The 72089-nt window shown below is 39.2% G+C and overlaps 1 protein-coding gene and 1 pseudogene across 1 annotated transcript; one reads left to right on the top strand and one right to left on the bottom strand.

Annotated features, from left to right (window-relative positions):
- Window positions 1–6236: 6236 nt before the first annotated feature.
- LOC126946296 (GTP-binding protein SAR1a-like) lies at window positions 6237–13480 on the bottom strand (annotated as a pseudogene).
- A 25225-nt stretch (window positions 13481–38705) lies between these two features.
- MAGEE2 (MAGE family member E2) lies at window positions 38706–41022 on the top strand. Its single transcript, XM_050776361.1, has one exon. The coding sequence runs from the start codon at window positions 39346–39348 to the stop codon at window positions 40915–40917; it is 1572 nt and encodes a 523-aa protein (XP_050632318.1). The 5' UTR covers window positions 38706–39345; the 3' UTR covers window positions 40918–41022.
- Window positions 41023–72089: the final 31067 nt, after the last annotated feature.

The raw sequence follows: 72089 nt of genomic DNA, 5'->3' as shown, positions 1-72089 counted from the left end.
TGGAAATTAACCAATTGTCTCTGAATGACTTTTGGATAAACAACAAAATTAAAACAAAAATCAAAAAACATTTTAAACTACTGATAATAAAGATACAACATACCAGAATCTCTGGTATACAACTAAAGCAGTGTGAGAGAAAAGTTTATAGTACTAAATGCCCACATCAAAAAATTAGAAGGATCTCGACTTATCAACCTAACATCAAATATAGCAGAATGAGAAAAACAAGAGCAAACGAACCCTAAACTAGAAGAAGAAAAGAAGTAACTAAAATCATAGATGAACTGAATGAAATTCAGATTAGAAAAAACATACAGAAGATCAATAAACTCAAAATTTGGTTCTTTCAAAGAATAAATAAAATTGATAGACACTAGCTAGACTAGCAATGAAAAAGGGAAAAGATCCCAATAAACATAATCAGAAATGACAAAAAGTACATTACCAACAAACCCACAGAAATACAAAACCCCCAGTATAATACAAAAAAAGAGTAAGGAAAAAGTTTGAAATTCTGTGAGAATTATGAAAATGTGACATGAAGTGAGCACATGCTATGGATAAACAGCACCAATAGATTTCCTCAACCCACTGTTGCCACAAACCTTCAATTTGTAAAAATCGCAATATCTGCAAAGCGCAATAAAGCAAAGCTCAATAAAAGGAGATGTGCCTGCATATTTTTTTGTGTCAATAATATTTTTAGTAACAGTATGTATTCTACTACACAGATGTACAATAACTTATTTGGTGAATCTCCTATTTATAAACATTTAGGTGGTTCTTGATTTTTCACCACTACAAATAATGCTAAATGAATAATTCCATGTGTATTTCTTTACACAATTTTTGGAATTGCAACTTTGGGTAAATTCATAAAAGTAGAGTATGTAAATTAAGGTGTGAACCTGCTTGAAATTTGGAACCATTTTGAAAAATTGTCATTCAGAGACGTTATGAGTTTATAATCCCATCCATAGTATGCAAAACTGCCCTTTTTCCAACGCACTTCTCAATATAGAGTATTAGCAAACTTTTTCTTTTTTGCCAATCTGAAAAGTGAAAAATATTTGTTCTTTATGTTTGATTATTAATAAAGTTGAATTTTTTTACCTGTATAAAAAAACAAAGAAATACAAAACCCCTCAGATACCATTATAAATATTTTAATGCACACAAACTAGAAAATATAGAAGAGATGAATAAATTCCTGGAAACATACAATCTCCCAAGATCAAACCAGAAGAAGTTGAAATCCCAAACAGACCAATGACAAATTCTAAAAGTGAATTAGTAATAAAAAGCCTGCCATCCAGAGAAAGGCCTGGAGCAGACTAATTCACAGATAAATTCTACCAGACATACAAAAACAGCTGATACAAATCCTACTGAAACTATTTTAAAAATTTTAGGAGAAAGGACATCTCTCTAACTCCTTCTATGAGTCCAGCATCAGCTAAATACCAAAAGCTGACAGACACACACACAAAAAGAAAACTTGAGGTCAATATACCTGATGAACACAACCGCAAAAGTTATCAACAAAGTACTAGCAAACTGAATCCAGCATCACATCAAACAGCTAACCCGCAACACTTGAGCAGGTTTTTTCCTTGGAATGTAAGGTTGGTTCAACATATGCAAATCAATAAATGTAATTCACCACTTAAACAGAACTAAAACAAAAACGATTGTATCTTCTCAATAGATGCAGAAAACTTTTTTGATAAAATTCACTATCCTTCATGTTTAAAACCCTCAACAAAGTATTGAAGCAACATACCTCAAAATAAGAAGAGCAATCTATGCCAAACCCACAGCTAACATGATATTTAACTGGCAAAAGCTGGAAACATTGCCCTTGAGGACCAGAACAAGAAAAGAGGCCCCTTTTTACCACTCCTATTAAACATAGTACTGGAAGTTCTAGCCAAAGAAATCAGGCAAGAGAAAGTAATAAAAGGTATCTGAAGAGAAAAAGAAGAAATGAAACTACCTTTGTAGACGATATGATACTATAACTAGAAAACAACATAGTCTGCCCAAAAGCTCCTCGATCTAATGAACAACTTCAGCAAAGTTTTAACGTTGTACTGGAAGTCGTAGCCAGAGCAATCAGGCAAGAGAAAGAAATAAAGTATCCAAATAGTAAGAGAGGCAGTCAATCTATGTCTACTCACATAGTACATATTATTCTATACCTAGAAAACCCCAACATCGCCGCCTAAAGTCTCCTAGATCTGACAAATTCAGAAAAGTTTTAGGATACAAAATCAATGTAAAAAAGCAGTAGCATTTCTTTTCTAAAAATTTTATATTTGTACTTAAATAGGTTTTTGGAAAACAGGTGGTGTTTTGTTACATGAATAAGTTCTTTAGTGGTGATTTCTGAGATTTTGGTGCACACATCACCTGAGCAGTGTACACTGTACCCAATGTGTAGTCTTTTACATCTCACTCCCTGTTACCCTTTTACCCAATTCCTCAAAGTCCATTGTATTATTCTTATGACTTTGCACCCTCATAGCTTAGCTCCCACTTATGACTGGGACATATGGTATTTAGTTTTCCATTCCTGTGTTACTTCACTTAGAATAATTGTCTCCAATTCCATCCAGGTTGCTGTGATTGCCATTATTTCATTCCTTTTTATGACAGAGTAGTATTCATATACATCTATATCTATCTATCTATCTATCTATCTATCTATCTATCTATCTATCTATCTAATTCTCTTTATCCACTCATTGATTGATGGGAACTAGGACTAATGTCATATTTTTGTAATTGCAAATTGTGCTGCTGTAAATATGCTAGCGCAAGTATTTTTTCATATAATGACTTTTTCCTCTGGGTAGACACCTAGTAGTAAGATTCCTGGATAATATGGTAGCTCTACTTTCAGTTCTTTAAGGAATCTCCACACTGTTTTACATACTGGTTGTACTAGTTTACGTTCCCATCAACAGTGTAGAAGTGTTCCCTTTTTACCACATCCATGCCAACATCTTTCATTTTTTGATTTTTTTTTGATTGTCGCCATTTTTACATAAGTGAGGTGGTTTCACATCATGGTTTTGATTTGCATTTCCCTCATCACTAGTGATGTTGAGAATTTTTTAATGCTTTTTGGCCATTTGTATATCTTCTTTTGAAAGTTGTCTATTCATGTGTTTAGCCCAGTTTTGGATGGAATTGTTTTTTTCTTGCTGATCTGTTTGAGTTTTTTGTAGATTCTGTATATTAGTAATTTGTCAGATGTATAGATTGTGAAGATTTTCTTCCACTCTGTGGATTGTCTGTTTATTCTGCTGATTATTTCTTTTGCTGTGCAAAAGCTTTTACGTTTAATTAAGTACCACCTATTTAGCTTTGTTTTTGTTATGTTTGCTTTTGGGTTTTTGGTCATGAAGTCTTTGCCTAAGTCAATGTCTAGAAGGGTTTTTCCAATGTTATCTTCTAGATTGTTTATGGTTTCAGGTTAGATTTCAGTCTTTGATCCATCTTGAGTTAATTTTTGTATGAGGTGAAAGATGAGGATCCAGTTTCATTCTTCCACATGTGGCTTGCCAATTATCCTAGCACCATTTGTTGAATAGGATGTCCTTTCCCCCACTTTATCTTTTTGTTTGCTTTGTCAAAGATCAGTTGTCTGCAAGTATTTGGATTTATTTCCAGGTAATCTATTCTGTTCCATTGCTCTATGCGCCTATTTTTATACCAGTACTATGGTGTTTTGGTGACTATCGCCTTATAGTATAGTTTGAAGTCAGGTAATGTGATGCCTCCAGATTTGCTGTTTTTGTTTAGTCTTGCCTTGGCTATATGAGCTCTTTTTTTCTGGTTCTATATAAATTTTAGAATTGTTTTTTCTAATTCCATGAAGAATGATAATGGTATTTTGATAGGAATTGCAATGAATTTGTAGATTGCTTTTTTCAGTATGGTCATTCTCAAAATATTGATTCTAGTCATTCATGATCATGGGATGTGCTTACATTTTTCTGTGTTATCTATATTTTTTTTATCAGTGTTTTGTAGTTTTCCTTGTAGAGCTCTTTCACATCCTTGGTTAGGTATATTTCTAAGTATTTTATTGTTTTGAAACTATTGTAAAAGGGGTTGAGTTCTTGATTTGATTCCCATCTTGGTCACTTTTGGTGTATAGAAGGGCTAAAATCAGCAGCATTTCTATACAACAATAACCCCCAAGTTGAGATCCAAATCAAAAAGGCAGTTCCATTTGCAATATCCATAAAAAGTATTAAATATCTAACAACACAGCTAACTACGGAAGGTAAAGATATGTACAACAAGATTTTTTAAAACACTGCTGAAAAAAATCAAGGATGATACAAATAGAAATTTTATGCTCATGGGTGGGATGACTTGATATTTTTATAATGGCCATAATGCCCAAAACAATTTACAGATTCAATACAATTTACAGATTCAATATTATTCCCATCAAACTATTAATGGCATTTTTACAGATTTAGAAAAAAAATTTCTAAACCTCACTTGAAACAATAGAGAAGCCCAAATATGCAAAACTATCCTAAGCAAAAGGAACAAAGCTGGAGATATCACACAATCCAATTTCAAACTATACTACAAGGCTACAGTCACTAAAACAGCATGATACTGGTACAAAAGCAGACACAAAGACCAATGGAACAGAATAAAAAACCCAGAAGTAAAGCCACACACCTAGAACCATCTGATCATTGACAAAGCCGACAGAAACATGAAATGGAGAAAAAACTTCCTATTCTATTTATTTTTTTTCTCGAATAACTGGCCTGTCATATGCAGAAGATTGAAAATGGATGCTTTCCTTTCACCATATACAAAAATCTACCCAAGATGAACTCAAGACTTAAATGTAAAATCCAAAATTATAAAATTTTTGGAAAATCTCCATAAAATACCATTCTGTACATAGGCCTTAGCAAAAATTTCATGATGAAGACTGTACAAGCAATTGAAAAAAAATTGACAAGTGAATCTAATTAGACGAGTGAGATTCTGCATAGCAAAAGAAACTCAATAGAATGAACAGACAACCTACATAACTGAAGAAAATATTTTCAAGCTATGCATACAACAAAGGTCTAATATCCAAAATCTATAAAAACCTTAAACAAATCAGCAACCCTAAACAAACAACTTTATGAACAATTGGTAAAGGACATAGACACTTCTCAAAGAAGACATACATGTAGCCAATAAATATGAGAAAACAATTACTAACAAGTCCACAAAATCACTAATCATTAAGGAAACATAAATCAAAACCAAAAGGAAATAGCATGTAACAACAGTCAAAATGACTATTAATAAAAATTCAAAAAATAACAAATGCTAGTGAGGTTGTGGAGAAAAGGGTTTGCTTTTACATTGCTGTTTGGAGCATAAATTAGTACAGCCACTGTGGCAAGCAGTTTGGCGATTTCCCAAAGAACTTAAAACAGAACTACTATTTGAACCAGCAATTCCATTACTGGATATATACCAAAATAATATAAATTATTCTACCATAAAGACAACTGCACACATATATCAATTGCAGAACTATTTACAATAGCAAAGACATAAAATCAATCTAGATGTCCATCAGTGATGGAAAGCATAAAGAATATATGATACATATACACTGTGGAATACTACACAGCCATAAAAAAGAATGAAATTATGTCCTTTGCAGCAACATGAGTAGAGCTAGAGGCCATTATCCTTAGTGAGTTAAAGCAGGAACAGAAAACCAAATACAACATGTTTTCACTCATAACTGGGAGCTAAACATTGAGTACCTGTGGACACAAAAAAGAAAACAATTAATACAAGGGCCTATTTGAGGGTGGGGGGCGGTGAGAGGAGGGTGAGGATTGTATAACTATTTATTGTGTACTATACTAATTACCTGAGTGATAAAATAATACATATGCCACACCCATGCAGCAGCGATTTAACCATTTAACAAACCTTTACATGTTTCCTCAAACTTAAAAATAAATATTGGGGAAAAAAAAGAAAGCAGAATGTGCCAAAACATATTGAATTCAGCTAAAGCAGTTCCAATAGGGAATTTTATAGCAATAAACACTTAAATTAATAAAAAAGAAAGACCTCAAATAATAAACCTAATTTTACACTTTGAGGGACTAGAAAAGAAAGAACAAACTAAGCCTAAAGTCAATAAAAGGAAGAAAATACTAAAGATTAGAGCAGAAATGAATTAGACAGTAGGAAAACAATAGAAAACATCACTGAAACTAAGAGTTGGTTTTCTGAAAAAATAAAATTGACAAAACTTTAGCAAGACAATGTAAGAAAAAAAGAAGACTCAAATAAAACTATCAATAAAAAGGAGACAACTTAACTGATATCACAGAAATACATAGGCTCATAAGAGACTACTATAAACAACTATATGCCAAACAGTAGGTAACCTAGCAAAAATAGATAAATTCCTAGAAACATACAGTCTACTTTCAAGACTGAATCATGAAGAAACAGAAATTTGGAACAGTTTGATAATGGCTAAGGTGATTAATTCAGTAATCAAAAACCTCCAAACAGAGAAAAGCCCAGGATCTGATGTCTTTACTGGTGAATTATAGCAATCATTTTTAAAGAAACTAATGTTGATCCTTCTCTAAGTTGTAAAACATTGAAGAGGACAGTACACTTCCAAACTCATTATACAATGCCAGCATTACTGTTTTTCTAAGTCAGTCTCAAATATGCAGGAGGCTGAGGTGGGAGGGTTGCTTGAACTCAGGAGTTCAAGACCCAATCTCTAAGCAGCAAGAAGAAACAACAATAACAAAATAATTATTTGGGATTATTTTTAAAAATCACGTGATTTACAAATACAAATTTTATTTTTTTCTATCATTTTTATTCCTTTTCACTTAACTTACTGCAATTACTTTGGAGTTTGCAGATAATGTTGAATAGTCATAGTGAGAGAGAATACGCTTTACATTTTCCTGATTTTAGGGAGATAGTATTTACTCTTTCCATTTGGTTTGACATTAGCTGTAAATTTTTTTAGAAACCTTTATTAGGTTAGGGATAGTCTCTCGTATTTCTGGTTTATTGAAATTTTTATACTGAAAGGATATTTAATTTTTACTCATTTATAAGACTATATGATTTTTCTTATTTAGTCTGCTAATGAAGTGAATTATATTGATTTCCAACTGGTAAAACCAATCTTGCATCCCTGAGATGAACCTATTTGGTCTTGTTTTATTATATTTTTATATATTTTTGAATACATAGAAATTAATATACATAATAGGTATAATAAATATATATGAAATAATTGAGTATTTATATGATTAATTATTAATATTTTGTAGAGGATCTTTACATCTACACTGATAAGAGATATTAGTCTGTAGTGTATCTTGTATTGTGTTTGTCTAGTTTTAGTATTAGAGTACTGCTGGCTTCATTTGAGAATGATACCCTCCTTTTCCATTTTCTGGAATTGATTTATATATATGGTACTATTTCTTCCTCAAATGTTTAGTAGAATTCACTAGTGAAACTGATGGTGGTGATGGCTCATTTTAAGTGGCCACTGTGAGGACACAAACTGCAGTAGGGTAGGGGCAGCTGGAGCTCCACCTCATGGAGATGGCAGGAGCTGGGAACAGGCAAGAGCCCTGTCCCCTACCAAGTTGGTGGAGCAGGAACTTGCACTCCTGGGCACAGCCTCAGCCACCCAGCCGTGGCTCATGACCCTGGCATTCCTGTGCTCTCAGGGGCCCAGGAAGCTCCCTTTTCTTGCAGGCTTGAAAGTAACCTGCTCTTGCTCCCTGGCCTCTCCCTACTCCTGGTACCCACTCCAAGGTGGAGCAAAGTTGTGGCTGATACCAGACACTGTTGCAACCAGGCGAGGTGATCGTGCGCTGACACCATCCCCCTGACACCTCAGGCCTCGCTAGACTTTGGGTGCTGACAAGCATGGGAGGGGTCTAGGGGTGGTGAGGATGGCTTGGCATGGGCCTGCAGGCATCTCTTAGCATGGACAGCCTGAGCACCATGGATGGCATGTTAATGGTACACAGGTTCCTGGGTAGGAAGGAGTAAGCCTAGAGGCTTATCAACTTTATTGAGCTATTCCAAGAACCACCATCTTTTGCTTAAAATATCAGAAATTTATTGTCTCATGGTTCAGGAAGTTAGAAGTCCAAGATTAAGGGGTCAGTAAGGTTTGCTCCTTCTGAGAAGGGTGAGTATAAATCTGTTCCTTGTCTCTTCTGTAGCCTCTGGTGGTTTCTGGCAATATATGGCATTCCTAGGCTTGTATCACACTGATGTTTTGACTTAATCTTCACATTGTGTATTCACCATGTGTGTATATATAGTTGTCCAAATTTCCTCCCTCTTAAAATTGTTATATAATAGTTGTACATATTTTTGAGGTGTGTGTGGTATTTTGATACATACATATAATGCGTAATGATCAAATCTAGGTAATAAGGATACTCATAATCTCAAAAGCATCTTTTCTTTATGTTGGGAACATTTCTATTCTTCTCTCTTAGGTATTTTGAACTATATGATATATTATTATTAACTATAGTCACTCTACTATACTATCAAACACTAGATCTTATTTTTTTTTCTTTTTTTGCTATTATTATTTTTCTTAGTCAAGGTGGGATCTCACTATGTTGCCCAGGCTGGTTTTAAACTCCTGCCTTCAAGTAATCCTCCCACTTTGGCCTCCCAAAGTTTTGGGATTACAGGGGTGAGCCACCACATCTATCCATATTCTATCTACCTGTATTTTTGTACCCATTAACCAACGTCTCTTCATTCCCCTTGCTCCCTACACTTTCCAACCTCTGATAATCACCAGTCAACTCTGTACCTCAATGAGATCCACTATTTTTTGCTCTGACATATGAGTGAAAAGATACAATATTTGTCTTTTCTGTACCTGGCTTATTTCACTTAACATAATGATCTTCAGTTCCAACCATGTTGCCACAAAAGAAAAAATTTCATTCTTTTTATGCTGAATAATACTCCAGTGTATATATGTACTGCATTTTCTTTATTCATCCATTCATAGACATTTAGGTTAAGTCCATATTTCGGCTCTTGTGAATAGTACTGTAATAAAAATGGGAGTGTAGATAACTCTTCAATACGTTGATTTCCTTTTTAAAAAAATATATACTCAGCAGTGGGTCGTTGGACCATGTGGTAGTCCTATTTTTAGTTTGTCAAGAAACCTCCATACTGTTTTCCATAGCGGCTTTACTAATTTACATTCCCAAAAACAGTGTATGAGTGTTCCCTTTTCTTTACATCCTTCCCAGCATCCATTAATTTTGTCTTTTTGATTAAAGCCATCTTAACTGAGGTGAGTTGATATCTCATTGCAGTTTTGATTTGTGTTTCCTGATGATTAGTAATGGTGAACATATTTTCATATGCTTATTGGCATTTGTATATCTTCAAAGAACCAACTTTTTTAAAAAAACATTTTCTTATTTTTAATTTTTTGACTTTTGTTTAATTTTTAAATTATTTCGTTTCTTCTACTTGCTTTAGACTTAAACTCTCTTCTTACTATGTTTTCCTAAGGTGGAAGTTTAGGTTATTAATTTTAGCTTATTCTTCTTTTGTAATACATGCATTAATGCTATATATTTTCATTTCAGCACTACAGTTTAGCCACGTATCAAAAATTTTGATACATTGTATTTTACTTCTTGTTTTGTTGAAAATATTCTTCAATTTTTCTGGAGACTTTCTCTTTCACGTATATGTTCTGCTTAATTTCAAAATGTGTGGGTTTTTAAAATCTCCATGTTATTGACTTTAGATTAATTATATTATATCCTGATAACATACTTTGCATAATTTCTATTCTTTTAAAATTTTCAAGGTTTATTTTATAGCCCAGAATATGGTGTATTTTCATGAATGTTTTATATGCACTCATGAAGAATGTGTATTCTGTTGTTGGAAGGTTGGTTTTTAAAGGTCAGTTGGGTCACATTGGAAGACTTCTGAAGGACATTTTCACTGGGAATAGAATACTAAGTTCATAATATTTGTATGTCAACACTTAAAAGATGTATTCTTGCTTTTGTGGTTTCTAAAGAGAAGTCTGCTATGATTCTTATCCTTCTTCCTCTGTAAACAATGTGCCCCTATCCCTGGCTGACTGCAAAATTTTCTCCTTGCTTGTAGTTTTTAGCAGTGTGAATATGCCTACAGCTGTGTGTGTTTGTGTGTGTGTGTGTAATATGTTTTTGTTTTGTTTGTATTGCATTTATCCTGCTTGATGCTTTCTGAAATTCTTCAATTTGTAGTATTTGGTAGTTATTTTGGAAAATTATCAGCCATTTTTTTTTTCAAGTATTTTCTCTGTTCTTTTGTCTTTCTTCTCCTCCTAGGATTCCAATGACATGTACATTAGACCATTTGTTATTATCCCACTGCACTTGCATGTTCCATACTATTTTCTTACTCTTTTCTCTCAGCACTACAGTTTGGGAATTTCTATTGACTCAACTTCAAGATTATTTATGTTTTTCTCAGCTGTAGTATGTCTACTGATGAGCCCAATGAAAACAATCTAGTTTCTGTTATTGTGGGGTTTTTTATTTGTTTTAACTTTTTTAAAGATGGTTGGGATGCAGATTAACTTTCTTTTGTAAATAACTGTTTCGCTTTTTCTGAAATAGGACACATATTCAATCTAATAAAACAGAATGGAAAGTCTCAATTCACGGGAGTTCCTGTACAAGGTGCTGATTCTGTGTTTGGAGCTGAGCTTCTCACAGCAGCTTTTTTCAGCTATCTCATTATAGATGCGCTCTAACTGATTTTCAATCCCCTCTTTCTCCAAGGGAATAAACCACTTTCACAAAGAGCTGCCCTATGTAGATCACACGGTTTTATAGCTTGCAACAAAGTGATTAGGGACAAATAAAAAAACAAAAATAAGGAAACTAACACTGAAGCAATCCTACTTCTCATGTCTCTGAATAGAGAAGTATGGTAATCTTTAACCAAAGGAAATAAAATATGCAAGTTAACTACCTACTTCATTTACTGTTAGCTAAATTTGTTTACCTATGGCTTTACCCCTTTGCAAACCAAAGATTTTTTTTATTAATACAGCTATGCTTGCTAATAAATAAAATGTATGTACTTCCCAGGGATGCACTTCACTGGGTCTCTGCATTTGGCACCTGGTAGTGAAAAGAAGTATTATTTCCCAACAAATAGGCACTGAAGACTAAGAATGAGAACTCCAACTAAAGAACATTACTCTCTCACCCCAGTAACATGTTGATCATACTTTTTCTACCCTCACATTAGAATAAAGATATCTTTCCAGCATTTCATCTCCTATATTCTATCTTTTCCTAGAAGATACTATCATCTCATATTTTACTGCAAGATTAGAATATAGGTTAAGATTATAAAAATCCAATTTCACACTTGGTACTAAGAAAATTGAATGCTATAAAATTAATCCTCATTACTCTAGTAGGGATGCTCATGCTTTTACAATGAGTCTTTACTGCCTATAGGTGATGCCGTCTCCAAGAAAACAGCTATGCAGAAAGTTTTTTGGTTAGTGTTTTCCCCAGCTTATTTCTGGAAAGAAAAAAGCCAATTTCATACAAAAACAAACAAACAAACCCCCAAAATCTATATATATTAACCTTGTCATTAAACATCAAAACATAGATATCTAAAGAGAATAGAGCTCAGGAACAGCCCAATAGAGACCAAATTCTGCAAATGGAAGTTTTAAAGCCCACTAACTAAAATTTTTTCTAGATCCAAACAAGTGCTACAATACCAGATTTTTAAGTCTCAACTCATAGAATTGAGAGCCCTTGAGCTCTTAACTTTGTCCTGTGTCTTCCTATTAAAAAATTTCTCCTAAAATCTGTGTAAATGTTACCGAGACACACCTGGAGTATGTGACAACATGAGAGATGTTCTTAACTCTTTTATCAGGTGAAATTCACTTTTTATAACTGAAAATGGAAAAGCAAAGTACTATAGAGAGGAATAAAATCTCGTGAAAGTATTATACAAAATCAGACTGGCTGAAGTCTGTAACTTTATAAGTAAAAATAATAACACCAATAACACCCTCTATAATTAACTACTCCACAGTGAATAATCTGCTACACATTTCTTGATAATGAATGACTCTAGTTTGCTACAGTTGAAGCCTGCGACAACTGCAAGGCCAGGGTTTTGCCCCTTTTCTGGTTCTCTGTGCACAAGGTAATGCCACCTACTACAAGGCAGTTATATAGACAGGTGAGCTCAGGGGAGCTTCTCACCGCAACCTGCTAACTCAGCAGCGGTAAGTTCCAAATGAGCTCTGACCTCCAATATGTATCTGTTCATAATTTTACGAAGTATCTAAATATTATTCATTAGTTTAAAAAATAATAGAACACTTTGGACCAAGTAAATTATGAAATTGAAAAGTTAGGAGGGATACCAATTATATTAACAACATTTTCTTTAAAAAATAGAATCAGTTTCTTTTGAAATCGACCATAGTGGCGAGATGTGTTTTTCTTTTCAGGTGCCCCATGATGGCACACAGCTTTACCCAGCAAATTCTGACCACTTCCAAGTCCCAGGATACAAACCTGTACCAGCACATGGGGCAACATCACCTTTCAACAGTGTGGAAAAGAGCACATGTCACCAGTGGGCAATGAGAGACTGGACAGATACTCATGGCCTCTCAATAGCAGACATGGTTGGAGAGCTTTCCTTGTTCTAGTAGAAAATTTCAGGAGGAAGCTGTGATTAGGATCAGTCCAGAGAAGCAAAACTCTTTTATTTTCAGTGCCCCGACGTCAGTCAATATACTGGGAGAACCAGTGGAAACATTCGCCATAATCTTGCCTCTTGAGCACACTGCACATAGGCACTTCTATGGGGCAAGCATTCAAATTCTTCAGGGTCACATTCTCCTTGCCTGTGGTCTGTCTATAAAGCCTAGATATCTCACAGAGTTTTTCTTCCTTGAGTTCATCTGTTCTGTCAATTTTGTTTCTCAAAATACGAATTGGCACATTGTATACTGTTTCATCAGTCATTAAAGCTTTAAGTTCAAATTTGAATTCCACAAGGCAAGAATGATCCACACAATCCACCAGAAGGAAAATCCCATTAATTGCTGGGAAATAATTTTTCCAAACCGACGTGCTTGCTCGTGCCCACCAAGATTAAAAGTTGTAAAAGTCATTCCAGCAATTGTTAGCCCTTGTCATGTCAGATGTAGTGTTGGAATGTGTTGTCCCAATCTGTCACCTTTGAGCATGTGAAAAAGAGTGGTTTTGCCTGCGTTGTCCAAACCCAAGAATACAAATTTTCTATATTTCTTGTAGAGTCTTAGAAACTAGATCACAATTCTGAAGCCATGGTAGATTCACTCAAAGATGAGAGACATTATTAATGCTTACACTGGCCTGAGGGGCTCCTCTGGCAGCAGCATGTGGCTCAGACTCTCCCTCAGAGCACACAAACCAGCAGCACCTGGGACCACTAGCTACTCACTGGATGTACATCACAACCCTCCCCCAAGACTTTCCTATTGTGAATTTTATTTCTGGCATTGTCATATTATTCTTTCCTTTTTATTGTATAAATTTAAGGTGTTGTTTCGATATACATATACATCATGAAATGATTACTACAGTCATATTAACATATCCATTTTATTTTTACAACAGAATTATCTGCCTGAAAATATCAATTATGCCAAAGTTTGGAACTCCTGTGTTAAATGCTCTAATGGTAAAAGTAGATGACAAGCAAGATTATACCTGTACTTTCAGCAAAAAATGAAAACTGTAAGAATGAATAAATAAAATGCTGTCCTGCACCTTGTAGGATGTTTAGCCTCATCCTTGGCCTCTACCCACTAGATGCTAGTAACACATCTCCCGTTAAGGCAAAGATAAATGTGTCTAGATGTTGCCAAATATTTTCTGTGGGCAAAATTACCTGCTTTTGAGAACCAGTGATTATACATGTTAATTGCAGTTGTTTAAAATGTTTTAATGATAGTTTCAACAGCCATGTGATATCTGAGTCTGCTTTAGAAAGATTCTTTGTCTCTTCAGATTGTGTTTATTTCATGTTTTTTGGCATGCAACATAATTTTGTTGTTGTTGAAAGGTCACCATTTATAAGATAGTACATATAATTTCATTTTAAAAATGTACTTCAAGATTAGCATGATTTTCCTTCTGCTGTGCCTTTAATGTGGGGGTTTGTGTTGATCTAATCAGGAGTTGGACTAGGATTGAAATTTGCCTAGTTGCTATGGTTGCTATGGTTACCAGAGTTGGAATTTGTTGCTATGGTTATCAGAGTTTCAGTTTGTTGTTGTCATGGGCATGAGAGATTTCAAAATCCTCTAGTGATACCTTGTTTTTGTTTCTCTACTTGGCTTTGGATTTTTCTTTTGTTTTGCTTCCCATAGAGAGCTAGTCTCTTGCCATTTCTCCAGCTGTATTCCACTATAATATTTATTCAAGGTTTGTCAGCCTGATTAGGTAGAGGAAGAAAAGTGGCCATTCTCTGATGTTCTTTTAAAACCTCAGTCTTAAGCAAGTATTTTGAACTTTCGTTTTAAGGTGTGTTCTTCACAAGTATTACTATCCCTCCTCCAAATGGAGAAGCTTCCAGGGAGATGAGTATGGGTGCAGATTTGGAGATGATCTGTATTCTTATTTTCATTGTTTATTTTATTTATTTATCTTTTTTGAGATGGAGTTACGCTCTTGTTGCCCAGGCTGGAGTGCAATGGGGCAATCTCAGCTCACTGCAACCTCTGCCTCCCGGTTCAAGCAATTCCCCTGTCTCAGCCTCCTGAATAGCTGGGATTACAGGCATGTACCACCATGTCCAGCTAATTTTGTATTTTCAGTAGAGATGGGGTTTCTCCATGTTGGTCAGGCTGGTCTCGAACTCCCGACCTCAGATGATCCATCCACCTTGGCCTCTCAAAGTGCTGGGATTACAGGCATGAGCCACCATACATGACCCAATGATCTCCATTCTTCTTACACAGGTGCAATGAAATTTTCCCAGTGTACTCCTGTGCAGATAAGGTATTTTCTTTAGTACAGATAGTAAAGATATATTAGTCTGGGTGGATTTTTGCAGTGGCTATTGTTCTTTTCCTCCAGCAAGAAATGAAAGAGTTTTCTTAGTATCTTCCTCAGTCTTCTGAATGGGATTCCTGGAGAAGAGGCCTAAAAAGTTATGGAAAACCACTTATGCCTGAAAACAGGCTTTATTTTCTCATGCTAGCCCACAATCAGCGTTTAGCAGTTGGCTAAATCTTTCTAACAAAATATTTAACCTTCCTATATCTTATATGGTTTTCAGTGGTATCTATTTTTAGTAAAAAATTATCCTGTTTTGTTCCCTGCAGACACCTCTCTCCAGGTTTTTAGATGTCTGCATTTGATATAAGTTCTCGAATAGGTTCAATAAAAGTTGCTAATTTCTATATCGTCTAGCATTTTTGTTACACAGATAAAATTAACACTCATTCCTCATCTCTATATCTTCTGGCAGAGATCAGAAACTACAGTTAATAAATATTTAAATTGATTTAATTTAAATTACCTTATATGTTTACCTAATCAGCTCATTTATGAGATCCATCATTCCTTGGTGTAGATATATTTTTCCCTGGTATCAGTTTCCTTCTGCTTAAGAAACTTCTTTTAACATTTTTGTAATGTACATCTGCTGATGAAGAATTCTTTTACCTTTTAAGGTCTAAAAAAATGTTTCGCCTTCATTTTTTGAAGGAAATATTTTTGGTAAGTATACAATTTAGACAGAGTTTCTCTCTTTCAGTATTCGTACCAGTCAGGGCTCTCCAGAAAAACAGAACAAAGAGACTGACCCAGAGAGAGAGAGAGGAGAGCAAGCAGGGGGGTAGAGAGAAAAAGAAAAGGAGGAATGGAGGGAGAGAAGAAAAAAGGGAGGTAAAGAGGGAAAGGAAGAGAGAGAGATTGACTCAGTATTAAGAAATTGGCTCACTGAAGCAGGGTGGGGCGTTGCCTCACTCAGGAAGCACAAGGGGTTGGGAAACTCCCTCCCCTAGTCAAGGGAAGGTGTGAGGGACTGTGCTGTGAGGAACTGTACATTCCAGCACAAATACTACACTTTTCCCACATACTTCACAACCCAAAGTCCAGGAGATTCCCTCAGGTGCCTACATCACCAGGTCCCTGGGTTTCAAGCACAAAACTGGGTGGCCAATTTGCCAGACACCGAGCTAGCTGCAGGAGTTTTTCTTCATACCCCAGTGGCACCTGGAATGTCAGCGAGACAGAACCATTCACTCCCCTGGAAAGGGGGCTGAAGCCAGAGAGCCACTTGGTCTAGGTCAGTGGATCCCACCCAAACAAAGCCCAGCAAGCTAAGATCCACAGGAGTGAAATTCTCGTTTCCAGCAGAGCAGTCTGAAGTCAACCTGGGACACTCAAGCTTGGTGGGGAGAGGGGCATCTGCCATTACTGAGGCTTGAGTAGGTGGTTTTCCCCTCACAGTGTAAACAAAGCTTCTGGGAAGTTTGAACTGGGCAGAGCCCATCACAGTTTGGCAAAGCTGCTGAAGCCACACTGCCTTTCAAGGTCCCTCCTCTTCAGGCAGGGCATCTCTGAAAGAAAGGCAGCAGCTTGAGTCAGGGACTTATAGCTAAAACTCCCAACTCTCTGGGACAGAGTACCTGGGGGAAGGGGCAGCTGTGGGCGCAGCTTCAGCATCCTTAAACATTCCTGCCTGCCAACTCTGATGAGAGCAGCAGATCTCTCAGCAGAGCACTCAAGCTCTGCTAAGGGACAGACTGCCTCCTCAAGTGGGTTCCTGGCCCCCATGCCTACTGACTGGGAGATACCTCTCAGCAGGGGTTGACAGACACCTCATACAGGACAACTCCGGCTGGCATCTGGCAGGTGACCCTCTGGGACAAAGCTTCCAGAGAAAAGAATAGGTAGCAATCTTTGCCAATCTGCAGCCTCTGGTGGTGATACCCAGGCAAACAGAGTCTGGAGTGGACCTCCAGCAAACTTCAGCAGACCTGCAGCAGAGGAGTCTGACTGTTAGAAGAAAAACTAACAAACAGGAAGGAATAGCATCAACATCAACAAAAAGGACATCCACACAAAAGCCCCATCTGAAGGTCACCAATATAAAAAACCATAGGTAGATAAATCCACAAAGATGAGAAAAGAAAAAAACAGTGCAAAAAGGCTGAAAATTCCAAAAATTAGAATGGCTCTTCTCCTCCAAAGGATCACAACTCCTTGTCAGCAAGGGAACAAAACTGGACAGAGAATGAGTTTGATGAATTGGCAAAAGGAGGCTTCAGAAGTTGGGTAATAACAAACTCCTCTGAGCTCAAGGAGCATGTTCTAACCTACTGCAAGAAAGCTATGAACTTTGAAAGAAGGTTAGAAAAATTGCTAACTAAAACAACCAGTTTAGAGAACATAAATGACCTGATGGAGCTGAAAAACACAGCATGAGAACTTCATCAAGTATACACAAGTATCAATAGCCGAATCAATCAGGTGGAAAAAAGGACATCAGAGATTGAAGATCAACTTAATGAAATAAAGCATGAAGACATGATTAGAGAAAAAAAAAGAATGAAAATAAACAAACAAAGCATCCAAGAAATATGGGACTATGTGAAAAGACCAAACCTACATTTGACTGGTGTACCTGAAAGTGACAGGCAGAATGGAACCAAGTTGGAAAACACTCTTCAGGATATTATCCAGGAGAATGTCACCAACCTTGCCAGACAGGTCAACATTCAAATTCAGGAAATACAGTGAACACCACAAATAGATTCCTCGAGAAGAGTAACCCCAAGACACATAATCATCAGATTCACCAAGGTTGAAATGAAGGAAAAAAGGGCAGCCAGACAGAAAGGTCGGATTACCCACAAAGGGAAGTCCATCAGGTAAAAAGCAGATCTCTCTGCAGATGCCCTACAAGCCAGAAGAGAGTGGGATCAAAATTAAACATTCTTAAAGAAAAGAATTTTCAACCCAGAAATTCATATTCAGCCAAACTGAGCTTCATAATTGAAGGAAGAAGAAAATCCTTTAAAGAGAAGCAAATGCTGAGAGATGTTGTCACTTCCAGGCCTGGCGGCAGGAGCTCCTGAAGAAAGCACTAAATATGGAAAGGAAAAGCCGGTACCAGCCACTGCAAAAACATACCAAATTGTAAAGATCATCAACACTATGAAGAAACTGCATCAACTAATGACCAAAATAACCAGCTAGCATCATAACAAAAGGATCAAACACATGCATAACAATATTAATCCATGTCCTTAATTTTTTAACTTCTTTAATTTGGTTTTCTCCTTTCTCTGATATCTTCTTGAGAAGCTTAATAATCAACCTTTTTAATTTTTTGTCTGGTAACTCAGAGACTTCTTCTTGCTTCGTATCCATTTCTGGGGAGCTAGTGTGATCTTTTAAGGTGCTATAGAACCCTGTTTTGTCATATTACCAAAATTACTTTTCTAGTTTCTTCTTTTTTGTGTAGACTTTTTCTTCAGATTGCTCTTGAATTCATTTTTGATTGGACTGTGTTTTTTTAATTTATTTTTTCTGAGTTCCTTAGTTTTAGGGAGTCTTTGTGCGCTATCTTTCCTCAATACTGGTTGTAGTAGTTACGCTGTTGGTGTGTGGGTGAGTTCACTGTCTCCTATGGTGTTGAAATGGCTGGGATATTTTGAAGCTTGTTTCATTCTCTCATGGTGTATACTTTATTTATTTATTTATTTATTTATTTATTTAATTTTCCCTGGTATTTGACTAACTGAGTTGATAACTTAGGCTTCAGGCCAAAAACGGATGTATCCCTGGGTAGGCATCAGTTGTGGCTAAGGCAAGTGAGTATATGTAAGGCCCAATTATTGGCCAAGGTCACAGACTTGATGAGGGTGGATGCGCTCATCCCAGAGTTTTCCAGAAACACTGTCTATAGGTGCCTCCACAGTGCATTCCTGTGAAAAAAAGCCCCTGCTATTTCTGTGGTAGAGTGCTAGGGGGAAACAAGGACCCCTTCTCCAAGGTCCTTCATGATCACAGAGGCAGCCTGCCTGTTGGGGTAGAGGTGCAGACTTTCCCTACTGTGCCCAGCACTGCAATTGTGTCTCTGCTGTGAGAAACTTCTCACCAGCAGAAAAATCTGGAACTTAAAGCCTGTTGTTCAGATTATTTTGTCCCCTAAAATGATCCTCTGATGTGGTGGTCTTCTATTTCCCTTAAAAATAAGGCTTCCTGAGAGCCAGACTGCAGTGATTGTTATAGCTCTTCTGAGTCTAGCCACCCAGCAAGGCTACCAAGCCGTGGGCTGGTGCTGGGGAATGTCTGCAAAGAGTCCGTTGATGTGACCAGTCTTCAGGTCTTCCAGCCATGAGTACCAGCACCTGCTCTGGTGGAAGTAGCAGAGGAGGGATGTCTACTCTGAGATTCCTTGGCTGTAGATAGGTTTAGTGAGATGTGTTCCTCAAATACTGGTTATGCTAGCAGTGAAGTTGTCATTTGGACAGATTCAGGACCTCTGGTTAGCCAGGGTGTTGCAGAAAGCGTTGTTAACTGTTGTTTTCTCTCTCCTGTGAATAGTGTTATTCTGCCAAGAGTTGCTCTAATGGCCCAAGTTGGTTGGCCCTCAGTTAGAAGGTAATGTTATCAAGAGATCATCTGCTGGGGTAGTAGTAGTGGGATATAAGTTTGCTGTAAGTTGTTCAGTGAAAGTATTCTAATTTCTCAGGTGATATGTGGGGCCATAAGGTTCCAAGTGTTTATGTCTTTTGTGTTAGGCTACCAGGGCAGGTAGAGAAATACCATCAGGTTGGCACAGGGTTAGGTGGGTCTGAGCTCAAACTCTCCTTGGGCAGGGCTTGCCATGGACACTGGGAGAAATAGAGAAGAATGGTTCTCAGGCCAATGGGATTATTATCCAGAAGGGAGTATGGTTGCCTCTGCTGTGCAGTAGAGTTTGCCAGGGCAGTTGAGGATAGCTGGTAGTGAAAGGCCTCACTCATTCCATGCAGTTGGTGAGGCCAGTTTCACTTCAGCAGTGCCCCACTAACAGCACCAAGTTTAAATCCAGGCAGCCTGTGCACAGAACTCAGATCTGCCCCAGGCCATAAACATCCCCAATGATAAAGCAAGCATGGCTTTCAGGCCACATCCCTCTCTCTCTGCTCACAATGCTGTACATCCCATGCCTGCTCTCATATTTGCTGCCATTCATGTCCACCCCCCACCCCCAGATTCTGTTTAAGGAAGTTCATGCCCACTCAGAACTATTACAAAATTCAGTTGTAAGCTTACTTTACCATGTTACTGTTCTGCAATTTTGCTGGCTGCCTTCCCCATAGGACCCTCTGAAATATAGTCAGGAATGGTTTCCCTGGGCTCAAGCTGGAGAATGGAAATGCGTACAAGGCTCTTCCCACCTCCGCTTCTACTTTTATATTTTGCATTTTTTCCTAAATCCATTACAGCTCCAGGTAAGGTTAAAGCCTTCTCCTGTTATCTCGATTTTCAGATTCCCCAGCGGGGTTGTGTGTTTGGAGGAAGGTTCTTCCCCTCTCACACTTTGGGAAGTCAGTTTTTCACCGTATTATGAAATTTGCAGTGGAGTACTGCTTCTTTCAAAGGATCTGTGAAGTCTTTTGGTTTTCCTGGAATGTTACGTTGGTGGTTTATGGAACAAAAGGTCAAAGTGTGAACCTCCACAAACTATTCTGATCATCCAAGTGGGAGATGCATGCTAGTGCTCCCTCCTGTCTACCATCTTGGCTGGGAAGCCCTTAATCACAAATTCTTTTTGAGTCACAAATTTCCCTTTGGAAAATTATCATATAAAAGCAAAAATACAAAATATATATGTTATATTAGTCTGTTTGTGTTGCTATAGAGGAATACCTGAGTCTGTGTAATCTATAAAGACAGATTTATTTGCCTCATGATCCTGCAGGCTATATAAGAAACATGGCACTAAGGGGTGGGGCCAAGATGGCTGAAAGAAGCAGTGACGATCAGAGGCTTCCATTGAAAAGAACCAAAACACTCTGTGAATCCTGCACTGGCAACTAAGGTGTCCAGTTCTGTCATCAAGACTGACTAGGTGGTTGGCATGACCCAAGAAGAAGAAGGAAGAGTAGTATGGTATGGTGGCTCACCCGAGAGCCACATGGGCCAGGGAAGCCCACATCCCCCAGTCAAGGGAAGCGGTGAGTGAGCATGCTACCCAGCCTGGGAAAACATGCTTTTTTCACAGAACTGTCCAACCTATGGATAGAAAGATCCCACTCAAGCCCATACCACCGGAGCCTGGGATTCAAACCACAGACTCATGCAGATTCTCAACAGCCACTAAACTAGAATCTGCTTAAGCCTGCCAAGTTCCTGGGTGGAGGGGCGGCCATTACCACAGCTGTGACTGCTTGCTGTCTAAGCCATCTGAGCTCCTTGGGAGAGGAGCAGTAGCCAACACTAGGACTGCTACCTTCCTGAAACACTAAGTTCCCAGGATGGAGAAAGGATGACAGCCATATCTATAGCTACAGGCCACGCTTTTCCCCTGCTGGAGCCAGGGAGGCTGGAAGGATTGGTCCCAAGAGGTATTCCCCACAGCCCAACACACTGACTGTGACAGTCTGTGGCCAGAGTGCCTCTTCAGGCCTGAAGCTGACGTGTCCCTCCTCACTGGGCAGGGCCTCCCAGCAGGAACTCCAACAACTCCTGCCAAATGCTCAGGGACAGAAATCTGATTTCCTTGGGTCTGGGCTTTTGGGGGTTGGGTGGCTGTAGTCTCTGTGGACCAGCAGACTTAGTCTTTCCTCCTGCTACTTCTGATGAATCTGGAAAGCCCAGATGAGTGGGTTTCCCCTAGTGCAGTACGCACCCTCCACCAAGGGAGTGCCAAAGTGCTTTCTTAAATGGTTCCTATTCCCTGTGGCATCCAACTAAGTGAGACCCTCCAACAGAGATCGTCAGACATCCTATACAGGAGCATTCCTAGTGACATCAGGTGGGTGCTCCTTGAGGTCAGAGACGTGAGAGGAAAGAGCAGGAACCCATCTTTGCTGTTCTACAGCTTCCTTGAGTAACAGCAGCAGGCACAGGAGTGAACCAGATGAATAGTGCCTGAAGTGAACTCCCAGCAAACCACAACAGCCCCAAAGAGGAGGGATCTGACCACTGAAAGACAGACAAACAAACAAACAAACAAACAGAAAGCAACAATAACAGCACCAACAGCAACAAAAAGTTCCAACAAAAACATCATCCAAGGGTCAGTAGCCTCAAAATTGAAATGAGATGAATTCACAAAGATGAAAAAGAATCAGTAAAAAAAATGCTGAAAACCCAAAAGTCCAGAGTGCCTCTTCTCTTCCAAATGATTGCAACACCTGTCCAGCAAGGGTGCAGAACTGGATGGAGGATGAGATGGATGAATTGACAGAAGTAGGATTCAGAAGGTGAGTAATAAAAAACTCTGCTGACCTAAATGAGCATGTTGTAACCCAATGAAAATAAGCTAAGAACCTTAATAAAAGATTAAAGGAGCTGCTAACTAGAGTAACCAGTTTAGAGAGGAACATATATGACCTGATGGAGCTGAAAAACACAGCATGAGAACTTCGTGAAATATACAAAAGTATCAATATTTGAATCAAACAAGCAGAAGGAAGAATATCAGAGTTCGAAGACCATCTTGCTGAAACAAGGCAGGCAAGAAAGATTAGAGAAAAAAAAATGAAAAGGAATGAACAAAATCTCTGGGAAATATGAGACTACATAAGAAAGATGAAACCTATGATTGATTGGACTACCTGAAAGAGATGAGGAGAATGTAACCAAGTTGGAAAACAGACTTCAGGATATATTCCGGGAGTACCTCCCTAACCTAGCAAAACAGGTCAATATTCAAATTCAGAAACTACAAAGAACACCACTAAGATACTCCATGAGAAGGTCAACCCCAAGACACATAACCATCAGATTCTCTATGGTTGAAATAAGGAAAAAAATGTTAAGGGCAGCCAGAGAAAAAGGTCAGGTCCTAACAGAATAACTCTCAGCAGAAACCCTACAACACAGAAGAGAGTGGAGACCAATATTCAACAGTCTTAAAGAAAAGAATTTTAAATCCAGTATTTCATATCTGGCCAAACTAAGCTTCATAAGTGAATGAGAAATAAAATCCTTTTCAGATAAGCAAAGGCTGAGAGACTTCATCACCACCAGGCCTGCCTTGTAAGGGCTCCTGAAAGAAGCACTAAATATGGAAAGAAACAACCAGTACTAGTCACTGCAAAAACACACCAAAATATAAAGACCAATGACACTATGCAAAAACTGTATCAACCAGTGAGCAAAATAAACAGATAGAATAATTATGACAGGATCAAATTCACATATACCAAGACTAACCTTAAAGGTAAATGGACTGAAACCTCCAATTAAAAAAAAAAAACACAACAGACTGGTAAATTGGACAAAGAGTCAAGACCCATGGGTGTGCTGTATTCGGGAGACCCATCTCACATGCAAAGACGCACATAGGCTCAAAATAAAGAAATGGAGGAAATTTTACCAAGCAAATGGAAAGAAAAAAAAAAAAAAAGCAGAGGTTGCAATCCTAGTCTCTGACAAAACAGACTTTAAACCAATAAATAGCAAAAAAAAAAAAAAAAAAAAAAAAAAAGAGAGAGAAAGAAGAAAGAAGGGCATTACGTAATCATAAAATGATCAATTCAATAAGAACAGCTAAGTATCCTAAATATTTATGCACTCAATACAGGAACACCCAGATTTACAAAACAAGTTCTTACAGACCTACAAAGAGACTTAGACTCCCACACAACAATACTGGGAGACTCACATCCCACTGTCAATATTAGACAGATCAACGAGACAGAAAAATAACAAGGATATTCAGTACTTGAACTCAGTTCTGAATCAAGTGGACCTTATAGACATCTACAGAACCCTCCACTCCAAATCAACAGAATATACATTCTTCTCAGTGCCACGGGGAACTTATTCTAAAATTGACCACATAATTGGAAGTAAACCACTCCTCAGCAAACGCAAAATAACTGAAATCATAACAAAGACTCTCCCAGACCACAGTGCAATCAAATTAGAACTCAACATTAAGACACTCACTCAAAACTACATGACTACATGGAAATTGAACCACCTGCTCCTGAATGACTCCTTGGTAAATAATGAAATTAAGGCAAAAATCAAGAAGTCCTTTGAAACCAATAAGAAGCAAGAGACAATGTACCAGAATCTCTGGTAAACCACTGTTAAGAGGGAAATGTATAGCACTAAATGCCTACATCAGGAAACTAGAAAGATCTCAAATCGACCTCCTAATATCACAATTAAAAGAGCTAGAGAGGCAAAAGCAAACTAATCCAAAAGCTAGCAGAAGACGAGAAATAACTAGATCAGAGCAGAACTAAAGGATAGAGAGACATGAAAAACCCTCCAAAAAATTAATGAATCCAGGAACTGTTTTTGTTTTAAAAAATTAAAATTAGATAGACTACTAGTTGGAGTAATAAAGAAGAAAGGAGAGAAGAATCAGATAGGCACAATAAAAAATGATAAAGCAGATATCACCACTGATCTCCCATAAATACACACTCAAATAAACTAGAAAATCTAGAGGAAATGGATGTATTCCTGGAAATATACACCCACCCAAGACTAAACCAGGAAGAAGTCAAATCCTTGAATAGACCAATAACAAGTTCTGAAAATAAGGCAGTAATTAATAGCCTACCAACCAAAAAAGCCGAGGACCAGACAAATTCGCAATTGAATATTACCAGGGGTACAAAAAGAAGCTGGTAACTTCTGAAACTCAGGCCAATATCCTGATACCAAAACCTGGAACAAACACAAGAAAAAAAAAACATCAGGCCAATATCCCTGATGAACACTGATGCAGAAATCCTCAATAAAATACTGGCAAACCAAATCCAGCAGAACATCAAAAAGTTTATCCACCACAATCAAGGTGGCTTCATTCTTGGAATACAAGGCTGGTTAAAAATATGCAAATCAATAAAAGTAATCCATTACATAAACAGAAATAATGAAAAAAAATCACATGATTATTTAAATAGATGCAGAAAAGACCCCTCGATAAAATTCAACATCTCTTTATGAAAAAATTCTTGATAAACTAGATATTGATGGAACATATTTCAAAATGATAAGAACTGTTTATGACAAACTCACAGCCAATATCATACTGAATGGGCAAAAGCTGGAAACATTCCCTTTGAAAACTGGCACAAGACTAGGATATTCCCTCTCATTACTTTTTGTATTTTTTTTTTTTAAACATAGTATTGGAAGTTCTGGTCAGGGCAATCAGGCAAGGGAACAAAAAATAAAAAGTATTCAAATAGGAAAAGAGGAAGTCAAAGTGTCTCTGTTTGCAGGTGACATGACTGTATATTTAGAAAACTGCATTGGCCCAGCTTCAAAACTCCATAAGCTGGTAAACCACTTCAGCAAAGTCTCAGCACACAAAACCAATGTGCAAAAATCACAAGCATTCCTATACACCAAAAATAGAAAAGCAGAAAGCCAAATCACAAATGAACTCTCATTCACAATTGCTACAAAGAGGATGAAATATCTAGGAATACATCTAACAAAGGATGTGAAGGACTTCTTCAAGGAGAACTACAAACCACTGCTCAAGGAAATAAGGACACACAAATGGAAAAACATTCTATCCTCATGGATAGAACGAATCAATATCTTTAAAATGACCATACTGCTCAAAGTAATTTATAGATTCCATGCTATTCCCATCAAACTACCATTGACATTCTTCAAAGAATTTAAAAAAAAAAAACTCCTTTATATTTCATAGGGAACAAAAACAAGCCCATATAGCCAAGACAATCCGAAGCAAAAAACCAAAAACGAGTATATACCCAAAGGATTATAAATCATCCTACTATAAAGACACATGCACACACATGTTTATTGCAGCACTATTTACAATTGCAAAGACATGGAACCAACCTAAAGGCCCATCAATGATAGACTGGATAAAGAAAATGTGGTACATATACACCATGAAATACTACACAGCCATAAAAAGGAATGAGATCACGTCCTTTGCAGGGACATGGACGAAGCTGGAAGTCATCATCCTTAGCAAGCTAACACAGGAACAGAAAACCAAACACCGCATGTTCTTACTCATAAGTGGGAACTGAAATATGAGAACACATGGATACAGAGAGGGGAAAAACACACACCAAGGTCAGTCAGGAGGTTGGGGTTTAGGGGAGGGAGAGCTTTAGGACAAATAGCTAATGTATGTGGGGCTTAAAACCTAGATGACAGGTTGATAGGTGCAGCAAACCACCATGGCACACATATACCTATGTAACAAACCTGCACATTCTGCACTTGTATCCCAGAACTTAAAGTAAAATTTAAAAAAAAGAAAGAAGAAGCATGGCACAGTATCTGCTCCTGGGTGACAGTTTCAATCATCTTCCACTCATGGCAAATGATAAAGCAGAGCTAGGGTGTGCATATATCACATGGTAAGAGAGGGGGCAAGAGAGATGCAGAAGGTGCCAGGCTCTTTTGAACAACCAGTTCTTGAGGGAACTCTCTATTTGGAACAAATAGAATGAGAATTTACTCATTACAGTGAAAATTGCACCAAACCATTCATAAAGCATCTGCCCCCATGACCCAACCACCTGCCATCAGGCTCTACCTCTAACCTTGAGGATCAAATTTCAATATGAAATTTGCCAGGCCCAGCCAAACCATATTCAAACAATAGCATTTTACCCCTGGACCCTAAATCTTTTGTTATTTTCACATACAAAATACAATTCTCCATTCCCAATAGTCCCTAAATGTTTTAATTTGTTCCAGCACCCACAAAAAAGCATGAAGTCCAATGTCTTCTTTGAGACTCAAAGCAAGTTCCTTACAGTTGTGCACCTATAATACCATAAACAATTTATGCACCTGCCAGATACAGTGATGCTACAGGCATTTGCTAAACACTCTCATTCCAAAAGGAAGAAATCAGCCAAAGGAAAAGGGTGTTGGACCTAGCAAGTTTGAAACTTAGCAGGGCAGACATTAACCCTTAAAGCTCACATATACTCTCCTTTGACTCCATCTCTCACATCCTGAGCACACTCATGTGAGGGGTGGACACACAAGGCCTTGGGCAGCCCACCCCACTGCTTTGCTGAGTAGAGCCCACATGGCTGCTCTCATGAGTTGGAGTCTAACGCCCATGGCTTTTCCAGGCTGACATTGTACTCTACAGGTGACTATAATTCTGAGGTTCTTGTGGTAGACCTGTTCCTATGTCTTTACTAGGCAGTGCCCCAATACCCAGATATGTGGCAGGTTTCTTCCTGGGCATACAGACTTTTCAATACATTCTCTGAAATCTACATAGAAGCTGCCAAGCCTCCACCACTCCTGTATTTTGTGCACCTACACACTTACCGTGTGCAGGCTTACTGTAAATGCTCTCTGAAGAGGCAGCCCAAGAAGTATCTCAAGCAATTTGGGGTGAGGCTGGATCTGGAGCTTCTAGGATGCAGGAAGCAGCATCCTGTGATGGGCAGAGGTTCTTAGGCCTCGCCCAAAAACCATTCTGTCCTAGCCCTGTGGGCCTGTCATGGGAGGGGTGTCCTGTAAGATTGCTAAAATGTTTAAGGGTTCTTTTTTTCCACTGTCTTGACTCTTAGAACCTGGCTCCCCTTTATTCATGCTAGTCTCTCTAACAAGGGATTTCTCTGCAATGCCTTTGTATTCCTCTGCTGAAAACACTCTTACCTTCTCTAACACATAGCTAGCCTGTTAATTTTATAAAAATTTATGCTTAGCATTCTTTTCCATTGTAAATTCCATCTTTGAGCCTTACCTTTGCTCCAGTATTTGATCATAAGTTGTTAAATGCAGCCACACCACTTCTTGATCACTTTGTGCTTATTTGAATCTTCTTTTGCCTTTGCCAATCCAGTTAGTAGTTTATTAATCTTTTCTACCCTTTCAAAAAACTAACTTATGGGTTTTTTAAATGGATTTTTGGACCTCAGTTTTATTCAGGTCTGCTCTAATATTGGGTCTTTTTTTCTTCTGTTAGCTTTGGGGTCAGTTTATTCGTGTTTTTCTAGTTCTTTTAAGTGCAATATTAGATTGTTCATTTGAGATATTTCTAACTTCTTACTGTAGGCATTTAGTGTTAAACTTTCCTGTTAACTTTGCTTTTGACTGGGTGCAGTGGTATACACTTGTAATCTGAGGATCTTGGCAAGCCAAAGAAGTGCAGAATTGCTTGAGTCCAGGAGTGGTTTTTTTTTTTTAATAACTTTTATTTTAACTTCAGGAGTACATGTGCAGGTTTATTATATAAGTAAACTTCTGTCATGGGGGTTCGTTGTACAGATTATTTCATCACACAGGTATTAAGCCGAGTACACATCAGTTATTTTTCCTGATCCTCTCCCTCCTCCCACCCTCCATCCTCTGATCAGCCCCGGTGTGTGTTGTTCCCCTCTATGTGTCCATGTATTCTCAATATTTAGCTCCCACGTATAAGTGAGAACATGTGGTATTTGTTTTACTGTTCCTGCGTTAATTTGCTAAGAATAATACCCTTCAACTCTATCCATGTTCCTGCAAAGAACAAAATCTTGTTCTTTTGATGGCTGTATAGTGTTCCATGGTGTATATGTACCACATTTTCTTCATGCTGCTTATCACTGATGGGCATTTAGGTGGATTCCATGACTTTGCTATTGTGAATAGTGTTGCAATTAACATATGCATGCATGTGTTTTTATAATAGAATGATCTACATTCCCTTGGATATATACCCAGTAATGAGGCTCAGGAGTTTGAGACCACCCTGGGAAACATAGCAGGACCCTATCTCTAAAATACATTTTTATAAATTAGCCAGGCATAATGGTAAATGCCTGTAGTCCTAGCTATTAAGAAGGCTGAGGCAGAATGATCACTTTAGCCTAGGACTTTGAGTCTGCAGTGAGCTGTGGTCATGCCACTGCTCTCCAGCCTGTGTGACAGTGTGAGAACTTTTCTCAGAAACATCACCAAACAAGCATAAATCAAAAACAAACAAACAAACAAAATCCCACCACATTGCTTTTGCTACATTCCAGAGATTTTGGTATTTTATGTATCTGTTTTTATTTATTTATAAGTTTTTTTTTATTCCTACTTTAATTTCATTGTTTAACCAGAAGTCATTCAGGAGTAAGTTGTTCAGCTTTCATGTAATTGTGTGATTTTTGAGAGATCTCGGTACTAACTTCTCTTTTATTCCATTGTTGTCTGAGAGTATACTTGGGATAATTCTATTTTTTTTTCACTTTATGGAGACTTGGTTTATTACTGAGCATGTGCTCGATCTTAGAGTATGTTTTCTATGCAGAAGAGAAAAATGCATATTCTGTGGTTGTTGGGTGAAGTATTCTGTAGATATATATTAGGTCCAATTGGTGAAGGTTCAAAATGAAGTCCAGAATTTCTTTGTTAATTTTCTGTCTTGATGATCTGCCCAACACAGTCATTGGCGTGAAATACCTCACTATTATTGTATGGCTGTGTAAGTCTTTCATAGGTCTAGAAATACTTGTTTTACAAATGAGGTTGTTCCAACATTTGTTGTGTATTCATTTAGGAAAGTTACTTCTTCTTGTTGAATTGGACACTTAATTCTTAGTTACACTTTTTTTAATGGCTGCATAGTATTCCATGGTGTGTATGTACCACATTTTATTTAGCCAGTATACCACTATACCACTGATGAGCATTTAGGTTGATTCCATATCTTTGCTATTGTGAATAGTGCTACAATGAACATACCAGTGTGTGTGGCTTTTTGATAGAATTATTTATATCCCTTTAGGTATATACCCAATAATGAGATTGGTGGATCAAATGACACTTCTATTTTTACCTCTGTAAAAATCGCCACACTGCTTTCCACAATGGTTGAACTAATTTACAGTCCCATCAACAGTGCATAAGAATTTCTTTTTTTCTGCAGCTTTGGCAGCATCTGTTAGTTTTTGACTTTTTAACTGATAGTCATTCTGACTGGTGTGAGATAGTATATCATTGTTGTTTTGATTTGCGTTTCTTTAATGATCAGTGATATTAAGATATTTTTTCATATGATTGTTGGCTGAATGTATGTCTTCTTTTGAAAAGTGTTTATGTCCATTGCCCACTTTTTAATGGTGTTGCTTATTTTTTTTTCTTGTAAATTTAAGTTCCTTATAGATGCTTTATATGCATTTGTTGGATACTTAGTCTGCAAATATTTTTTCCATTCTCTAGGTTGTCTGTTTACTCTGTTGATCGTTTCCTTTGCTGTGCAGAAACTCTTTAGTTTAATTAGATCTCATTTGTTAATTTTTGCTTTTATTGCATTTGCTTTGGGCATCATCATCATAAAATGTTTGTCAGTTTCTATGTCTCGAATGCTATTGTCTAGGTTTTCTTTCAGAGTTTTTATAGTTTTGGGTTCTACAGTTAAGTGTTTAATCCATTTTGAGCTGAATTTTGTACATAGTGTAGGAAGGGGTCCACTTTCAATCTTCTGCATATGGTTAGTCGGTTATCCCAGCACAGTTTATTGAATGCGGAGTTGATTCACCCTTGCTTGTTTTTATCAGCTTTGTCAAAGATCAGATGGTGGTGTACCACATTTTCTTTGTCCATTCTTCTGTTGATGGACACTTAGATTGTTTCCAAATCTTGGCCATTGTAAACTGTGCTTCAGTAAACATGAGAGTACAGATATCTCTTCATATACTAATTTTCTTTCTTTTCAGTATATATCTTGGAGTGTGATTGCTGGATTTCATGTTGCCTCCATTTTTATTTTTTTTTTTTTGAGGAACTTCTAAATTGTTCTCCATAGTGCTTGTACTAATCCACATGCCCACCACCAGTGTATGAGAGTGTTTTTTTTTTTTCTAAATATTATAACCAGCATTTGTTTTCCTGTCTTTTGGATAAGAGCCATTTCAGTTGGGGTGAGATAATATCTCACTGAAATTTTCATTTTCATTTTTCTGATTATCAGTGATATTGAGCACATTTTCACATACATGTTAGACATTTGTATGTCCTATTTCAAGAAATGTCTATTCAGATATTTTGCCAATTTCATAATTGGAATATTAGATATTTTTCCAATCGAGTTGTCTGAGCTCTTCATACGTTCTGGTTATTAATCCCATATTAGATGGGTAGTTTGAAAACATATTCTCAGATTGTGTGAATTGTTTCTTGACTTTGTTTATTATTTCCTTCATTATGCAGCTCTTTGACTTGATGTGATTCAATTTTTCTGTTTTGGTTGTGTTTGCTTGTGCTTGTGCATATTACTCAGGATTTCTTGTCCAGTCTAATATACTGGAGAATTTCTCCAATGTTTACTTTAAGAATTTTACAGCTGGTGGTCTTAGATTTTGGTCTTTAATTGATTTTGGTGTGATTTTTGTATATGGTGAGAGACACAGGTCTAGTTTTATTCTTCTGGATATGGATATCCAGTTTTCCCAGCACCATTTATTGAAAAGACTATTCTTTCCCCAATGTATGTTCTTGGCACCTTTGTCAAAAATGAGTTCACTGTGGGGGCAGGGCTAAGATGGCTGACTAGAAACAACTCCAGCCAGAGGCTCAGGGACAGAACCCAGATCTCCCTGAACCTAAGCACATAGGGGGAGGAGTGGCCGTGGTCTCTGCAAACCAGCAGACTTAGCCTTTCCTCCTGGTAGTTCTGAGGAAACTGGGCAGCCCAGATGAGTGGGTTTCCCCTTAGTGAGGCACAAACCCTACTAAGAAACAGTCGAAGTGCTTTGTTAAATGCCACCCAAAAAGGTGAGACCTCCAACAGGGGTTTTCAGACAGAAGCAATTCTACTGGCATCAGGTTGGTGCCCCTTGAGGACAGAGATCCCAGAAGAAGGGGCAGGTACCCAATTTTGTTGTTCTCCACACTCCTTTAGTGACATCTCCAGGTGCAAGAGCAAACCAGGTGAATAGGGCCTGAAGTGAACCCCCAGCGACCCACAGCAGCCCCACAGAAGAGGAACCTGACAACTGAAAGAAAAACAAACAAACAGAAAGCAACAACAACAGCATCAACAACAAGAAGTCCCCACAAAAACCTCACCCAAGGGTCAGCAGCCTCACAGATGAAAAGTAGACAAACTAATGAAGATGAGAGAGAATCAGTGGAAAAAAAAAAAACACTGAAAACACACCAAAAACAGACTGCCTCTCATTCTTCAAATGATTGCAGTGTCACTCCAGCAAGGGCACAGAACTGGATGGAGGATGAGATGGATGAATTGACAGAAGTAGTCTTCAGAACATGGGTAATAAAAAACTCCACTGAGTAATGGAGCATGTTCTAGTCCAATGCAAAGAAGCTAAGAACCTTGATAAAAGGTTAGGGCAGCTGATAACTAGAATAACCAGTTTAGAAAGAAACATAAATGATCTGATGGAGCTGAAAAACATAGTATGAGAACTTTGTGAAGCATACACAGGTATCAACAGCCAAAGAAACCAAGCAGAAGAAACAATATCAGAGTTTGAAGACCACCTTCCTGAAATAAGACATGCAGACAAGATTAGGGAATAAAAGAATAAAAAGGAATGAACATAGCCTCCAAGAAATATGGGACTTCATAAAAAGACTGAACCTATGATTGAGTGGAGTACCTAAAGGAGACAGGGACAATGCAAACAAGCTGGAAAACACACTTCAGAATATTATCCAGCAGAATTTCCCCAGCCTAGCAAGACAGGCCAACATGCACATTCAGGAAATACAGAGAACGCCACTAAGATAATCCACGAGAAGATAAACCCTAAGACACAAAATCATGAGATTCTCCAAAGGTGAAATAAAGGAAAAAATATTAAGGACAGCCAGAGAGAAAGGCCAGATCATCTACAAAAAGAAGCCCATCAGACTAACAGCTCACCTCTCAGCAGAAACTCTAAAAGACAGAAGAGATTGAGGGCCAATATGAAACATTCTTAAAGAAAATAATTTTGAACCCAGTATTTCATATCCAGCCAAACTAAGCTTCATAAGCAAAGGAGAAATACAACGTTTTATAGACAAGCAAAAGCTGAGGGATTTTGTTACCAACAGACCTGCCTTGAAAGAGCTCCTGAGAAAAGCAATAAATATGAAAGAAAAAAGGCACCAACAACTGAAAAACTACACCAAAAAATAAAGACCAATTACACTATGAAGAAACTGCATCAACTAATGTACAAAATAACCAGATAGCATAATGAAAACAGAATCAAATTCACACATAACAATAATAACCATAAAGGTAAATGTGCTAAATGCCCCATTTAAAAGACAGACTGGAAAACTGGATAAAGAGTCAAGACCCATCAGTGTGCTGTATTCAGGAGACCCATCTCACATGCAAAGACATACATAGGTTGAAAATAAATGGATGGAGGAATATTTACCAAGCATCTGGAAAGCAAAAAGAAGAAAAAGCAAGGGTTGCAATCCTAGTCTCTGACAAAACAGACTTTAACCAACAAAGATAAAAAGATTAAAAAAAGACAAAAAAGAGCATTACATAATGGTAAAGGGAACACAACAAGAAGAGCTAACTATTCTAAATGTATATGCACCCAATACAGGAGCACCCAGATTCATAAAACAAGTTCTTAGAGACCTACAAAGAGACGTAGACTCTGATACAATAATAGATGGAGACTTTAATACCCCACTGTCAATATTAGACAGATCAATGAGACAGAAGATTAACAAGGATATTGAAAACGTGAACTCAGCTTTGAATCAAGTGGACCTAATAGATATCTACAGAACTTGCCACCCCAAATCAACAGATTATACATTCTTCTCAGTGCCACATGGCACTAATTCTAAAATCAACACATAGTTGGAAGTAAAACACTCCTCAGCAAATGCAAAAAAAAAAAAAAAAAAAAAAAAAAAAAAAAAAAAAAAATGAAATAATAACAAACAGTCTCTCAGATCACAATGCAATCAAATTAGAACTCAGCATTTAAAAACTCATGCAAAACCACACAATTACATGGAAATTGAAAAACCTGCTCCTGAATAACTCCTGGTTAAATAATGAAATTGAGGCAGAAATAAGGAAGTTCTTTGAAACCAATGAGAACTAAGAGACAATGTTAACAGAATCTCTGGGACACAGCTAAAGCAGTGTTAAGAGGGAAATTTATAGCACTAAATACCCACATCAGAAATCTAGAAAGTCTCAAATCAACACCCTAACATCACAATTAAATGAGCTAGAGATGCAAGAGCAAACTAATCCAAAAGCTAGCAGAAGACAAGAAATAACTAAGTTTGAAACAGAGTTAAAGGAGATAGAGACATGAAAAACCTTCCAAAAAAATCAATGAATCCAGGAGCTGTTTTTTTGAAAAAAAAAAAAAATAACAAAATAGATAGATTGATAGCTAGACTAATAAAGAAGAAAAAATACAAGAATCAAGTAGACACAATAAAAAATAGTGAAAGGGATATCACCACTGACCCCACAGAAATACAAACTACTATCAGAGAATACTATAAACAACTCTACACAAATAAACTAGAAAATCTAGAAGAAATGGATAAATTCCTAGACACAGACACCTTCCCAACACTAAACCAGAAAGAAGTCAAATCCCTGAATAGACCAATAACAACTTCTAAAATTGAGGCAGTAATTAATAGCCTACCAACTAAAAAAAGCCCAAGGCAAGACAGATTCACAGCTGAATTTTACCAAAGGTACAAAGAGGAGCTGGTGCCATTCTTTCTGAAACTATTCCAAACAATTGAAAAGGAGGGACTTCTCCTTGACTCAATTTATAAAGCTAGCATTATCCTGATACCAAAAACCATGCAGAGACACAAAAACAACAAAAAACTTCAGGCCAATATTCCTAAAAACCACCGATGTGAAAATCTTCAAAAAAATACTGGCAAACTGAATCCAGCAGCAGACAAAAAAACTTATCCACCATGATCAAGTCAGCTTCATCCCTGGGATGGATGGCTGGTTCAACATATGCAAATCAGTGAACATAAGTCATCACAGGAACAGAACCAAAGACAAAAACCACATGATTATCTCAATAGATGCAGAAAAGGCCTTTGATAAAATCCAACATCCTTCATGTTAAAAACTTAATAAACTAGGTTTTGATGGAACATATCTCAAAATAATAAGAACTGTTTATGACAAACCTACAGCAATATCATATCGAATGGGCAAAAGCTGGAAGCATTTCCTTTCAAATCCAGTAGAGGACAAGGATGCTCTCTCTCACTAATCCTATACAAGATAGTATTGGAAGTTCTGGCCAGGGAGCAGGCAAGAGAAAGAAATAAAGTATATTTAAATAGGAAGTAAAATTGTCTCTGTTTGCAGATGACATGATTCTATATTTAGAAAACTCCACTGTCTCAGCTCAAAAATTCCTTAAGCTGATAAGGAACTTCCGCAAAGTCTCAGCATACAAAATCAATGTGCAAAAATCACAAGCATTCCTTTACACCAACAATAGACAAGCAAAGAGCCAAATCATAAATAAACGCCCAATCACAATCGCTATAAAGAGAATAAAATACCTAGAAATACCACTAACAAGGAATGTGAAAGACCTCTTTAGGGAGAACTACAAACCATTGCTCAAGGAAATAAGACAGGACATAAACAAATGGAAAAACATCCTATCGTCATGGATAGAAAGAATCAATATCATGAAAATGGCCATACTGCCTAAAGCAATTTATAGATTCAGTGCTATTCCCATCAAACTACCATTGACATACTTCACAGAATTAGAAAAAAACTACTTTAAATTTTATATGAAATCAAAGAAGACCCCATACAGCCAAGACAACACTAAGCAAAACCAACAAAGCTGGAGGCATCATGCTGCCGAACTTCAAACTATACTACAAGGCTATGGTAACAAAAATAGCATGGTACAGGTACCAAGACAGACATATAGACCAATGGAACAGAACAGAGACCACATATGTAACACCATACATCTACAACCATCTAATCTTTGACAAAGATGAAAAAAAACAAGCAATGGGGAAATTATCTCCTATTCAATAAATGGTGCTGGGATAACTGGCTAGACCTATGCAGAAAACTGAAACTGAACCCCTTCCTTACACCTTATACAAAAATTAACTGAAGATGGATTAAAGACTTAAATGTAAAACCCAAAACCACAAAAACCCTAGAAAAAACCTAGACAATACCATTCAGGACACAGGCATGGGCAAAGACTTCATGACAAAATTGCCAAAAGCAATTGCAACAAAAGCCAAAATTGACAAATGGGATCTAATTGAACTGCACAGGGCTCTGCACAGGAAAAGCAACTATCATCAGAGTAAACACGCAACCTACAGAATGGGAGAAAATTTTTGCAATCTACCCATCTGACAAACGTCTAATATCCAGAATTTACAAGGAACTTAAACAAATTTACAAGAATAAAACAAGCAACCCCATCAAAAAGTGGGCAAAGGATATGAACAGACACTTCTCAAAAGAAGACATTTATGTGGCCAAAATGAATATGAACAGACACTTCTCAAAAGAAGACATTTATGCGGCCAAAATGAATATGAACAGACACTTCTCAAAAGAAGACATTTATGTGACCAAAACATATATAAAAAAAGCTCAACATCACTGATCATTAAAAAAATGCAAGTCAATAAGACAATACCACAAGGAGATACCATATCTCACCACTCAAAATGATGATTATTAAAAACTCAAGAAACAATAGATGCTGGTGAGGCTGTGGAGAAATAGGAACACTTTTACACTGTTGGTGGGAATGTAAATTAGTTCAACCATTATGGAAGACAGTTTGGTGATTTCTTAAGGATCTACAAACAGAAATACCATTTGATCCAGCAATCCCATTACTGGGTATATACCGAAAGGAATATAAATCTTTCCAGTATAAATACACATGCACATGTATGTTTATTGCAGCACTATTTAGAATAACAAAGTCATGGAACCAACCCAAATGCCCATCAATGATAGACTGGATAAAGATAATGTGGTATGTATACACCATAAAATACTACACAGCCATAAAAAGGAATGAGATCATGTCTTTTGCAGGGACATGGATGAAGCTGAAAGCCATCATCTTCAGCAAACTAACACAGGGGCAGAAAACCAAACACTGCATGATCTCATTCATAAGTGGGAGTTAAACAATGAGAACATGTACATTCATTTGTGAAAACATTGATCTCTTTAGCCTAGTTTGACTAAATTCGTGGCCCTGAGCTACCTACTTCAGTACTGAAGAAAGCATCTGGGATGTAGACAATTTCAGAGGTGAGTAACCCCCACATATGAAGACAGTGGCCTCTGAAAGAATTCCAGGGCATAAGATTACTGAATGTAATATTCTGTGGAATGTAACAGTATTCATTACCATCAAGAATTTAAGGAAGAATTTCAGTTGTAACTGCAGATGGCAACCCTATATAAATCTTTTATCTTTCCAATGCCCCACTGAAAAATGCAACCATCATAGTCTTCAACTTGGTGACTGAAGTCTAGGATTACAGCTATATTTTAGCCCAATTATTTTAGTAGAGCTCTCAGAAAATAAAGCAGCTGACTCACCTCTTCCTGGATAAAGTGTTTGGATTATGCCTCCCCAAATACACATGTGTGCTGGCATGCATACACATACATAAACCCTCTGAATAAATAGCTTCTATTCTGATGCGGCCATTCCTGCCCTGTGGGGCCACAACAAACTTTGACATACTAAGTGAAGAATAGAAAATCCAGTCCTTACTGTCTAGCAACCTTCATCCTCATCTCCCACCCATTCTAGTGCACTCTGGCTCTAGTCACCCTGGAGAGTGGCTGTTACACAAACTTGTAACTACACTCCTCTAGGCCTTTCCTGTTGCTGTTACTTCGGGTTAGAATACTACTAAAACCCTTCCCATGTATTCATCACTTAGAGTTCAACTTCTTCTTGAGGCTTTATTGGAAACTGTCCACAATTTAACATACCCCAGACTAAGCTGTAATTAATTACTTACTTCTGCGTTTGTATCACATGTTAATTGACCCTCCACCAGAGCATCTATTTTATGAGTCATGTTTAATAAATAAGGTTAAAGATCAGATGGTGTGAGAGAAAGTAATATGCTTGAGACTGACAGACCTGAGTGGTCTCTTTCTTTTATTGCTGCTTGACTTTGGACAGGTACATTTACCTCAATGAACCAGTTTCCTCATCTGTAAAATAAGGATCATTAAGAGTAGCTACCTAATAGCTAGCATTATATGAATTAGTACGAGGAAAGTGAAAGCACCAGAAACAGTGCCTGCACAGTCAGTGCTCCATAAGTGCTATCTCTCATTATTATTACCATTGTTTGAACCTATCTCAGAATGTAAGCACCACACAAAAAGGGAAAAATCACTATGTTTGTACTCTCATATACAGCACTGTGCCTGGCATGAGGCATGGGGTCAGTAAATATCTGTTGAGTGAATGGATGCTTTAACGAGTCTGTAAAATAATTCTCATCGTTAGCGTCCTCCTCCTCCTCCTCCCTTCCTCCACCTTCTGCTCCACCTCTTCCTCTCTGAATCCTCTACCACCTGATAGCATGGTGCTTTATGCCCCACAGAAAAACTTCAAGTGGAGGGAGCATCACTGAACGCTCCTCATCCCTTGACCCTTTTGCTGTATCTGTTACTCCCTTTCTTGAATTCTCTTCTCTAACAAGTTCAAGTTCAGCAGCAACCACTTCAACCAGCCTAGCCTGCCCTTCAGAGGTGAGGGGGAGGGAATGAGAGGCAAGGCAAGGAAGACAGGGAATGGGGCGTGGCCACTACGATGCAAAGCCTGACTGCGCCTGCGTAGGCTGCGGCAAAATAACGTTCTGAGGCTTGCAGTCGTTGCTGGCCAGCGCTTGTGTAGAAAGATCGCTCTTCACACCAGATATCACTTTTGATCCTTCCAGCTCCAGGGTCTCGGGCTTCAGCTTTGTGCCGAGGCACCAACACTGCTACGGTCCTCTCTCCGACTGATCGCTGATCTCACCCTTCCCCCTCCTGTCTCCTGGAAACATGTCTCTGGTAAGCCAGAATGCACGCCGCTGTAACGCAGAGATCACTGCAGATTACAGCGACGGCAGAGGTGAAATACAAGCTACTAATGCCTCCGGGCCCCCCACCCCCATGCTAGTCGTTGATGTCCCCCAGTGCCCTCAGGCACCAATCAACTCTCAGTGTGTCAACACTTCCCAGGCCGTTCAGGACACGAATGACCTGGAAGTCCTGATCGACGAGCAGTCCAGACGTTTGGGGGCGCTCAGGGTCCACGACCCTCTAGAAGACAGGTCGATTGCTTTGGTGAATTTCATGAGAATGAAAAGCCAGAAGGAGGGGTCTATTCAGCAGTCCGAGATGCTGGAGTTTCTCAGAGAGTACTCAGATCAGTTCCCTGAGATCCTCAGACGAGCCTCAGCTCACCTGGACCGCGTCTTTGGGTTGAACCTGAGAGTTATTGATCCACAGGCTGACACATACAATTTAGTCAGCAAACGGGGTTCCCAGATCACCGATAGGATAGTGGAGTCCTTGGACATGCCAAAAGCAAGTCTCCTGGCCCTAGTCCTAGGTCACATCCTCTTGAATGGGAACCGAGCAAGAGAGGCATCCATTTGGGACCTGCTGCTAAAAGTTGATATGTGGGATAAGCCTCAGAGGATCAATAACCTCTTTGGGAACACAAGGAACCTCCTCACCACTGACTTTGTGCGCATGCGATTCTTGGAGTACTGGCCGGTGTATGGCACTAATCCCCTTGAATTTGAGTTCTTGTGGGGCTCTAGAGCCCATAGTGAAATCACAAAGATGGAAGCCCTGAAGTTTGTGTCAGATGCCCATGATGAAGAACCCCAGAGCTGGCCAGAAGAATATAACAAGGCCCTGGAAGCTGACAAAACCAAAGAAAGAAGCCTGACTGCTGGCTTAGAGTTCTGGTCGGAGGACACGATGAATGATAAGGCAAATGATTTGGTCCAGTTGGCTATTAGTGTCTCTGAGGAGTTGCTGCCTATACATCAGGATGAGCTATTGGCTCACACTGGCAAAGAATTTGAGGATGTGTTCCCAAATATCCTCAATAGAGCTACTCTAATTCTTGATATGTTCTATGGGTTGTCTCTGATTGAGGTTGATACCAGTGAGCACATCTACCTCCTTGTCCAGCAACCAGAATCAGAGGAAGAGCAAGTGATGCTAGAGAGCCTGGGGAGACCCACTCAAGAATATGTAATGCCAATCCTAGGTTTGATATTCTTGATGGGCAACCGTGTCAAAGAGGCCAATGTCTGGAACTTGCTTCGAAGATTTAGTGTGGATGTAGGGAGAAAGCATGCCATCACCTGTAAGCTTATGAGACAGCGCTATCTGGAATGCAGGCCACTGTCCTACTCTAACCCAGTTGAATATGAGCTTCTATGGGGTCCTCGAGCTCACCATGAAACCACCAAAATGAAAGTCTTGGAGTACATGGCCAGGCTCTACAGAAAGCGACCACAGGACTGGCCAGAACAATATAGGGAGGCTGTGGAAGATGAGGAGGCCAGAGCCAAATCTGAGGCAACTACCATGTTCTTCCTTGGTCCCATGTGAAGTCTAGGGAATATGTATCACTTCAGCTGAGTGGCATCCATTAAAGATGCCTTGGTAAAATTGGCACTGGGGCTCTAAATTAGAATCCAGGGAGGGATTGGGTGGGAAGTACACATTGTGCTTACTGTCTGTGTTCCAATTCTAGTAGTATTTCCTTCCTTTTAATATACCCTTGAATTAGGTTAATGATCAATATTTATAAATGGAATTTTTCATTTGCCATCCCTGTCTTGTTTCAGTATAAAAGTTCAGATATCTCTGTAAAATGTATTGATAATATTTACATCTTTGAAATAATCAGTAAAATGGTCTGGTACAGGAGTTAAATAACAATAACACACACACACACAAACACAAAACCACTGATCTGTGATTGCTTTCCCTTTGTGTCTACTGTCGTATACATATATACAACTATATATATAATATATATAACTATATATAATATATATAACTATATATATAGTTATATACATATATACAACTCTCTCCATATATATATACATATAACTGTCATTTACCTGTATTTACAATAAAAGCATAATGAATTAGACACCATGCTTATGCATTCATTTATTCTATAAGCATTTATTAAGCACCTGCCATGCTCTGAGAACAGTGCTGTGTGCTGGGAATATAAGAGTGAAGAAGACCCAGCTGGGCTCCAGGGCTTAAGGGGGAGGGCTCATGGAAGTAAACCAGCAATTATATTATGCTATGGAAAGTTGCATAATAGGCATAAGCTCAGAGTTCTATGAGAGTCCACAGGAATAATTCCTGATTTTAAGTGCTGGGAAGGATAGTGGGAAGGTGATGGCATCTAAGAAAGTCTGGGGAAGGTGCAGAGGTGTCAAGCCTGGATGAGTGGGAAATTAGTCAGGAATAGTGGTGGGGAGGATGAAGTGGTATGGAGGGCTGGGGACAAGATGTGCTTAAGTGACATCTATTGTAAGATCTGAGGTTGGGGAGAGGAAGTGAAGGACTGCTAGTGAAGACAGAGGCAGTGTGTAAAGCACCTATGAAGAATTTGAAATAGCTCAGAAAGACAATGACTTTAAGGGAGGAGTAGGAGAAATAAGTCTGTGGCAGAGGTAACAAGGGCCCGTATCCTCAGAGTGACTCTTGAGAGCCAACAATGGCCTTGCACCTTTAGTCAGACTGAACAATATACCTGGAGGAACTCTGCAGGGGATCCTCTGCCAATGCAGTTTATTTCAGCACCCAAGCTGTTGAGTGTTCGCATTTAGGCTCTCTTCGTTCTGATCCCCCTTACCGCTTCTAACCTGGCTCATAGCTCCCCATAAGCGTTCCCTAGAGAGTCGGCAGGTACCAATTTCTGAGAGGGAGCCCTGGTAGAAGGATGAGTGTCATATGGAAAATCACTTATTACAGAGTGGGGGCTGCTGCCTACCGGTAGCGTAGGATCTATGTCTTCATTTCCTTGCACACGCCAGCTTTCTGCCTTTTTCATCCATCTGATCACCGGTGGCTACTCCCATCTGCTACCTCCTATCAGATGGGAGGGAGTTGGAAGACATTCCTCACATTTTCATCAGCCTCAGGAAGAGAACGACACAATCGTCTCGCTGGAGGAGTGGCAGGGAGAAGGAAGATATGTCCTTTTGTATCCAAAGTCTGGCCGGCTGAGATGCAGAAGCCTAATTAGAGCTGTCGGCTTGGGGATGCCACTGCGCAGGCGCACTCCGCGGTTGCTAGGGAATACAGCCCAGTCTCAGTGATCTTCCCATCAGTAGCATTCCAAAGTCTGAATGCTAAGGGCAGGGCTTCTAGCAACGAGAAAATGAGTAATTGGAGAGTCCGATCTGAAAGGGTTCTTGAAAATGGGGTGGGGTGGGGTTGTCAGGCAGGAGAGTATCCAACTCAAAATCTGGGACCTTGGAGCAGAGTCTTGCTTGTGTGCTAAACAGCAATTCTCTCATTTTTTTTTTTTTTTTTTTGTGACGGAGTCTCACTCTGTCACCCAGGCTGGAGTGCAGTGGCCGGATCTCAGCTCACTGCAAGCTCCGCCTCCCGGGTTCACGCCATTCTCCTGCCTCAGCCTCCCGAGTAGCTGGGACTACAGGCGCCCGCCACCTCGCCCGGCTAGTTTTTTGTATTTTTTAGTAGAGACGGGGAATTCTCTCATTCTTAACCTGTACATGCTTGTGAGACGGGAGAGGGGATGGAAGCAAGCACGTTAAGTTGCCAAGATTTTTTTACTCTGACTTTTTGGATTGGTGCAATTTCTGGGTTCACAAACATGTCAGCTCTTCTGGGGGGCTCCAGTAAAGAGAGACAGAAATCTGCCACGGGGAACGTGTAGCATCTGGACAACAATGATCAATGTAATGCTGCAAATTGTTTTAATACTAAATATGCGCCAGGCACTGTGCTGGGTTCTTCATGTTCTTAGATCTAATCTTTCCACCATTTCTCTAAGAAGCATTTTAATAGTCCCACTTAGCACTAAGGGAAACTGAGGCTTAAGTAATATGTCCAAGGTCACACAGCCAGTCAATGAGAGCTGGGCTTGGAGTCCAAGGAGCCCCACTCCAGGCCTGCCCAATGTTCCCCCTCAAATTTTCTGACTTTCGGGATATACAAAGAAAGGCTGCATGGTCAGAGTGGAGAGGCAAGATGATAGCACTCAGGAGAATGAAAGTGAAGCTGAAATTTCTCCAGGCTCTTCCTTGTTCCACCACTGGGGCTCCATGAGAGCTGTCTTGGTATAGAATATGCATTTCTGTCCAATCTCCTTACTCTGCCCTATGAGTCTTCTCCAGCTGAACCTCTTCAAGCCTCCAGCCTTATCTGCTTATCTCATTCAGAGAGTGTCAAATATCATCTTTTCTGGAGCTCCAGAAGTGTTAAGTAATTTTTTTTGGAATCCTGAACAAACAATGACCTGAAAGAACTTCTGACCTGCCCAGGGTTGCTCAGAGTGCAAGAACAGAAGTGGGAAATAGTCCTGTGTCACAGAGACCACATGCAGTTTCCCAGAAGTGACAAGAGTGAGACTTGCAGGGCACATGCCTATGGTGTAGGAAAAGGTATAGTCTCTCTGTGGCCACAGCCATTCCTTTGAAGACCAAGAGAGATTTGAGTACTCCCATCCTTCAGGCACCAATTTAGAATTAACACCCACTAAGAAATACTTAGGGGTAGAAGTGAGTGTCTGGTAAACAAGACTTACAGAGGATGCTGTACAAATTACTACAATATAAGTCAGTCGCTATTAAGCCTTTAGAACACCAGACAAAATATCTTTCTTATCTTTGTGAACTCATTTGGAAGATGGAAAGGCCTGAGTTCATTTGCAGACTTTGGGCCATCAACATCCAACAAGTATTGAAGTTTTGGCCACATTGGCTTGCAGAATAGGTATTGGTTAGAGATGGATTCATCATCCTGTATATATTCCATCCAGAGTCCTCTTTAACCTATGATTTGGATCATAGTTTTGATCCTTCTTAGAGAGATAAGATGGAGAATATAATCACTTTCAGTGATTTGGATCCTTCTTAGAGAGATAAGATGGAGAATATAATCACTTTCAGTGATTTGGATCCTTCTTAGAGAGATAAGATGGAGAATATAATCACTTTCAGTTCCTGAGTCCCAGGAGTACCCTCTTTCAGGGATGAGTGGTTAGAAAAGCCTTGCCTGCACTTTCTCTCCATCCGCTTCTGTATACACACACAAGCCATCCAGAAATAAACATACAATCCAAGGAAAACCTGAGCTAGATTTCAAGGAAATTCCCCCTGCTCCAAGGATTGCTGCCCCTAAATCCTCCAATACTGACAATATAGACCAACTCATAAGTGTCTTTCATGTTCAGACAAGACCCCCACAGTCTCCTTCTTTCTTCCTAGAGGGGATCTCCAGACAGTAAGATTTCTCACTGAACAAGGTTTGTTTTCCATCTCAGTGAGTGCTCAACAATATCTTTAGGAATTCTCTGCAGGCAGGATTTGAAGCTAGTTGCCAAAAAAAAAAATAGTTGCGAAAAAGTGTACCCTGAAATATTAATACCCTTGCTCTCTAGACACCATAGTAATAAACAAGCACTTGATAAGGATGGGACAATATATTTGGAATGGTTAAGAACTCGAGATCTGGACGGTACTTTTTCTGTCACTTACTAGCTGTGTGAACTTGGTAAAGTTACTCACATCTTTCTAAGCGACTTAATGCTGTTTTCAATAAATTGATAGAAAATCCCAGTCACACATCTACCATTTGATGATGTCGGAACTGTGACCCAAACCAGTTGTACCTTAGTCTAGTGATATTTCCATGCCATACAACTGCTTTTAAAACTACTACTTGTCAACACCTGGGTAGCTGAAGTCAAACAACTCCTGGGTTGTTAGAATCACTAGTCTTTGTTTTCTTTAGAAAATACTTCAGGCAAATGTTAACCCCAGGTGGTTATGAATTAGTGAGGTTTAGGTGCATCAAGAATATATTATTTGTAGACTCCAATACACAAGATATTTTTATGGACGCTTATGGGTGGTCTATTTAAGCAGACCTCAGTGTCCTACAGGAAACCACCTGCTTAGTTGCCACTCAGGGCATCAGTCAGTGAGGATGATTTCCTTTCTAAAGGGGAAGAGTTAGGGAGGGAGTTGGGAGCTGAGGCCTAAGGTCCAAGCAGCTTCTCTCAAACTGCTCTTCTCTTGAGAGCATCTTCTTTGGCATGGGCTAGACAGGATAAAGTTTCTGTCCTCTAAGTGTTCACTTCTTTTGTAATATAGAAGGGAAGGAGGATAGAGAAAGGGAAGACACAAGAATAGCCACTGTTTCTAAAGTTGACCTCTCTACTGAAGACTTGACCTGCTTAGGTCACAGTTCAGACAAATTTATTTTCCTGTAGAGTCTGCAGGAAAATGGTGCCCTGGCGAAGGACCAAGCCTGGATTGCCTCCTTCTGCAAGATAAAGAGGGCTGCTGTCCTGGAAGAAGGTATTTATCATTCCAGCTGGTAAAGGAGATCACCCTGAGATCCAGCTGTGGGGGCCAGGTGTGGAGAGCTGGTTGCACACAAGATTGCTCCCCTTTCTCTGGAATGTTGGGGGGTGGGGGTTGCAAAAGGCCTAGGAGGGAGGGACTAAGAAAAATAATCTTTGGCAGGTTGTTAACATCAACCATTTATATAATGTTTCCTCACATAAATAGAGCCATGGACATCCTTATAGTTTCTAACAGGGGAGAACTGCAGAACTCCTAGAACTAACACTTTTGTCCAAACCCCTGTAGTAGTAAGAGATCTAACTAAACTCTTGCATGTTTCTCACAGCCTAAGGCTGGGTTCCTATAATTGACCCCAAACCCCACTAAAATGACTGCCTGAGAAAGTTCAATGCTGCCAGGAAAATACACTGTTTGTTCTTGCCCAAATCTGATGATAAGACCCTGAACTCCCTTTTTTAGAGCACATAGTAAAAAGGGCTTATTACGGTGAATATGTATCTCTTACAATTCAGAAGTGACTCTCCCAAGGACCTGAGAGCCATTCCTTTGAAATGTAATCAAGAAAGATAGGAACTCTGTCTTCCAGTCTCTGTGGAAGGACAAATCCTAACTTTGATAACTGCCGACTAACAAACACAGCTGGCCTAAACACAGTGCATTCACACTGACCAATCTTTTGTAATTTTCACTTCTCTGACTCTACTCAGCCCCCAACATCACTCTCCCTTTAAAACGCCCAAACCACCTTTGCAAAAATTGGAATAGAGCTCAGCTTTTTTCAGCATTGTTAGTAGTTACTGAGTAAGATCTGTTTTCACTACTTTAAGTATCTTTGACACAGGGAGGATGAATAGTAGCCAGACATGTGCTAAATGAAGAGAATTCACTCTCCAGCTCTGAGAAGGAACAAACTAGCTAGTCCCTGAGGTGAGTGATAAAGCCAATACCTCTTTTCTAGATAGCCTTTGTTGCCTACTCCACCCACAAGGAACCATACCCAGCTCAGCTCAGCCCTCAGGGAGTTCCACTTGAGGCTGTCCTGCTCCCTGGAACCCCTATACACTGGAGAAGCCCAGAGATGTCCGGCCTATCTGAAGACCACTAACCCAGTTCTATTTAATAAGCAATTTTGAAACGCTTGTTATATGCTGGCCTTATTGTATTAGACACTGGGGTACAGGGATGAATTAGATGTGACCCCTGTCTAATCTGTGTTCTAACTCAATACTCAGACTTGAGTCTGTCAAAATATATGAGCAATCTATTAATGGTTTTATTTCAATGCATACCTGTTTCATTTATAAATTTTCCAGTTGTTTCTTTTTTAAAATGTACCTTTTTGTTAAAGAAGATTCCTGTTCCTGTCTTACAAATTACAGTCCCTTTTTCATCTCTTTCAATATTTAAATCAGATTTATCTTAAAGTTATTTTTACATTGATCTACTATTGCGCATTTCATTAATTGTGAATTCTGCCATTTGTTGATTCTGATTATTATCTAACACTTCAAACTATAAAACTACTACAAGAATAGGAACAGCTCCAGTCTCCAACTCCCAGCGCGAGCGACAGAAGACCGGTGATTTCTGCATTTTCAACTGAGGTACTGGGTTCATCTCACTGGGGAGTGCCGGACGATCGGTGCTGGTCAGCTGCTGCAGCCCGACCAGCGAGAGCTGAAGCAGGGCGAGGCATTGCCTCACCTGGGAAGCGCAAGGGGGAAGGGAGTCCCTTTTCCCAGCCAGGGGAACTGAGACACACACCACCTGGAAAATCGGGTAACTCCCACCCCAATACTGCGCCTTAAGCAAACAGGCACACCAGGAGATCATATCCCACTCCTGGCCGGGAGGGTCCCACACCCACGGAGCCTCCCTCATTGCTAGCACAGCAGTCTGTGATCTACCGGCAAGGCAGCAACGAGCCTGGGGGAGGGGCGCCCGCCATTGCTGAGGCTTAAGTAGGTAAACAAAGCTGCTGGGAAGCTCGAACTGGGCGGAGCTCACAGCAGCTCAAGGAAACCTGCCTGTCTCTGTAGACTCCACCTCTGGGGACAGGGCACAGTAAACTATAACAAACGCAGCAGAAAACTCTGCAGACGCAAACGACTCTGTCTGACAGCTTTGAAGAGAGCAGTGGATCTCCCAACACGGAGGTTGAGATCTGAGAAGGGACAGACTCCCTGCTCAAGTGGGTCCCTGACCCCTGAGCAGCCTAACTGGGAGACATCCCCCACTAGGGGCAGTCTGACATCCCACAGCTCACAGGGTGGAGTACACCCCTGAGAGGAAGCTTCCAAAGCAAGAATCAGACAGGTACACTCGCTGTTCAGAAATATTCTATCTTCTGCAGCCTCTGCTGCTGACACCCAGGCAAACAGGGTCTGGAGTGGACCTCAAGCAATCTCCAACAGACCTACAGCTGAGGGTCCTGACTGTTAGAAGGAAAACTATCAAACAGGAAGGACACCTACACCAAAACCCCATCAGTACATCACCATCATCAAAGACCAGAGGCAGATAAAACCACAAAGATGGGGAAAAAGCAGGGCAGAAAAGCTGGAAATTCAAAAAACAAGAGCACATCTCCCCGGCAAAGGAGCGCAGCTCATCGCCAGCAACGGATCAAAGCTGGACGGAGAATGACTTTGATGAGATGAGAGAAGAAGGCTTCAGTCCATCAAATTTCTCAGAGCTAAAGGAGGAATTACGTACCCAGCGCAAAGAAACTAAAAATCTTGAAAAAAAAGTGGAAGAATTGATGGCTAGAGTAATTAATGCAGAGAAGGTCATAAACGAAATGAAAGAGATGAAAACCATGACACGAGAAATACGTGACAAATGCACAAGCTTCAGTAACCGACTCGATCAACTGGAAGAAAGAGTATCAGCGATTGAGGATCAAATCAATGAAATGAAGTGAGAAGAGAAACCAAAAGAACAAAGAAGAAAAAGAAATGAACAAAGCCTGCAAGAAGTATGGGATTATGTAAAAAGCCCAAATCTACGTCTGATTGGGGTGCCTGAAAGTGAGGGGGAAAATGGAACCAAGTTGGAAAACACTCTTCAGGATATCATCCAGGAGAACTTCCCCAACCTAGTAGGGCAGGCCAACATTCAAATCCAGGAAATACAGAGAACGCCACAAAGATACTCCTCGAGAAGAGCAACTCCAAGACACATAATTGCCAGATTCACCAAAGTTGAAATGAAGGAAAAAATCTTAAGGGCAGCCAGAGAGAAAGGTCGGGTTACCCACAAAGGGAAGCCCATCAGACTAACAGCAGATCTCTCAGCAGAAACTCTCCAAGCCAGAAGAGAGTGGGGGCCAATATTCAACATTCTTAAAGAAAAGAATTTTAAACCCAGAATTTCATATCCAGCCAAACTAAGTTTCATAAGTGAAGGAGAAATAAAATCCTTTACAGATAAGCAAATGCTTAGAGATTTTGTCACCACTAGGCCTGCCTTACAAGAGACCCTGAAGGAAGCACTAAACATGGAAAGGAACAACCGGTACCAGCCATTGCAAAAACATGCCAAAATGTAAAGACCATCGAGGCAAGGAAGAAACTGCATCAACTAACGAGCAAAATAACCAGTTAATATCATAATGGCAGGATCAAGTTCACACATAACAATCTTAACCTTAAATGTAAATGGACTAAATGCTCCAATTAAAAGACACAGACTGGCAAACTGGATAAAGAGTCAAGACCCATCAGTCTGCTGTATTCAGGAGACCCATCTCACACGCAGAGACATACATAGGCTCAAAATAAAGGGATGGAGGAAGATTTACCAAGCAAATGGAGAACAAAAAAAAGCGGGGGTTGCAATACTAGTCTCTGATAAAACAGACTTTAAACCATCAAAGATCAAAAGAGACAAAGAAGGCCATTACATAATGGTAAAGGGATCAATTCAACAGGAAGAGCTAACTATCCTAAATATATATGCACCCAATAGAGGAGCACCCAGATTCATAAAGCAAGTCCTTAGAGACTTACAAAGAGACTTAGACTCCCATACAATAATAATGTGAGACTTCAACACTCCACTGTCAACATTAGACAGATCAACGAGACAGAAAGTTAACAAGGATATCCAGGAATTGAACTCATCTCTGCAGCAAGCAGACCTAATAGACATCTATAGAACTCTCCACCCCAAATCAACAGAATATACATTCTTCTCAGCACCACATCGTACTTACTCCAAAATCGACCACGTAATTGGAAGTAAAGCACTCCTCAGCAAATGTACAAGAACAGGAATTATAACAAACTGTCTCTCAGACCACAGTGCAATCAAACTAGAACTCAGGACTAAGAAACTCAATCAAAACTGCTCAACTACATGGAAACTGAACAACCTGCTCCTAAATGACTACTGGGTACATAACGAAATGAAGGCAGAAATAAAGATGTTCTTTGAAACCAATGAGAACAAAGATACAACATACCAGAATCTCTGGGACACATTTAAAGCAGTGTGTAGAGGGAAATTTATAGCACTAAATGCCCACAAGAGAAAGCAGGAAAGATCTAAAATTGACACTCTAACATCGCAATTAAAAGAACTAGAGAAGCAAGAGCAAACACATTTAAAAGCTAGCAGAAGGCAAGAAATAACTAAGATCAGAGCAGAACTGAAGGAGATAGAAACACAAAAAACCCTCCAAAAAATCAATGAATCCAGGAGTTGGTTTTTTGAAAAGATAAACAAAATTGACAGACCACTAGCAAGACTAATAAAGAAGAAGGGAGAGAAGAATCAAATCGACGCAATTAAAAATGATAAAGGGGATATCACCACCGACCCCACAGAAATACAAACTACCATCAGAGAATACTAGAAACACCTCTATGCAAATAAACTGGAAAATCTAGAAGAAATGGATAATTTCCTGGACACTTACACTCTTCCAAGACTAAACCAGGAAGAAGTTGAATCCCTGAATAGACCAATAGCAGGCTCTGAAATTGAGGCAATAATTAATAGCCTACCAACCAAAAAAAGTCCAGGACCAGATGGATTCACAACTGAATTCTACCAGAGGTACAAGGAGGAGTTGGTACCATTCCTTCTGAAACTATTCCAATCAATAGAAAAAGAGGGAATCCTCCCTAACTCATTTGATGAGGCCAACATCATCCTGATACCAAAGCCTGGCAGAGACACAACAAAAAAAGAGAATTTTAGACCAATATCCCTGATGAACATCGATGCAAAAATCCTCAATAAAGTACTGGCAAACCGGATTCAGCAACACATCAAAAAGCTTATCCACCATGATCAAGTGGGCTTCATCCCTGGGATGCAAGGCTGGTTCAACATTCGCAAATCAATAAACATAATCCAGCATATAAACAGAACCAAAGACAAGAACCACATGATTATCTCAATAGATGCAGAAAAGGCTTTTGACAAAATTCAACAGCCCTTCATGCTAAAAACGCTCAATAAATTCGGTATTGATGGAACGTACCTCAAAATAATAAGAGCTATCTATGACAAACCCACAGCTAATATCATACTGAATGGGCAAAAACTGGAAAAATTTCCTTTGAAAACTGGCACAAGACAGGGATGCCCTCTCTCACCACTCCTATTCAACATAGTGTTGGAAGTTCTGGCTAGGGCAGTTAGGCAAGAGAAAGAAACAAAGGGTATTCAGTTAGGAAAAGAAGAAGTCAAATTGTCCCTGTTTGCAGATGACATGATTGTATATTTAGAAAACTCCATTGTCTCTGCCCAAAATCTCCTTAAGCTGATAAGCAACTTCAGCAAAGTCTCAGGATACAAAATTAATGTGCAAAAATCACAAGCATTCTTATACACCAGTAACAGACAAACAGAGAGCCAAATCAGGAATGAACTTCCATTCACAATTGCTTCAAAGAGAATAAAATACCTAGGAATCCAACTTACAAGGGATGTAAAGGACGTCTTCAAGGAGAACTACAAACCACTGCTCAGTGAAATCAAAGAGGACACAAACAAATGGAAGAACATACCATGCTCATGGATAGGAAGAATCAATATCGTGAAAATGGCCATACTGCCCAAGGTAATTTATAGATTCAATGCCATCCCCATCTAGCTACCAACGAGTTTCTTCACAGAATTGGAAAAAACTGCTTTAAAGTTCATATGGAACCAAAAAAGAGCCCGCATCTCCAAGACAATCCTAAGTCAAAAGAACAAAGCTGGAGGCATCACGCTACCTGACTTCAAACTATACTACAAGGCTACAGTAACCAAAACAGCATGGTACTGGTACCAAAACAGAGATATAGACCAATGGAACAGAACAGAGTCCTCAGAAATAATACCACACATCTACAGCCATCTGATCTTTGACAAACCTGAGAGAAACAAGAAATGGGGAAAGGATTCCCTATTTAATAAATGGTGCTGGGAAAATTGGCTAGCCATAAGTAGAAAGCTGAAACTGGATCCTTTCCTTACTCCTTATACAAAAATTAATTCAAGATGGATTAGAGACTTAAATGTTAGACCTAATACCATAAAAACCCTAGAGGAAAACCTAGGTAGTACCATCCAGGACATAGGCATGGGCAAAGACATCATGTCTAAAACACCAAAAGCAACAGCAGCAAAAGCCAAAATTGACAAATGGGATCTCATTAAACTAAAGAGCTTCTGCACAGCAAAAGAAACTACCATCAGAGTGAACAGGCAACCTACAGAATGGGAGAACATTTTTGCAATCTACTCATCTGACAAAGGGCTAATATCCAGAACCTACAAAGAACTCAAACAAATTGACAAGAAAAAAACAAACAACCCCATCAAAAAGTGGGCAAAGGATATGAACAGACATTTCTCAAAAGAAGACATTCATACAGCCAACAGACACATGAAAAAATGCTCATCATCACTGGCCATCAGAGAAATGCAAATCAAAACCACAATGAGATACCATCTCACACCAGTTAGAATGGCGATCATTAAAAAGTCAGGAAACAACAGGTGCTGGAGAGGATGTGGAGAAATAGGAACACTTTTACACTGTTGGTGGGATTGTAAACTAGTTCAACCATTATGGAAAACAGTATGGCGATTCCTCAAGGATCTAGAACTAGATGTACCATATGACCCAGCCATCCCATTTCTGGGTATATACCCAAAGGATTATAAATTATGCTGCTATAAAGACACATGCACACGTATGTTTATTGCGGCACTATTCACAATAGCAAAGTCTTGGAATCAACCCAAATGTCCATCAGTGACAGATCGGATTAAGAAAATGTGGCACATATACACCATGGAATACTATGCAGTGATAAAAAAGGATGAGTTTGTGTCCTTTGTAGGGACATGGATGCAGCTGGAAACCATCATTCTTAGCAAACTATCACAAGAACAGAAAACCAAACACCGCATGTTCTCACTCATAGGTGGGAACTGAACAATGAGATCACTTGGACTCAGGAAGGGGAACATCACACACCGGGGCCTATCATGGGGAGGGGGGAGGGGGGAGGGGGAAGGATTGCATTGGGAGTTATACCTGATGTAAATGACGAGTTGATGGGTGCAGTACACCAACAAGGCACAAGTATACATATGTAACAAACCTGCACGTTATGCACATGTACCCTACAACTTAAAGTATAATAATAATAAATAAATTAAAAAAAAAAAAACTACTACAAGAAAATATCACAGAAATTCTCCAAGACACTGGACTAGGCAAAGATTCGAGTAGTACCTCACAAGCACCGACAACCAAAGCAAAAATGAGATAATATCTTGTTAAAAGGCTTCCAAAAGTTAGAGGCAAGGTGGCTCACTCAATGCAGCCAAGAGAAATATCTGCCACCAAGAGACTAGGACATTGGGAAGACTGGCACACTCCAAGCAGAACTTTGGAGGGAAGACAATGAGAACTGATGGAGGGAAGATGCAGATGCTGGGCTATAGAGAAAGGAAGCTGGGAACCCTTCGAGGGACTTCCATGCACTGGGAGTTTTTCCTGGCCACCAACCACTCCCAGGGAAAAGGTAAGTTGAGCAGGTGAAGAGCAACCCACCCACGCCATGGATGTCTGGAATTCTGGCAGCAGGAGACCCCATAATCTGCATGGACACTTGTACTGGCAGGCAGAGCTGCTTAGAGAAGTGGTAGAGGCAGAAGACCAGCCAGTGTGGAACCCAAAGGATTTGGTGTGAGTATCTTCAGCGGAGTACAGCCAGGGATGTCTATCCCCCAAGGTTCACCTTTACTCCCCTAGGAGACTTTAGCCTTAGGGAAACTGTTGGATCTGAACAGAGCAAGATGATCTTGCCTGTGAGTCAGGACTGGTCCAACCTGAGGAAACTCCTGTTTGCTGGGGCCTCAGGCTGGCTGCACATGCTTGCAGTGCAGCCTTGGGTGCCCAGCTGGAGTGCCTCCTGGAGACACACATCACAGCTCCTGCACTGACAGACCATGCCTGACCTTTGCAGAGCTTCAGCAGAGCAGCTCCTACTGGTACACACAAGTCCACCCACACATTCCCCCCACTACAGCCTCCTCTGTGCCCCTTTGATAGCACAAATTTGCCCACGGCTATCCCTGACATTGCTTTGTCAGTGCATGTGCATGCTGGTTGACCTCAACTCCCTTCCCTGCCAGCATGCATTTATGTGTGCACCCCACTATGCCACTACTCTGGATGTGAGCACACCCTGCCCACTCCTGCTGCACTGCCATTGCTTGCATGAATGTGTGCATAGAGACCAGCAGCCCTGGCCTCCACCCTGTGTTGCCACTGCTGCTTGTGTGAATGCGTGCATGGAGGGCACTAGCTTCCTATCTGCCAGTGTCATGCTTCCACACCAACACTGCCACCAACATGAATGCATGAATGGACATCAGCAGCCCCATCCCTCCTACATACTGTGCCACCACCACTGCTACTATAAATGCCCACATGGAAGCTGGCAACCCTGTGCCTGCCAGACCCCTTATCCAGCCAATGCTGTGATTCCACCACTGCTGGCATGTGGGAATTAGCATAGATTCCACTGCCACCACCAAATGAAGTGTTTGATTGGCACCACCCATTGGAGTGTTGTAACCAGCAGCCTTGGAATACATCAACCCCTCTAGTACAGCAGGTTCCTAATATCAAGAAGCCAAAGAACAAAGGTGGGGACCTAATACCAGCCCCCCAGGGTTAGTACATGAGGCCCAGGAGTCCTGAGGTGAGCCTTGGCCTCCTAAAATCTTCCAGAAACAAAGTCTGTTGACTGAATCTACCACAGCCAAACCCCTAAGGACATCAAAGAAGACAAAAAAATCTACCCAATGCTTTCCAAAGAAACAGGAACATCAATTACTGAAGAAACATCAGCCCACAAAAATGAGAAAAAAAGCAGATCAAGAAGTCTGGCAACTAAGAAAGCCACAGTGTCTTCTTCCCTTCAAAACACTGCACTAGTTCCCCAGCAATGGTTCTTAACCAGGCTGAAATGGCAGAAATGACAGAAATAGAATTCAGAATAGGGATAGGAATGGAGATCCTTGAAATTCAGGATAAAGTCAAAACCCAATCCAAGGCTTCTAAAGAATACAATAAAATGGTAAAAGAGATGAAAGGCAATATGGCCACTTTTAGAAATAATCAAAGTGATATGATAAAACTTAAAAACTAACTTCAAAAATTTCACAATGCAATCACAGTATTAACAGCAGAATTGACCAAGATGAGGAAAGAACCTCAAGGCTCAAAGGCTGGCTCTCTGAAAACAAAATAAAGAAAAAACAATAAAGAAGTATAAACAAGCCTCCATGAAATATGGGATTACCTAAAGACACCAAAACTATGACCTATTGGTATCCCTGAAAGAAAGAAAGAAAAAGCTTGCACTTCCCCTTTGCCCATTGGATTCTGCTCAACAATATTCACATTTGGTCAAAATTAGTACAAAGTTCAGCCAGAAGCTTCTTTCACCCTGTGGCCCTTCCTTAATTTCAGTGGCTGTACCCCCAAGGAATCCTGTGAGATAAAGACAAGGATGAATTCCACAAGCTCAAGCTGGAAACCAGGAGTGCCTACAGGGCTCTTTCCACTACTTCTTCTACTTTTATATTTTGCTAAGCTTCCTAAATCCGTTTCAGCTCTAGGTAAGGTAAAATCTTTCTCCCAAGATTTATCACTTCTTTGGTTAAGTTAATTTCTAGGTATTTTATTTGTGGCTATTTTAAATAAGATTGCCTTTTCGATTTCTTTTTCAGATTGTTCACTGCTGGCATATAGAAATGCTACTGATTTTTGTATGTTGATTTTGTATCCTGCAATTTTGTTTACTAGTTCTAATAGATTTGGTGGAATCTTTACACTTTTCCAAATATAAGATTATATCAACTGCAAACAAACATACTTTGTCTTCTTCCTTTCCAATATAAATGCCCTTTACTTCTTTTTCTTGCCTGCTCTAGCTAGGACTTCCAGTACCATGTTGAATAACAATGATGAAAGTGAGCATCATTGTCATGTCCTAGATCTTAGAAAAAAATAGCTGGCAGGTTTTCCCTACTCAGTATGATACTAGCTGTGTGTCTGTGACATATGTCTTTTATTGTGTTGAGGTATGTTCTCTCTGTACCCAGTTTTTCAGGTTTTTTTTTTTTTTTATCATAAAGGATGTTCAATTTTATCAAATTTTTTCAGCATCAATTGAAATTTCATTCTGTTGACATGATATATCACAGTGATTGATTTGCATATGGTAAGCCATCCTTATATCCCTTGGATAAATCCAAAAGGGTTATGATGAATAATTAATATGTCATTAAATTTGGTTTGCTAGTATGTAATTGAGAATCTTTGTGTCAATGTTCATCAAGAATACTAGCCTGTGGTTTTCTTTTTTTGATGTGTCTTTGTCTGGTTTTGGTATCAGGGTAATACTGTCCTTGTACTGTGAATTTGGAAGTATTCATCCCCCTATTTTTCAGAATAGTTTGAATAGGATTGGTATTAGTTCTTCTTTAAATGTCAAATTTCAGCAGCGAAGCTATCAGGTCCGGGACTTTTCTTTGCTGAGAGACACTGATTATGGCTTTGATCTCATTACTTGTTGTTGCTCTGATCATGTTTTGGATTTCTTCTAGGTTCAATCTTGGTAGGTTGTATTATCTAAAAATTTATCCACTTCTAGGTTTTCCAATTTATTGGCATACAGTTGCTCATAGTAGCCTCTAATGATCCTTTGAATTTCTGCAGTATCAGTTGTGATGTCCCCTTTTTCATTTCTCATATTATTCATTTGGGTTTTCTCTCCTTTTTTTAGGGTAAAGGTTTGAGAATTTTTTTATGTTTTCAAAAGACAAACTTTTCATTTTGTTGATCTTTTGTATTATTTTATTTGTTTCCATTTTATTTATCTCTGTTCTGATCTTTATTATTTCCTTTCTTCTACGAATTTTGAATTTGCTGTGCTCTTGCTTTTCTAGTTCTTTAAGATGGATCGTTTGGTTGCTTATTTGAAGTTTTTCTTATTTTCTGATGTAGGCACTTATAGCTACAATCTTCGCTCTTAATACTGCATGTGTGGTATCCCATAGGTTTTGTTATGTTGTATTTGCATTATCATTTGTTTCAGTAATTTTTGATTTCCTTTTTAATTTCTTTATTGATCCACTGGTCATTCAGAAACACATTTTTTAAATTTCCATGTATTTGCATAGTTTCCAAATTTCTCTAGTTATTGATTTCTAGTTTTGTTTCATCTCTGAAGTCAGAGATGATACTTGATATAAAATTTAATTTTAATTTTTTAACACTTGTTTTTTAGCCTAACATACGATTTATCCTTGAAAATAATCCATGTGCTGAGGAGAAGAATGTGCATCTGCAGCCATTTGATAAAATGTTCTGTAAACATCTATTTGGTCCATTTGATCTATAGTGCAGATTAAGCCTGATGTTTCCCTGTGGATTTTCTGTCTAGATTATTTGTCCAATGATGAAAGAGGAAGTTAAAGTCTCCTGTTCTTATTATATTGTAGTCAATCTCTGCATTTAGCTCTAATAATGTTTGCTTTATATAGCTTGATTCTCCAGTGTTGAGTGCATATATATTTACAATATCCTTTTGCTGGCTCAACCCCTTTAACATTATGTAATGACATTCTTTATCTCTTTTTACAGTTTTTGTCTTGAAATCTATTTTGTGTGATATATGTATAGCTACTCCTGTTCTTTTTTGGTTTCCAATGGTATGGAATATCTTTTTTTCATCCTTTATATTCACTCTATGGGTGTCTTTATAGGTGAAGTTTGTTTCTTGTAGGCAACAGATTCTTAGGTCTCTCTTTTTTTTAATCCATGCACCTACTCTTTGCCTTTTGATTGAAGTGCTCAGTACATTTACATTGAATGTTATTATTGATAAGTGAGGTCTTACTCCTGCAATTTTGATTTTTTTTTTCTGGTTGTTTTGTGATCCTCTCTTTTCTTTCTTTCCTTCTTGTCTTCTTTTAGAGGATAATTTTCCCTGGTGGTGTATTTCAATTTCTTGCTTTTGTGTGTGTGTGCATTGCTGTTAGCATGAGGCTTGCAAATACTATCTTATAACTCAGTATTTTAAACTAATTACAACTTAAAACTGAGTGCATAAAGAAACTAACAAGCAAAAAGATAACCAATATCAACTACACTTTTTAATTTCATTCTTGGACTTCTTAAGTTTTTGTTCCTATTTATATCTTATTGAACTGTTTATGTCTTGAAAAGTTGTGGTGATTATTTTTATTGCTTTAGTTTTAGTCTTTCTACTCAAGATATCAGTAATTTATATGCCAATAATAGTGTTATAATATTCTTGCTTTTGTGTTTACTTGCTATTATCAGTGAGTTCTGTACCTTCAGATGATTTGTTCTTGCTCATTAACATCCTTTTGTTTCAGACTGAAAAACTCCTTTTAGCCGTAGAATTGTAGGACAGTTCTGCTGTTGGTGAAATCCTTTAGCTATTTTTTTTTTGGTCTGGGAAACTCTTTAAATATTTTTACTAGATATATTATTCAATGATGCATGATTTTTTTTCCTTTAGCACTTGAAATATGTTATGTCATGTCATTCTCTCATGGCCTATAAAATTTCTGTTAAAAAATATGCTGCTTGACATATTGGAGCTCCATTATATGTTATTTGTTTCTTTTCTCTTGTTTCTATTAAGATCCTTTGACTTTTGGGAGTTTGAGTATTAATTGCCTTGAGGTAATCTTCTTTGGGTTAAATCTGCTTGTACTTCTATTTAAATATTGATATCTTTCTGTGGTTTGGGGAAGTCTTCTGTTATCATCATTTTGAATGAACTTTCTATCCCCATCTATTTCTCTACCTCCTGTTTAAGATCAATACCACGGGTTTACCCTTTTAAGGCTATTCTCTAGATCCTGTAGGTGTGCTTCATTCTTTTTTATTCTCTTTTCTTTTGTCTCCTCTGACTGTGTATTTTCAAATAACCTGTCTCCAGGCTCACCATTTCTTTCCTCTGATTGATCAGTTTTGCTGGTAAGAGAGAGTGATGCATTCTTCAGTACTGCAATGGTATTTTTCAGCTCCAGATTTTCTGCTTGATTCTTTTTACTTATTTCAATCTTTTTGTTAAATTTATCTGATAGTATTTTGAATTCTTTCTCTGTGATATCTTGAGGTTTGTTCACTTTCCTCAAAACAATTATTTTTCATTCTCTTTCAAAGAGGTCACATGTCTGTCACTCTCTCTATAAGATTGCTCCCTGGTGTCTTATTTAGTCTGTTTGGTAAGGCTATGTTTCCAGGATAGTCTTGATGTTTATGTATGTGGATATTCCATGATGTCTGGACATTGAAGAGTTGACTATTCATTTTAGTCTTTACAGACTGGAATTGTTTGTACCCATTCTTCTTGGAAAGTCTTTCCAGGTATTTGAAAGGACTTGGGTTTTGTAATCTAAGTTTCTGGCCACTGCAGCCATATCTGCATTAGGAGGTACACCAAGCTCAGTAATGCCATGACTCTTGAAGAGTAGTAGATGTATCACCTTGGTGGTCTTGGGTACAATCCAAAGGAATTCTCTGTATTACAAGGCAAAGGCTCTTGTTCTCTTTTCTTACTTTCTTCCAAATAAATGGAGTCTCTGTCTTGCAGAGCTGCTTGGAGCTTGGGGAGGAGGGACATTAGAAACCCTGTGGCCACCATCACTTGAACTGTGCTTGCTCAAACCTGAAGCCAGCAAGGTGCTGGTTCTCTCTCAAGGCTCATGGTAACTATGATCTACCTACCACTTATGTCTGCTCAAATCTCTAGAGCTGTATAATCAGCAGGTAGCAAAGCCAGCCAGGCATCTGTCCATCCCTATAAGTTGGCAAGTTCTCATTCTCAGGCAGGTCCAGAATTGTCATCCAGTAGCCAGATCCTGAAATCCCCAATCTTAGGAATCGACCTGGTACCCTGGTTTACTGTGGCTGAGGTGGCACCCAAGCCACAAGAGAAAGCCATTCCTACCCTTCCATCCTCTTTTCACGAGAAGTGGAGTTTCTCTCTCTGGCCATCACCATCCCAGGACCATGGTGAGTACTGCCTGGACTGGAACCCTCTCTTCCAGGAAGTGAGATACTCTCTGTACAAGGGAAGTTTCATAAATGCCTTCCACAAACCAGTGCCTGGTATGTGAAACCCCAATTGCCCTCTTGGTGCTCTACCTCATTGTGTCCAAGCTGGTATCCAAGCTGCAATACAAAGTCCCCTTTACTTTTTTCTCATATTTCCTCAAGCAGAAAGAGTCTTTTCTGCATAGCCACCAGAGCTGGGAATGTGCTGGGTCAAATCTGAAGCTATTACATCTCTGTGTCTAACCCAAGGCCCATGGAAAGTACTGTACTGCCTGGATATTGTTGCTGATTACTCAGGGCCCAGGGGATCTTTACTTGGAAAGTGATTAATCCTGTCTCTACATTGTTTTCTAAGCTACTGCTATCTTCTCATGGAGACATATATTTACATTTTAAAGCTGTTTTATCATTTCTGCTTGTAACAGAAATGATATGTTTTGTTTTCATAATTTTGCAGGGTATCACTGTGATAAACATTATGAGAGTAAAAACTTTGTTCTCATAAACGACTATTGCCTTACAATAATTTCCACTAGACAATATCTTCAGGGACAGAAGATATACAAAGTTTTAAGGTCGTAGCAAATATTTCCTAGGGCAAACCCAGAGTGATGCATATAAATTTGCATTTGAATCAACAGGATTTGAAAAGACCAGTCAGCAAGCCAATAGCCAGTGTAAAGGAAGATGATAATCTTTTATTCTTTTTTTTTTTTTTTTTTTTGTATTTTAACTGCTTTATTGAGATATAATTCACATACTATATTACTGGCCTATTTAAAGTGTATAATTCAATGGTTATCAGTGTACTTACAGACTGGTACAACCATCATCACAATCTTATTTAGAACATTTTAGTCATTACAGAAATAAAACCCATATCCATTAACAGTCACTCCCCATTCACTTCTTTCTTGAGACCTAGGCAACCATAAGTATACTTTCTATATCCATAAATTATTCTATTCTAGACATTTCATATAAAAGGAGACATGCATTATATTGTCTTTTGTGACTGACTTCTTTTTTTCTATATATTTATTTTTAATTTTTAAGTTGAGGAATACATATGCAGGCTTATTACATCAATAAACTTGGGTCACAGGGGTTTGGTGTACAGATTATTTCATCATTCAGGTATTAAGCCTAGTATCCATTAGTTAGTTTTCCTGATCATCTCCCTCCTACCAACCTTCACCTTCTGATAGACCCTAGTGTGTATTGTTCCCCTCTATATGTCCATGTGTTCTCATCATTTAGCTCTCACTTATAAGTGAGAACACATGGTACTTGGTTTTCTACTCCAGCATTAGTATACTGAGGATAATGACCTCCAAATCCATTCATGTCCTTGCAAAGGAAGTAATTTTTGGGGTTTTTTTATGGCTGCATAGTATTCCATGGTATATATGTACCACATTTTCTTTACCCAGTCTATCACTGATGGTCATTTAGATTGATTCCATATCTTTACTATTGTGAATAGTGACTGCAATAATATATATGCATGCATGTGTCTTTATAATAGAATGATGTATGTCTCTTTGGGTATACACCCAGTAATGGGATTGCTGGATCAAGTAGTATTTCTGTCTTTAGGTCTTTGAGGAATAACCAAACTGTCATCCACAATGGTTGAATGAATGTACACTCTTAGCAAAAGTGTATCAGCATTCCCTTTTTTTGCACAACCTCACCAGCATTGATTATTTTTGACTTTTTAATAATAGACATTCTAACTGGTGTGACATGGTATCTCATTGTGGTTATGACTTGCATTAATCTAATGATCAGTGATGTTGAGCTTTCCTTCATACAGTTTTTGTCCACATGTATGTCTTGTCTTGAAAACTGCCTGTTCATGTTCTTTGCCCACTTTTTAATGAGTTTGTTTTTTACTTGTAAATTTATTTAAGTTCCTTATAGATGCTGAATAGCAGATCTTTATCAGATGCATAGTTTGCAAACATTTTCTCCCATTCTTTCGGTTGTCTGTTTATTCTGCTGATAGTTTATTTTGCTGTGCAGAAGCTCATTCATTTAATTAGTTCCCATTTGTCAATTTTTGCTTTGGTTGTAATTTATTTTGTCATTTTTGTCATGAATTATTTGCCCGTGCCTATGCCCCAAATGACATTGCCTATGTTGACTTTCAAGATTTTTCTTGTTTTCAGTTTTATATTTAAGTATTTTTAATACATCTTGAGTTAATTTTGTATATAATGTAAAGGAGTCCAGTTTCAATCATCTGCATCCACCTAGCCAGTTATCCCAGCATTATTTATTGAATAGGGAATCCTTTCCCCATTGCTTGTTTTTGTCAAGTTTGTCAAAGATCAGGTAGTTGTAGGGGTGTGGTCTTATTTCTGGATTCTCTATTCTGTTCCATTGGCCTATGTGTCTATTTTTGTGCCAGTACCATGCTGTTTTGGTTACTGTAACCCTGTAGACTAGTTTAAATTCAAGTGGTGTAATGCCTCAGGCTTTGTTCTTTCTGCTTAAAATTTCCTTAACCAGTTGTGCTCTTTTTCTTTCCATGTGATTTTTAAAATAGTTTTTTTTCTAGCTCTGTTCATGTGATTTTTAAAATAGTTTTTCTAGCTCTGTGAAGAATCTCAATGGCTTTAAAAAATAGGAATAGCAGTGAATCTATAAATTGCTTTGGTCAATATGGCCATTTTAGAGACAATGATTCTTCCTATCCACGAATGAATGAAATATTTTTCATTCATTTGTGTCATCTCTGATTTCTTTGAGCAGTGGTTTGTAGTTCTCCTTGCAGAGATCTTTCACCTCCCTAGTAAGCTGTATTGCTAGGTATTTTATTCTTTTTTGTGACAATAGTGACTGAAAGTTCATTCTTGATTTGGCTCTCAGCTTGACTCTTGTTGGTGTATAGGAATGTTAGTGATTTTTGCACATTGATTTTGTATCCTGAGACTTTGCTGAAGTCATTTTTCAACTTAAGAAGCTTTTGGGCTGAGATGATAGAATTTTCTAGATATAGGATCATGTCATCTGCAAAAAGGGATAGTTTGACTTCCTCCCTTCCTATTTTGAATGTCCCTTATTTCTTTCTCTTGCCTGATTGCGCTGGCCAGGACTTCCAATATTATGTTGAATAGGAGTGGTGAGAAACAGCATCCTTGTCTTGTGCTGGCTTTCAAGGGGAATATTTCCAGCTTTTGCCCATTCAGTATGATATTGCCTATAGGTTTGCAATAAATGGCTCTTATTATTTTGAGGTATGTTTTTTCAATACATAGTTTATTGAGAATTTTTAACATGAAGAGACATTAAATTTTATTGAAAGCTTTTTCTGCATCTATTGAGCTAATCATGCGGTTTTTGTCTTTAGCTCTGTTTATGTGATGAATTGTATTTACTGATTTGCATATTTTGAACAAACCTAGAATCCCAGGGATAAAACCTACTTGATCATAGAGGATAAGCTTTTTGATGTGCTTCTGGATTCAGTGTACCAGTGTTTTGTTGAGAATTTTTGCACTGATGTTCATAAAAAATACTGTTCTGAAGTTTTATTTTTTTGTTGTATCCCTTACAGGTTTTGGCATCAGGATGATGCTGAATATTGGTCTGAAGTTTTCAGACCAATAACATCAGTTAGGGAGGCCCCATAGCATGAGTTAGGGAGGAGTCCTTCCTTTTCCATTTTTTTGAATAGTTTCAGCAGGAATGGTACTAGCTCTTCTTTGTACACCTGGTAGAATTCAGCTGTGAATCTGTCTGGTCCTGAGCTTTTTTTGGTTTGTAGACTATTTATTACTGCCTCAATTTCAGGACTCATTATGGATTTGTTTAAGGACCCAATTTCTTCCTGGCTAAGTCTTGGGAGGGTGTATGTGTCCAGGAATTTATCCATTTCTTATAGATTTTCTGGTTTATGTGCATAGAGGAATTCATAATATTTTCTCATGGTTGTTTGCATTTCTGTGGTGCCAGTGGTAATATTCCCCTTATCATTTCTATTTATTTATTTATTTATTATATATATATTTTTTGAGACGGAGTCTCGCTCTGTCGCCCAGGCTAGAGCGCAGTGGTGCAATCTTGGCTCACTGTCAGCTCCACCTCCCGGGTTCATGCCATTCTTATGTGAGTCTTCTCTCTTCTTTATTCATCTAGCTAGCAGTCTATCCATTTAATTAATTTTTTCAAAAAAAAAAAAAAAAAACAGCTCCTGGATTCTTTGATCTTCTGAATGTTTTTTTTTTTTTTTTTTTTAATGCCTATCTCCTTCAGTTCAGCTTTGATTTTGGTTATTTCTTATCTTCTGCTAGCTTTAAAATATGTTTTCTCTTTGTTCTTTAATTCTTTTACTTGTGATGTTAGGTTGTTAACTAGAGATTCTTCTAACTTTTAACGTGGGCATTTAGTGCTGTAAATTTTCCTCTTAACACTGCCTTAGCTGTGTCCCAGAGATTCTAGTATGTTTTCTTTTTGTTCCATTAGTGTCAAAAAACATATTGGTTTCTGCCTTAATTTCATTATTTACTCAAAAGTCATCTAGGAGCAGGTTATTCAATTTCCATGTCATTGTACAGTTCTGAGTAAATTTCTTAATCTTGATTTTGAATTTGATTGCGTTGTGTTCTGAGAGACTGTTATGATTTGAATTCTTTTATGTTTGCTGAGGAGTGTTTTACTCCTGATTATTTGATTGATTTTAGAGTAAGTGCAATGTGGTGATAAGAATAATGTATACTCTTTTGGTTTGAGGTCAAAAGTTCTGGAGATAACTATCAGGTCCATTTGATCCAGTGCTGAGTTCAAGTCCTGAATATCATTGTTAATTTTCTGTCTCAATGATCAAAGTAATATTGTCTGTGGGGTGTTAAAGTCTCCCACTGTTGTTGAGTGGGAGTCTAAGACTCTTTGAAAGTGTCTACGTACTTGCTTTATGAAACTGGGTACTCCTGTGCTGAGTGCATATATATTTAGAATGGCTAGATTGTCTTTGTCAACTGAACCCTTTACCATTATGTGATGCCCTTCTTTGTCTTCTTGGATCTTTGTTGTTTTAAATTCTGTTTTGTCAGAAACTAGGATTGCTTTTTTTGTTTTCCATTTGCTTGGTAGGTATTTCTCCATCCCTTTATTTTGAGCTGGGTGTGTCATTACACATGAGATGGGTCACTTGAAAGTGACATACCAATGGGCCTTGGCCCTTTATCCAGCTTGACACTCTGTGTCCTTTAGTTGGGGCATGTATCCCATTTGCATTTAACTTTAGTATTGATATGTCTTTTATCTTGTCATCATAATGCTGGCTGGTTATTATACAGACTTGTTTATGTGGTTGCTCTATACTGTCACTAAACTGTGTACTTCAGTGTGTTTTTGTAGTGGCTGGTAACAGTCTTTCCTTTGCATATTGGGTGCTTCCTTCAGGAGTTCTTCTAAGACAGATATGGTGGTAACAATTTCCCTCAGCATTTGCTTGTCTGAAAAAGATCTTATTTCTCCTTTGCTTATGAAGTTTAGATTGGCCAGATAGGAAATTCTCCATTGGAATTTCTTTTCTTTAAGAATGTTGAATATTGGCCCCAAATCTCTTCTGGCTTGTAGGGTTTTAGCAGAGAAGTCCACTTTTAGTCCAATGGGCTTCCCTTTGCAAGTGACCTGAGCTTTGTCTCTAGCTGCCTTTAACATTTTTCTAATTCATTTTAACCTTGGAGAATCTGATGATTGTGTCTTGGGGATGAACTTCTTGTGGAATATCTTACTGGGGTTCTCAGTGTTTCCTGAATTTGTATGTTGGCCTTTCTAGCTACATTGGGGGTGTTCTCATGGATAATATCCTAAAATATGTTTTCCAAGTTGGTTCCATTCTCCCCATCTCTTTCAGGTACACCAGTCCGTCGTAGATTCAGTCTCTTTACATAATTCCATATTTCTTGGAGGCTCTGTTCATTCTGCCAGTAATACATGTGACTGAATTATAAAATTCTCATAGTGTGTTTTTAGCTCTGTCAGGTCAGTTGTGTTCTTCTGTATACTGGCTATTTTATCTATCTGCTCCTGCAATGTTTTATCATAAGTTTTAGCTTTCTTGTAATGGGTTACAATGTACTCTTATAGCTCAATGAACTTCATTCCTATTCATAATCTGAAATCTGCTTCTGTCATTTCAGCCATCTCAGCCTCGCCTGTTGTGAACCCTTGCTGGACAGGTGACATGGTCATTTGTAGGAAAGAAGGCATTCTGGCTTTTTGAGTTTTTAGCGTTCTTGCACTGATTCTTTCTCATATTTGTGGGTTTATGTACCTACAATCTTTGAGGTTGCTGACCTTTGGCTGGGTTTCTTTTCCTTTATTGATGAGCTTGAGGGTTTGATTGTGGTACAAGTTCGATTCAGCCAAATGGCTTAATTTCTGAAAGCTTTTAGGGGGCCAGTGTTCAGCTCCCAACCCCTGGCCTGCATATGCTAACTCTGGGGCCCTGACTTTGTTCTCTGGCTCCATGAGGTTTGTAGTCCAATGTGCTGTGGGGCCCGAAGTGCAGCAGCTGCAGCAAGAGTGCTAGCAAATACAGGGGTACCTGCCTTCCTGCAGGCATTTACCACAGTGGCAGAGCCTAGGCAGCTGTGGAGGTGGGGAGCAGAAAGCCCCTGCTGAAGACTGTGCGCACTGTTGCAGTGGAGGTGGTACTGGCTAGGGGAAGGTTGCTGGCCAGCACAGGTCTGGGTGCCTTCTTTGTTCCCTGCAAGCAGGAGTGATCACTCGGGGTGTGGGAGGATACCTTGTTCTCTGTGCAGCATTAGCACAGGCGCTAGGTGCTGCTGGGGGTGGGGCTTGCTGGCTCTGTGCCCACTAAGGCTTCATCTTCAATGGTGTTCGGTGGAGGTGGTGGGGGTATACTGTAATCTCGTGTGTTGGCAGAGCATGTGAAGCAAAACCTACTCGTGCAGACAGGTGCCATCAAAGGGATGTGGAGAGTTGCCATGGACTTGAGGAAACCTGAAGTATGAGGAGGGAATATGCAGGCTGCGCAGTGCCATAGGGGCCACATTTTTGGCACTCTCCACTCATCAGGCACAGTCTACTAGTGCAGAAAGTATGGTGTGTGTCCCCAGGGCATCCAAGATTGCCCTGTAAGCTGGAGCGACCAGGCTGAAACCCTGAAATAGTCCAGCAGACCAAGGAGTGCTCAGGTTGGATCAGCCCCATCTGGTGTGCAAGACTGCATGGCAGAGATCAGATCTGACCATTCCACTAGGTCTAAAGTCTCTTATGGGAGCAAGTTGAGGCAGGAGGGACGGCCGTCCCTGGCCATGCTCCACTACAGATGCTCCCACACCAAACCCTCTGGACTCCATGTCAGCTGGCTTTGTTTGTCTCCTGGGGGCTCCACCCCAGAGAAATGTGGGTCAGCAATTCTGCAGTGCAGTCATCCCAGGATGGAGAGTTTGTGCTGTGGGCCCAAGCCAGGGGTTCCTTGTCTGGTGATGAGCAGCAGGGGGTGTGTAGGACCCACTGGAGACAAACTGGCCTCCTCTTCTTGGGTCAACTGCAGCTTGTTGGAGGTGTGGATAAGGCACTTAGGTAGGGTCTTTGCTCCTTTGTTAGTCCAAGGGCAGCAAGGACAGGTCCACTGCAGAGGCAGTGGTAGAAAGACTTTCAGTTGCCCCTGGAAACTCTGTCCAGGGAGTTGTAAAGTTGCTACTGGCTCAGTATCTCTGGCAGGTGGACGCCCAGGCCTGGAAGACTTGCCTGGTGATGAGATATGGAAACAGATACCAATGTAACAGTCTAGGCATTTTTTTGGTAGGATTGCTGTGGTATGCTGGATGCCCACTCCAGTTGCTAGTCACCTTGGAGTTTTTGGTACCTGGAGGTATTGCCACTGAAGGCTGCAAAACAGTAAAAATGGCAACTTGCCTCTCCCTCTGGGATCTCCATACCAGGGAGGTATGGACCTGTTGCCAGCCTGAATGCATCTGAAGGAGCTGGCTGGAGACCCCAGTTGGTAGGTCTCTTCCAGTGAGGAGGAATAGGATCAGAGACCTGCTTTAAAAATCAGTCTTGCCATGTTGTCATACGGCAGCTGTGCTGTGCTGGGGGTCTGCTTTAGCCTCTGGTCACCTCAGAATCTCCAAGTCCAAAGGCTGAAACAGCTAAGTTGCCCAAAGAGCAAAGATGGAGGCCTGCCCCTCCCCTTGGGAGCTCCAACTGAGGAAGCCTTCAAATCTCTGTTGGCCAAAGAACACCCTCAAGGGTGGCTGGAGGTTCTGGTTGGGAGGTCCTGCCTAGTGAGGAGGAACAGGATTGGGAACTTGTTTTAAGAAGGAGTCTAGCCATGTTTTTGTATAGCAGCTGTGCTGTGTTGGGTAATCCCTTTCTCCCCTGGTCAGCTTGGACTCTCCAAAACCTGAAGGCTGGAATGGTTGTCACACAAACAGCAAAGATGGTGGTTCACTTTCTCTCGGGAGCTCCATCCTAGGGAGGTTTCAAAACTATTTAGCCAGATAACAGTGGTGGGGGTGGCTGGAGACCCTCGCTGGGAGGTCCCACCCAGTGAGAAGGAATGGGATCAAGGACCCACTTAAAGAAGCAGACTGGCCACATTTTTGTAGAGCAGTTGTGCTGTACTTGGGAGTCCCTTCCACCCCGGGTTGGGCTGGACTCTCCAAAGCTCGAAAGTTGAAACAGCTAAGTTGCCCAAATAGCAAAGATGGAGGTTGGTCCCTGGCCCCTCTCCACAGGAGCTCTATCTCAGAGAGGTGTAACACTACTACCGGTGTCTGGCTGGAATTCCAAGCTACTGGGTCTTATCCTATGAGATGCCATGGAAGTGGGGCCTGTAGACTGTTGCTGCTTGGCCCTCTGGATTCAGCCTCTTTCCTAGGGCATGTACCGAGGTCTGTTCCTGCTTTGCTTGACTTGCAATTGCTTTTTTAGGGGAGCCCAGAAAGCCCAAATATCTAAGGCTCCTCGGTCTCTGCACATGCCTGTGCAGCTGCTCTGCATAAACTTTACCAGCTCTGTGTGTCAGACTGAAGACCCTGGTGGAGTGGGTTCACAAGGGGATCTCCTGACCCAAGGGCTGCAAAGATTTGTGAGAGAAGCATGGTTTCCCAGGGCCACACATTCACTCACTGCTTCCCTAGGTTGGGGACGTTCCTTGGCTCTGTGCTGCTCCCTGGTGGGTCATCATCTTACCTTGCTTTTCTCTGTTCTCTGTGGGTCAAGTTGTTTCCTTGATTAGTCCCAATGTGACTACCTTGATATTTCAGCTGAAGTTGTTGTATTTACTCACACCTTCCATTCCATCCTGTGAGAGCCACACATACTAGCTACTTCTTGTCTGATACCTTTATCCTCAATTATTTGTTTGTTTGTGTATTTTTTCTTGGAACTCTTAGTTTATCCAAATCTTAAATATTATTTTAAATAAAATTTCTTATAAATAGTAATGAGAATAAATTTATTCTAAATTAGAATGTGTGTGCATGTGTATATATTAGAATAAATATATTCTAATTTAGAATAAATATCAGAAAATGTGACCCTGTGTGATGGCTCACACCTGTAGGTTCAGCACTTTGGGAGGCTGAGGTGGTTATATCACCTGAGGTGAGAAGTTCAAGACAAGCCTGGCAAACATGGTGGCACCCCATCTCTACTAAAAAAAAAACAAAACAAATAATTAGACGGACGTGGTGGTGCATGCCTGTAATCCCAGCTACTGGAAGGCTGAGGCAGAAGAATTGCTTGAACATGGAGGGAGAGGTTGCACTGAGCTGAGATCATGCCACTGCACTCCAGTCTGGGCAACAAGAGCAAAAAGTCAGTCTCAAGAAAAAAAAAGGAAAGAAAGAAAAAGAAAATGCAAGTAAACATGAGATGATAAATAGCAATGGTATATCCAACTGCTATTAATCATATTTTAAATATATATAATTACTCTTTTTTTCTCTAAACTTGAGGTGGAGCAGAGAATGAATATTGTAGAAACACACACATGCACACACACACACACACACACACTAATTATAATATGAATGAATAATTCTGCAACATATACTGCAAATATTATTTGAGAAGATACTACAAATATATGGATGTAAGAACAGGGAGAATTTTAAGTGATAATTTAGTTATTTGATACAGACCAAAGAAAAGTGGAATGGACATATCTGGAAACCAGAATAGTGATAAAAGATCTATTTCACAACGCACAGTAAATATGCAAAAATAATTACACATGGGTTAGAAATAAATTTGGCTCTCAGCCAAAGGCTTCAGGACAGTTGTCTAAAGAGAAGTTGAGGCAAACTGAGTGCCAGGTAGATAAACTCAAGACAGGGTAGAAAATGGACTTTGAGAGTTCACTTATGATTTAGCTGTCTGTCTGTTATTGGTGTATAGGAATGCTTGTGATTTTTGCACACTGATTTTGTATCCTGAGACTTTGCTGAAGTTGCTTATCAGCTTAAGGAGATTTGGGGCTGAGATGATGGGGTTTTCTAAATATACAATCATATCATCTGCAAATAGGGACAATTTGATTTCCTCTTTTTGTAATTGAATACCCTTTATTTTTTTCTCTTGCCTGATTGCCCTGGCCAGAACTTCCAACACTATGTTGAATAGGAGTGGTGAGAGAGAGCATCCCTGTTTTGTGCCAGTTTTCAAAGGGAATGTTTCCAGTTTTTGCCCATTCAGTATGATATTGGCTATGGGTTTGTCATAAATAGCTCTTATTATTTTGAGATATGTCTCATCAATACCTAGTTTATTGAGAGTTTTTAGTATGAAGGGCTGTTGAATTTTGTCAAAGGCCTTTTCTGCATCTATTGAGATAATCATGTGGTTTTTGTCTTTGTTTCAGTTTATATGATGGATTACGTTTATTGATTTGCATATGTTGAACCAGCTTTGCATCCCAGGGATGAGGCCCACTTGATCATGGTGGATAAGCTTTTTGATGTGCTGCTGCATTCAGTTTGCAAGTATTTTATTGAGGATTTTTGCATCGATGTTCATCAGGGATATTGGTCTAAAATTCTCTCTCTCTCTCTCTCTCTCTTTTTTTTTTTTTTTTTTTTTTTTTTTTTTTTTTTGCTGTGTCTCTGCCAGGCTTTGGTATCAGGATGATGCTGGTCTCATAAAATGAGTTAGGGAGGATTCCCTCTTTTGATATTGATTAGAATAGTTTCAGAAGGAATGGTATCAGCTCCTCTTTGGACGTCTGGTAGAATTCGGCTGTGAATCTGTGTGGTCCTGGACTTTTTTTGGTTGGTAGGCTATTAATTATTGCCTCAATTTCAGAGCCTGTTATTGGTCTATTCAGGGATTCAACTGCTTCCTGGTTTAGTCTTGGGAGGGTGTATGTGTCCAGGAATTTATCCATTTCTTCTAGATTTTCTAGTTTATTTGCATAGATGTATTTATAGTATTCTCTGATGGTAGTTTGTATTTCTGTGGGATCAGCAGCCAACAGACACATGAAAAAATGCCCATCATCACTGGCCATCAGAGAAATGCAAATCAAAACCACAATGAGATACCATCTCACACCAGTTAGAATGGCGATCATTAAAAAG

Source organism: Macaca thibetana, chromosome X, assembly GCF_024542745.1.
Source record: "Macaca thibetana thibetana isolate TM-01 chromosome X, ASM2454274v1, whole genome shotgun sequence".
NCBI lineage: Eukaryota > Metazoa > Chordata > Mammalia > Primates > Cercopithecidae > Macaca > Macaca thibetana.
Note: the sequence above shows the minus strand (reverse complement) of the source record. Positions and strands in the feature narration are given on the sequence as shown.

What these genes read in the sequence shown, in the direction of transcription:
- MAGEE2 (XM_050776361.1), top strand. Translation starts at nt 39,346, where the DNA reads ATGTCTCTGGTAAGCCAGAATGCACGCCGCTGTAACGCAGAGATCACT.